Raw genomic sequence first — 72089 nt, 5'->3', positions numbered from 1 at the left:
AGAGGCTCTGTGTATAATAGTTTTAAGTATATCCAATACATGCATTCCTGAAAAGTTTGCTATGACCTAATTGTTATATGTTGAATATGATTCTTTTCATTCTTTTCAAATGTGCAGTGTATACCTTCCGATTTATTCATTTTCCAAGCATATCAATTCATTGTAACAAAGAAACTTTATTTTTCATTCTCTTTCAATTCATTCATCAAATCACGTCACAAATACTTCTTGCTTACATACTACATTTCAGGCACACACCCTATCTGCAAATGATACTGTGGTCTTTTTGCTTAATTAATTTAATCTCAAACTTGTGGAAATGTTATAAGAACAAATAATTTCTTTTATCCCGAACTACGAGAGCATAGGTTGCTAACCTGATGTCCTAACCCCTCTAAAACATCTAATGATATAGGGGATGCCCTTGTTTTGAAGTCAGGACATTAATGTTATTAGATGACCACCAACTGATTTCAAATCCCATTCATAGACCAGTTGTCCCAGTGATGTTCTTTATAACAAAAGGGTATCCTTCGGAATGAGATATTACAGTAGTTTATCATATCTTCTGAGTTTCTGTCAGTCTGAAATTGTTCTTCTATCTGTGACTTTCATGATTTTTACAGTTTTGAGGATTACGGGCCAATTAGTTTGTAGAGATGCCCTCAGTTTGGGTTTTTCTGACATTTCCTTAGAATTATCTTCAAGTTAGTAAGTGATGCTGTGTTGTTCTCAATATTTCCTATAGGAATGGGGACAATTTTGATTTGCCTTATTACTGATTATGCTCACTTTGTTCTCTTGTGTAAAATGTCATCTTCTAGGTACTGTAAAATTACCCTTCTATTTAATTACTAAGTATTTTCTGGGGGAAGGTACTTTGAAATTATTTAAATAAATACCTGTTTATTTATTCATTCTGCAATTTAAGCATAGAGACAGATTTCTTATTGTATTAAATGTCCTACTGTCCACTATTATTATTTATCTTGAGCTCAGATTTGGCCAATAGAAGCCTCTATAACTTGTATCTTTTTGTTTTGCCCCATCATTCTTGGACCACTTTCCTATTACCTGGCACAACAGGATATTCCAGTTACATCTTGTATTTTCTCTGCCCCAGCCATAGATTCATCCATCTTCCAAAGCCTTGGTTTCTTCTAGTGGAGATTGATATTGAGAAGCCAAGATATGGGTGCCAGAATTTTGGTGCTTTTGTGTGGGTCATTGCTCCAAGGTGTATGTCCTATACATGATATTATATATATGAATATACATGACTTATTTATCTTATGAATATGTATGAAATAGGTATCTTATACATGATGTATACATATGTGTATATATATATATACACATACGTACATAAAGCATACAGACATGTGTATATATAAAATCATAGGACCTATTCTATTTTTCTCCTTTTCATATTTGTAAATTATTTCTTCACCAGTGAGAATCCTGGCTCCTGTTAACCTTAATATATTCAGTATCTGATAAAACCCCCTGTATATGACCAATCTGCTACCGCTGCCACTGTAGTTGCCCTCCTCACCCCTTATCTGGCTGGTCACACCCCTCCTTACCACATGGATGCCCACTTCACTGTAGTCAGGCTCTGATACACTCCTTCTCGATATACTGACACCTTCTTCACTCTGTGTAGTCTCTGACTTCCCATGCTGGACTCCCATACACGTGAATGGTATCTTCACCCCACTTGGAATCTGACCCCTGATGACAAACTTGACTTCCTTGAAGACTTTGCTTCCTTCTCTTGTTTTTAAACCCTGCACAGAGCCATCCACTCTGCTTGGCCTCTGGCACTTGGCTGGCCTGCATCCGTTCATGGAGGACCTCTTTACTGTGGTTCTGAAACATCTCACTGGATCACTTACCCCCACACAGAAGCCCTTCTTAACCCCCCACGGGCTCTTGACTGCTCACATGTATGGATGCCATTTGCACTGTGCTCAGGCCTTGGCCCCTTATGCCCGGCCATTTTCCGTCATATAGATAGATACCTGTATCGTTCTGCTTAGACTCTGACTGCTCATGCCATGACACCCCTCCTCCCTCACGCAGCTGTCTGTCAGAGCTTTACAACTGAATTGATGTGAAAAGGAAGGGGAGGGGAAAGAGAAGGAAAAGTCTCTTCATTTATTGTCATTATTTCATTAGATCTGTGAGATTTCGGCATCTGTTGGAACAAGTAGCTGGACCTGTATAATTAAAGAGGTGGAAGTTAGAGTGGCCGTGGTGGCAGCAGCAGTGAGGATGTCTTAGTAGCCCCATAATATGTCAATTATATTATTTCTGTTTGTCCTTCTCTCTTAATTGTTTCTACTGTAGAAATAGGGAAATGGTCATTAAGAATAGATGACATATTTACAGATTTACTTCCCTCTTGCAGTTGTTTATAACATTTTGTAACAAATATCTGACTGAATGCATTGCTGACTTGAAAACAGGTAAGGGGTTTCTAATGGAGAAGAAAGTGTAAAGGGAGTGGGTAGTGTGCTGAAAATAAACGGTAAATCTATGAGTATACATGCTAAGTGTACAGGTTCGACCCCTGGGTCCTCCACAAATTAGAGGAGTAGAACCTGAGAGTCCTTGGTAGGCAAACATCCTCAGAGGAAGAGAGGACATCCCAGTTTGGTTCCGGCCTCTAAATCTGTATTTGGGTTCCTATCATTACAGTCAACCACGTACATCCTCATAAGCAAATGTCACCAAAAACAGGGAAACAAGCCACAATGACACAGACTCAGCCGAAGCAGTACATAACAGAACAGTACATAACTCCCTTAGGGAGTTGAAATGTTGGAATCATCTGGTGAAGAATATAAAATAGTTTTGTATTAAATATTTTTCAAAAATTAACCACGGGAATAAAAACTGAGGATGTGATGAGAGGCTATAAAAAATACCAAATTTTTAAAAAGAGGAAAATATAGCTTGTAAATTTTTAAAATCTTGACAGTGTCACTTCAAGGAGACATGAAATAACCAAAATATCTTACGGTCATGAGAGAAGTTGAAAAGTCTTGTTTTTTTCTTCAGAAAGAAAGCACCAGACCCCAAATTATAGGCATTTCCCTCCAAGTTTTAACTAAAAGATACTTGTAGTCTTCTGTAAAGTGTCCAGAGTATAGGTAAATAAGAACTACTAATGACATCATTCTATAAAACTGATATTACATAAACATAATATAAATATATGACATCTAGTTATGTATACAAATAATAGCCAGTAGTAAATTTGAGTTCAAACAAGTAGTACAAGAGCTGCTTGACATTGGAACATCGATTCCCCATGCTATTTTCAAGAAAAGACCACTGAAAATTAGCTGAACACACTTGCTGTTCAATACCATTCATCATTTCAAAAATTCTGAGCAAAGAGGGAATAGAAAGAACCTTCCTTGAACTGTTATAGCAGGTAGGGTAATGAACCCCAGCTATGGACATGAATAAACTCCTGCATCTCTGGAGTTGAACATGTTTACTAGGTTTTTGGTGTTCACTCTCGTCAGAGTGTGCTGTGCTTTAGACATCTCGCTTTGAAGCAGGTAGTTGGTGTGACCCACCTGTTAGAGTCACCTTAAAGACTAAAGAGCCTATTCCCCCAGAGGCTGTGAGTGCTACTGCTACAAAGCCCTAAGTTGTCGTTCTCTTTTGGGATTGCCTCAGTTAATGAAGTGCTGTGCCCCAAGATCATGGCTATTTCTAGGATTTCCTGTATCCAAAGCCCGATTGACATGTGGATGTAAGGGCTGGGACAAATGAAGAGTGAGCCCACTTACAGTGCTTCTTAGCTTTAATGGAAGCTTCTACGGAGACTCCATTGTTCTCAACTTCTCCTTTTCCCTCCCACGGATATTTTCCTGTGAGTACTCCAGTAAACCTCAGAGACTGTTGAATGATGAACCAAGACTGAAACACAGTAGCATAGCTTCTTTGCCCCTTCTCTTTCATGGCACTGACGTTCTGGTGTCCCCTGCTTCCAGCTTTACACACAGAAAGCACTTTGGATGATACTGCACGCTGATTTATGCCTGGAAGTCATGATTTATTCTTGGAAGCATGTACTTGATTTTTTCCCATGTGCTAGTGGTCAGAATTCCGTAATAGGACCCCCCTTCACACCCTAAGGAAGTTTGAGAAAGGTACGTTTCTTTTGTGCCACAGAGTAAGAAAGGATTAGGGAGCATTGATCTGTTTTCTGCCCCAACGAATATCTGGGCATATTAACCAGCCAACGTAATTCTTAACAATAATTCTTTCTTTCATTTGGAGGGGGAAAAAGACACCGATGCCCAGAACAATTACTTTAACCCCAAAGTTTATGTAGGGTCTATATAGTATAATAACAGAACTAAAATACATGATCAGTTTGTGGTTTAGAAATGACGAAAGGATACTACCATTTGTAGCAAGAAGTCTGAGTGTCTACATGAAATACCTCAAAAATGAGAGAATGTCTTTTTTAGAATTAAATAAGAGAATATAGGAATTTAGCCCAATAGATGATTAACAAACAAAAAGTTGTATAACAAGCAGCCCAAAAATATGAGTAAAAAGATAGTATTAACCTTCCCAAATCTACGTTACCTACTAACAAGTTTCAAAAGATGGCTGAGTTTTATGAGGTTTGCTTTTTAGTTTAAAGAAGAAAAGATGACAAGTAAATAGATATAATCCGTGTCTCATGTAGATGCCGATTCTCCAAATTGTTCTATATATTTCCAGTGAAGATTATAATATTCTTTTTTTTTAAAGATTTTATTTATTTATTTAACAGAGACAGAGACAGCCAGCAAGAGAGGGAACACAGCAGGGGGAGTGGGAGAGGAAGAAGCAGGCTCATAGCGGAGGAGCCTGATATGGGGCTCGATCCCAGAATTCCGGGATCACGCCCTGAGCCGAAGGCAGACGCTTAACCACTGTGCCACCCGGGCGCCCCAAGATTATAATATTCTTAATATGTTTCGTGAAGGAGCTTGACAAATCTCTAAGTAGGAGCAAAATCCAAAGAAAGCAACATGTTCTAAAAAACAAATAAGACTCATTAGTATATGCTTGTAGCAGTAAAGACAGGGTGGTATTTGTAGTTATAGACAAACTGTTGTTTGAAACAATGTAAAAGCCAAAGATGCTAGCAAGTATGCTTCTGAGATTAGTGTGCATGTGTGTTGTGTGTGTATGTGAATGAATGAATGGCGCAGGTACCAAGGAAGATCTGTGGGGAACAGATGGTCTTTTAAATTAATGGAACAAATGATGCTCTCTATCTAAGAAACAAAAACATTCTCTACTTTAAATCATACACACGCACACAAATACCTATTTAGATGGATTAATTTCTCAAATGTTAAAGGAGAACAAAATATTTAGAAGAAAATACAGGAGAATTATCATTATGATCCAAGGATGAGGGATCTTTCCAAGCAGTTGTAAAAAGTTAATTATAAAAGTAGAGACAGATAAATTCTCTTTTTAAAAAATTTTATTTATTCATGAGAGTGAGAGAGAGAGGTGGAGGCAGAGGGAGAAGCAGGCTCCCCAGGGAGCAGGGATTCCGATGCAGGATTTGATCCCAGGACCCCGGGATCATGACCTGAACTGAAGGCAGACACTTAACCACTGCTATTTTATATCCACTAGAACGAAGTTGTCAGCATCTTCTCCTTCTCAAAGTCTACCATTCCTAGGAATCCATTCCTAAGATGAGTCTTCTGAGCAGACACTTAACTAACCTGTTACCTGAACCTGTTACCTCCAGCTCAGCTTAGTGCAGACAGCTTGAAAGGTTGAGGTCTGCTGTGCATTAACTGTGCCCACTAGAGGACACATTTCCACAACGTTAGTCACCCTCCCCACATCAGGAGAAGTGAGTATTGGAGATGGGGAGTATGGGACAATGTTCATTCTAATACATTAGAGATTGCGGTCTGATTTTACCTGTTGAGTTAGAAAAGAAAGTAATCATTTGTCTTCTTCTTCTTCTTTATTTTTTTATTTATTTATTTTAGATTTTATTTATTTATTTGACAGAGAGACAGTCAGTGAGAGAGGGAACACAAGCAGGGGGAGTGGGAGAGGAAGAAGCAGGCTTCCCAGCACAGCAGGGAGCCCAATGCTGGGCTTGATCCCAGGACCCTGGGATCACGCCCTCGGCCAAAGGCAGACGCTTAACGACTGAGCCACTCAGGCGCCCCTCATTTGTCTCCTCATACCTATGTCTCTCATTCTTGCTCGCTCTCTCTCTCTCTCTCTCTCTTTTTTTTTTCCCAAAATTTCTCTCCCTGTGCTTCTCAGCAGATGTAAGTCTCTAAGAGAATATGATTTTAAGGGATCAATATACAATATATACTCTGTTGTTTTATTGGATACCAGTAGGGGCTTTTTGAGTATTAAAGCAGGTGCAAAGAAGCCCAGCTGCATTGAGCTAGGTGAAGAGGAGAGGAAGCAAGTCAGCGAACAGTGAGAAATACACGTGCACATGATTGTGTGGTCAGTGAAGAAAAAGCATCTGCCACTTTAACTTGAGTCAGTTATTTGAAGGAGATAATTCAAGACCACTCTGTGGCTAAATTTTAGGAACAATTCTCCTAAGATAATGCATGCGCTAAAATGACTCTTTTTTTCAGTTGGGCTGTTTTGATAGCATGGTGCCACAGCCAGTAAGGTAGAGCTCGATGCAGAAATCGTCAGGGGTCAGTAGTTGTTAAAGAAGATTCTCCTTGAATATCTATTCCTCTGCTCTGCCATGGCAGCGCTCTTGATTTCCTCTTCTTAGGTACTTAATATGGAATTATTTGAAGCGTTTAACTTCAACCTTCCCTCCTCCGGCCTTATAATTGAAGTTATTTTACTCTTAGAAAAACCATCTATTACAAAAAGGGCTTATATTTTAAATGAGTATTGTACTGTAGAGAGTGGGAAATGGATGGATCAAATTAGAAAAAGAAGACTGACTGAGGTTTAAATTAAAAATGAAATATAAATGACATGGAAGTGATGTATTTTCTAGATCCTATACTTTATATTTGAAGAGCACTTTTAGTGTTCTGGCTACTTCTCTAATTGCTGAAAAGGATATGTCCATTTAGAGCTTTAAAAGGGATAGGCAGAATTTTAAATATATTTTTCTCAAACTGTGTTAATGGGTTACCCATTTATATCTCTTGGATTGCTTTAGTGACACTGCTTCCAAGATGTTTATTTTGAGGTCCTAGATAATATTTTGTATTAATCCAGACTGCATGGCAATATTTAGCTAGTCAGTTTTTCCAAGCAAAATACCCATTTATAATACATTAACCATTCATTAACTGTGTTCAGTATGATGTGACTATATGTGGCACCGACTTTAATTGGACCAAGAGGAAAAATTTTCTCAGCCACACGTACTTGCCAGATTGTATTTCGCTTAAGTGACTAGACTCTTGAACCATCCCCATCAGGAGGATGTACGTATTTCAACTCCCCTTGAAACTGGGACAATGGGCTGCAAGGGGCTTAGTGTCTGCTTCTGTGAATAGAATACAATGACGGATACTTCTGAAGCTGGGTCCTAAGAGGAGATAAGCGTCTGCCAGGCTCTCTTTCCCTTGGGACACCAGTCTTGGGATCTGATATCTGAGGAGTCTGGCTACCTCAAAGCTACCATGCTGGAGAGACCTTTTGGAGAGACCACATAGGGACACAGAGAGAAATCAAAGAAGCCTCATCCGTTCCAGCCCTTTGCCGTTGGTGTTTGTGAGCGCAAGCCCGGGACATGTGAGGGGACGTGCTTTCAGTCTATTCCTGGCTCCTGTCTTTGAGCCCCAGCAGCTGATGGCACATGGAACAGAGTCAAGCTGTCCCTGCCGTGCCCTGCCTGCGCTGTGAGCAAACTAAATGTTGTTTGAAATCACTACATTTTGGAATGGTGAATTACACACCCATTGATGGCTGGGAACAAAAAATATTCAACTTCAGATATATTCATTGACTGTTTTTATCTCCGAGAAGCCATGGGACCTCTTTGTACAGCCAGTAACCCCCTAGGAGATACATAGATGCTGAAAGAAGGCCTCTCAACCCATGATGTAGGAAGCATACAGGGAAGTAAAGAGAAAGGAACTGGAATATGTGTTCTTACAAGCCATTTTCACTATTTTCTGCCCAAACTGTACCACAAATACTTTCCATAATATGTGAAAAAGTTTGGGATTTTTTGTTTTGTTTTGTTTTGGTTTTTTTTTACACATAAGTGTAAACCATGGCAAAATGGACAAAAACAAGTAACAAGAGTTTTTTCTCCTGAAAATATAAATGTAGGCACTGGGTAGGTAACTGTCCTAGCCATCAAAATATGAATATGTCAGTAGGCAAGAGGCCATTCAGGTAAGGGACTCAAAGCTTAATTTTAGCTCAGAAGTGTTGCCAACTCGTCAAAGAGAGAAATTAAGTCAAAGGAGATCCAAAATTGTCAATTTAGCTGGGAGAAGTCATTTGGAGTCATGTTAGCCCTTCCAAAATTCAAAGCCAGCAATCTATATTAGAATATATATATACTTACTGCCCCCCTGCTGCCCCGCCCCCCCCAATTCACGGAATGCCACTGTGTAACTAATGGTTTCAACTAGGATTCCAGAATGGCAATTGTATTGTGTAAATATTTGAAAGTAAGGCATGTTCGTAGCTCCTGACAAAATACATGTATCCTTTTGGGAAAAGATGTTGAATGGATTCAAACTTGATAGATTTAGACGTATGTTTCTAATGGATTATTCCACCTGATTCTATTTAATTTAACTCCTAAAAATCACTTGAATATGACCACGTGCAGTGATTTCTGGAACATATCCTATAACTCTTCCCAGCCCCACTCCCACTGCCCAATACAACTAAATGCCAACTCCACCCATTTCCAAATCCTTAGCATGGTGTACAAGGGCCCCAAGGACCTTTCCATTTTTATGTGCTGTCACTCCGCACTTTACATTTGACAGTGTTGCAGACCCTTCTTTGTACCCTCGGAGATAAAACACAGTTTTCTTGTTTGCAGCATGTGCCAGAGTCTCGCTCTTAAAACAAGCTCCACCAAAAAAAGAAAAAAAAAAAGTTATGTCATTTAAAAAAAGAGAAATACAGCCTATTATATTTTCTTCTTGTAAATTCAGACTGCATATCAGCAAATAAAGTTTCCAAAAAACTTCAGTGAACATTACCCAAAACGTTCACACTGTGAACACTTAAGTACCCCTTAACTCTGACGAATGCTCATTTAGCAATTGCCTGTCCTCCCCCACCACCCTGCCTTGACCCAGTAGAACATTTTTACCTCCTATGTCAATTTATATATTTCCAAATGTCACTAAAAACAAATCTTTTCAAGATTGCTTTTAAAAGAATTATCAGGGGCGTCTGGCTGGCTAGGTTGGTAGAGCATGGGACTCTTGATCTTGACTTGTAAGTTCAAGTCCCACATGGGGTAGGGTTTACTTTAAAAAAAAAATTGCAAAGCCTTATTCCAAGCCTACACCCAAAACGAATCAATCTTTAATAACAATGATAATAATAATAATGAATTATCAGAAGTAGTTATTTTGTGGAGATCACAAAAGTACGCCAAAAGGATGATTTTTTTCAAGTCTCCGTAATATGCAATTGGGCACTCATGGCTTCAGTTAACATTTCCAGTGAGAATATCAAATGCAAATTCATCACTGAGCTGACTCTAATTACTTAGAGTGAAGTGGTGAGTCTGTGCTCTAAAACAGTGTTAGAGGACTCAGAAAAGGTACCAAGGTGATGGGAGAACATTGGTGGTGATGTTGGCTTTGAAGCACTTTAATAAAATTATTTTATTAACTGTGAGTGGAATAAAGAACTATTTCAAAATAGTGTATTTTAATATTTGAGATTTAAATATATGTAACCAAAGTAATGAAATTAGAGATTAGGGATCGGTATTTGAACTTGCCCTCTATATTTACCTGAAGTTTTCTATTTAAATTAACCAAAATATTTGTTTGCAAATTTATGCAAATATGCGTATGTTTTGTCTCATTGGAAGAATGGGGCGGGGGGGGGGATTGACTTATATTTGCACCTACAAGTATACTTCAATATTGATTGCCTTAGGAAAGCTCTCTCTGAATGCCTTTCTTTCTTTCCTTGTCTCTCTACTGGCATCTCTGAGTTTTGTGCTATCTGTATAAATACTGATCCTCAGTTTTACAAGTCTCTTCTCTCCCTGTCCAGATCCTGAGGTTTGATATGTATTTAGAACTGTCTAGTGGAAGATAAGCATGATATCTCACTGTATGGTTTGCTTCCAAGAATTATTACATTGCCAGGTATAATGCTCACTGAACGTTTGCTGCATTAATAATACTACTTTTCACATTAACTAATTGATTAACCTCAGATTTCACTTTCTTCTTTTGTTTCAAATGAAGTTGAGTGCATGCATGATTTACTCAGTAAGTCATTTCACATGCTAAGGACTCTGAAATTCTTTAGATGAAAGGTAGTATAAAACAGCCTTGTAGATGAAAATAATCATTTATCCTACAATTTTCAGTAGTTCTTTTGATACATTCCAGTTTCAGAGAAATAATATCAGTGAGATTTTTTGATACTGGTAAAACTCTGAGCCTGTGAAGGGTATAAAAAATATATTTTTCTATTTCTATAAAAATATTTTTGCTACAAACTCCGTTTTCTTTGTTGTGCATATTATATTCTTTCAGATCCTGAATAAGAATCATGCTGTGCAGTTGCTGAAAACTTTCAAATGTATTGTTCTCTGTCATCAGTTTAGTAAATTTCAGAATAATTAATCACTAAAAATTGCTTGAAGTCAAAAAACTTTTAGCCCATTCACTGTCAATTTATACGTTATAAAAGGTATGATTAAGAGTTTAGCATGTGGAAAAAGCAATAGTAACTGTACTAACCAATAATTTATGTAATTTATGAGCTTGATTCAGGCATTGAATTCAGTGACTGTAAAAGGGAAAAATAAAGCTTTAGAGAAATATTGTAAATGGTCTGTTCAATGTCTGTATAAATCATCTAGGTATAGAGCATTGTAAATATTTAAACTTTTGTAGTATAACCAACTCTATTATCTAAAAACATGATAGTAAAATTGAATACTTTTCTTGAATTTAAATAAGAAATCTAACGAATGTACAGTTCTTTCAGTAAAATGGGAAGGCGAACAGCAATTTCCATAACTTTCACCATTAAAAGATACCATATTTTTCACTTAGGTGTTTAATTTTAGAAAAGATATAATTTTATTGCATAAACACAGCTTTGCTGGATGTCAAATGTCTTTATTGACTACTTTTTATAACCCTAGGAACTTTGCCTTAAATCGTCAAATTATTTTATTTCAGTTCATCATTAGCATTATTATAGTTATCTAATATTAAAGTATTTGTTTGCTAATAACTGATTTATGCTTTAGATTGTTAGATTCTCTTGAAAACAATAACTGAAAATAATTATTATTCATAACCCTTAGCTAAGAGTCAGGAAACAAAGACACTGAGGTTTCCATCAGAACTTAATTAAATTTAGCAAGTTATAGCTTGGTGCTTCTCAGAACATAAAAAAGAGTTGACAAATCTCATCTTAATTACTTCCTCTCTCCCCTTCATGATGATTTGATCAGCTGTTACAAAACCACATTTCCAGGATCAGCCATTAAGTTTTGACATAAATTTAATAAAATTTGTGTTGTATTGTGATATTTCCCCTTGTTGGTGCAGAAGAATGGGGGAATTGTCCCTCCTTTGTCCCTCACTCCTCTGAAATTGTTATCATTGTTTTCTTTTGTAATGTTATCTGTCTTTTCGAGTATTGTGCAGCCCACATTTAATACATTGCTTTGACACCTGATCTATGATCTTCTAAAAACAAAACAAAAAATACCGTGTTTTACCAACAGATTGTAGTATCAACTTCCTTAGAAACATTCAGTTGACATCTGTGACATTGTAAAGAAAGAAAAAAAAATCGTGTTCCACAATTACATGTTAATAAGCCCTTGCTATTTCTTTTCTATTTATGTAAAGTAGGCTTAAAATTGTAGACCTCTCCCTGCAGGCCAGGTCTTCAGCATTTAATAGTGCGGCAGCTCCCCCTGTAGGAGACTGGGATCTGTGTGTTGATCTGCTAAGCCAGAAAAGGCAAAGCAGGATTTTGTGGTTTTTTCCCTGAGCACCTTAAGTGTTTGATCATTTTATTCAGTTATTCATTAACCTATTTTTAGCAATATATGTCTTGAACATTATTTTTATTTTAAATGTGAGGAGGAGACAGAGAACGATAATAGTGTGAATGGACTGATGCCAAAGCTTTTAAGAAATAATTTCATATATGTAGTCCATGACAAGAGAGATCTAAATAAAATTAATATCTATGAAGTATAGTCTTTTTACCTCTTTTTGTCCAGTTTTATTAGTCAAAATTATACCTAAATGTACACGAACAACGGGCAAGTTACAACTTTACGTACATACTCATTCAGCCTTCAGTCCAAGAGGCTATAAATATAGTAATGTTAGAAAATAATTATTGCAAATCTCTTATGAATGGATTTAGATGTCACACTAGATGTGACTAACGTATCTTAAATCAATTAGAAAGAGAAGTTGTGAGACGGAGGATTTTTTTGTTTTGTTTTTTGGGGTTTTTTTTGGTCCTTGGGGCTTTCTTTAGGTTTCCTTATTTATTTACTTACGTAAGCTCTGTACCCAACCTGGCGGTCAAACTCCTGACCCTGAGATCAACCATCAAATGCTCTTCTGACTGAGCTAGCCAGGCGCCCCTGGGTTGGAGAAAAGTTTAATAGAAATAACTACCTTTAGAAATGCAATTATTACATCGCTAGCTTACGTACATAAGGTGAACATTTTGAAATTACTGTCAACCCCTGATTGTACTGGGCAGAATTAATTATGTAATTAGAATGTTGGCAATAAAATATCAATGACGTTTCTCCCCTTATATTAGTCTACTATTATGAAATCTTCTATGGTACTTTTACTGTCTTCGTAAGTCGTGTAAAAGCCCAGCTCAGATCAGTACAGCATAGTTTAGGTTATCATTACTTTCCAATGACTGAGGTTCTAATATTATGCTGTCTTCCTCAATTTTACTCTACCAGAAAAACAATATCCTATTGAAAAGTTCTAGTAACCTGAATTATGCCTTCAGCCTATGAACCATGTCCAAGTGCCTCATGAACACTTATACATAGTATCATTTAAGAATTTCCTCAATTGAGGTACCGTTTACTCTAATTATCACTATAAGTAAAGTGATGAAGAATTAGTCCCACCTCAGTTCAAATAAAGTAGGTATCAAAATATATATGCATTGCTTGTCCTTTTCCTTTGATATATCTGTGTCGTGATCCCTGTCTACCCTTTGTTGGCATACGTCCATGACAGTGATAAGATATGGAAAGGCATTATACACCATGTTGCACTGTGTTTCTGACTTCTCCTCTTAATTGTGTATCATTCCTTATGCCCGAACATGTTTTCTCTGGGAATTCCCTCTGGATAGGCTTTGCCACGAGAGACAGTGGAATGGTACTTCACGTTGTATAACGCCATACCTCCTTAAACATTTCTGCCACGGTAACACCAGGAACAGCAGAGAATGGCCATGTTCCCCTTGCAGAGTGGCTCATTACACGTGGTGGTTCGCCACCAGACTCGACTATTTTTGATATCTCATGTTTAATCAAAAAGACTTTACATTGTATTTCATAATATCTATGTGTTAATTCCAAAAATGACATACTATTAAATTATTTGACAGTCACCTCCAATTTCTGATCGAGTGAATATTCACAGAAGATGTATCCTACTTTGTTTGAGTTTTGTGTTTATACGACATTCCCTGATATGTGTCTTAGGAGCTCCAACTGGAGAAATATTGGCAAAATAATACCACTTCTACGCATCTCACATCTATCCACTAATAAGGGGACTTATAAATGAGTTTAAAGTTTGTGTTCAACTCTTAGACCTTTCTTTCTGAAGTCCTCCATGCTCTGCTTTTAGAGAATGTGTATTCTGAAATATATAGAAAAACTTTTGCCTTTAAATAGGGAAAATCTTGACCCAAATAGCTTTACAACCTGCTTTTCTATTTTTTTTTTTTAACTTGTATGCTGCAGAAGGATAATCTAATAGCATTCATTAAGTCATTTACTCTTTTCATGAGGTAGGGGCAGTGTACAAAAGTATTCTCTTAAACTTCCTCCATTTGTAGAACAATGGCAAAGAGTCCCCCCCTCCCCTTTTTTTTTAAAGACAGGGACAGCTAGGGGAGTGGCAGAGGGAGAGGGAGAACCTTAAGAAGGCCCCATGCCCAGTGTGGAGCTTTTCATGGGCCTTGATCTCAATACCCTGAGATCATGACCTGAGTAGAAATAAGAGTCGGATCCTAAACTGACTGAGCCACCCAGGCGCTCCCCTCCACCCCCACCCAAAAGTTCTTCTGCTAGACCTCTTCAGAAAGTCCTTAACCAAGGAGCGCTTGATAATGGCACAAAGATAGGATGTGTCTTGTCATCCATATTGAAACATAAATGGTCATATCCTTATAACAGCAGACCAGGAATAAGAATGGCAACTTGGAAACTTTCCACATATTCTCATAACAGACTGTTTCAACCAAGATTTTTAGTCATGTAAACATGAAACCAATACCCGAAGAAAGCAATTAAAGAAAGCACATGTAAATAAACCAGGCAGTAACTTGGATTTAAAACCAACGAAAAGTCAAGTATTCATTCCCCAAAGCATGCAGTTACACAGATGGGGATAATATTAGGAAAGGGACTAAGTACAGAGTGAGGCAATTTGAGCATATGGCATTCTTAAAGGTTCATATGAATTGGAGAGCAGGGAGCATTTGGGCTGTAAAGGAGGCTAACAGATCACCAACATAATTGGCTGGCTAATGGGCTACCTTCGAACAAAGCAACTGTGATCATTATACCAACAGGATGGTTCACCTGATAAACAAATAATTCTGTAATGCACATAGATGCAGAAACGTTTGTTCTTTTTTTTTTCTTCTTCTTTTTTTTTTTTTTTTTTTAAGAAGATAGAGTAAGTCCCTGGAAGCTCTTATAATAGAAGACATTATCATTCAGTGCTGAGATCACCTTATGGTGATTGGACACTACCAGAAAGAAGACTGGGTTATACACAACATATTTTGCTTTTCTACAAATGTTCTAGTTCACACTACTTGGAAGTACAGATGGACGCGAAGCTAGTATTTGTTGATTCTGTGCTCTATGCATGGTTCTCTATACGTAGGAATATCATTTAAGCCTGAAAATATCCTTAGAGACACCATTATTGAAATTTTGTAGATAAAACAACTGAGATGTAGAGAGAGAAATCCATTTACCTCAGTACTCTAATATAGTAAGTGTGAAAAAATAGATTTGACTCTGTATCCCTAATCCTTAGGCTTAACAAGTAGAGTTTGTGGGCCACCCATGATCATTCATCGCTCATGTGCCCTTGACCTGTGGGTTAGTGTAATGCTCTTTTTCACCAAAATGAGATATGGCCTTAGGATCCTTATCTTACGTGTGCCCAAAATAGACAGGGTTTGCTACATGAAATTAATTCATTGAGTAGGGAGAAAGCAATATTCTGGCCTTGAAAACAGATGTTTTCAGACTACGATATGTGGTTTTACCGGGTAAAAGTATCTTAGGCAGCAGACAGGTGTTTACAAATGTGATTTCTTCTGATTACTCTTACATTGTTTGAATCTTTGGTTCTTATTTCTTAAAACTCAATCAGTATTTGGTATGTTTTATATTTTCTTAAAAATTTGCATCTAGGTTTTAGAAAATTCCTTGGTTTTAAGATTGGTATCAACTCACCATGTTGACTTTTGGCGATTACTCAGAGACAGATTTACCTTGGAGATTGTGAAATGAAAGCTTCAGACATTGTCACTTACATGGGCTTCTATCTAGGACCTGGATTTTTGGATGTTTGGATGTTGAAATATGTGGAAGCTTTTATCAACTTATAACTTTTTGTTCTTTTCTCAATCTAGATACTAACTTTTGTACTTATGTTTTTGATTTGTTACTGGAGCTACATTTTCATACAAGAAGACTCCCCCAGTAGTATAAGCCTCACGACCTGCAAAACCTGAGTCCCTCTTTCCCCTTTGGCAATAAAATATCAGTTATCTTAAAATTGACATGATATGTTTTTAAAGCCCATTTTCTATGTTTTAAAGTATGTTTTTGTCCATTTAAAGTTTGTGATGCCAGTTGAGGAAATTTCTGTGGCAACTAATACTGTTTTGTGGTGTACTTTGAATCTATTCCCATTAACTGTGATTGAGATAATTTTCTCAACAGTGAAATTAAAGATTAGAAGGACTAAGATACAGTATTTAAAATAGTGATGGGGCACCTGGGTGGCTCAGTTAATGAACTTCCTTTGGCTCAGGTCTTGATCCCAGGGTCCTGGGATTGAGTGTGGCATTGGGATCCTTGCTCAGCAGGGAGTCTGCTTCTCCCTCTGCCTGCTGCTCCCCCTGCTTGTGCTCTCCCTCTCTATGACAAATACATAAATCAACTCTTTTAAAAAATAAAATAAAATACTGAGAATACTTTATGAAACGTACTCTAATCCTTAACTGTGCATACTGGCTTGAGATATATTTATTGGTGTATCTATTTTATTTTCTTGATGCATATATAATCGCTGTAGGGAGAGGAAACTCTGTTCTCCAGAATATCTCTCTCACTTAGAACAAGGCTTGACACATGGTAAATATGAAATATTTGATGAATGAATGACTGACTTGAGTAAATGAATGGCATGTGTTAGGACCCCCAAAATATACTGATAAGTGGAAGTCAGCCCTTAAAAAAAGGACTCGATTGATCAAGCTGAGTCTTCCAGAAGTATTTACACATTCACAAAATTATACTAATTTTTACTCAACACTCATCATTTCTATACACCAAGTTTCAGCCAGATGTTATTTAAAGTATCTGAATTATAGACCCTTGAAAGCTGGGGTTTGTAATGGAAATGCTGACAGTCACTTAACCAGATAATAGCACCAGTTCACTTGGTGTGTATATATAGTGTCATTGCTAATATGGCTGTGCCATCTGTTCTGAGAGTTGTAAAAGATTTGAGCTTCAAACTAGTGGTTTAAAAAAAAAAACAAAAAACTGCTGGATAAATTGGATCCTAAAAGGTGAAGTAATGAAATGACACTTTAGTCCTTTAATTACATCACTTAGGTGACTAGCTACGTGCACATAACGCACGTAGAAGACATGATTGGAAAACTGCATGTCACCTTGAAACCCATCAGGTATTTCTGTCTACAATCCTGTTCCTGCTAGGTATGGTAGGAGAACATTTGCACTCCTCATGATTTTTTTAACAGCCTAATAGTGCAGTTTTGTGGTCCACAATGTATGATGAAAATATGTTTTTTTAAGTGCCTAATGGCTATGCCTCAACTGACTCTTAACTTAAAGAGAAAGGTCAAAGAAACTCCAGATGGCCATCATGAACTCTGCAGAAATAGTTTTCTTTAATTACTGATATTTGACAAGTGTGTGTGTGTGTGTGTGTGTGTGTGTGTGTAATTTTTCTCCCAGAATGTAGGTCTTATAGTCACCAGAAATTAATTCTTAACACTGTGTTACCGGGGCCTGGCAGCCTGGGAGAAATTCCCTTATGCCTTTCAGTGGAGTGCTTGGGAGAGCTATTCATTGACCCTCCCAACCACCTAGCTGTTTGACAGCAGAACACTATGACAAATACACCTCATGGAAAACCTCAGAGATCACAAGGGAAGAATCCCCATTCTTCTACAGTAGCTGTTTAAGTATCAGATGGAGATCAGCTTCTTCTGCTACCGTAGCAATTCTTTTTTTTTTATTTTTTTTTATTTTTTTAAAGATTTTATTTATTTATCTGACAGAGATAGAGACAGCCAGCGAGAGAGGGAACACAAGCAGGGGGAGTGGGAGAGGAAGAAGCAGGCTCACAGTGGAAGAGCCTGATGTGGGGCTCGATCCCAGAACGCCGGGATCACGCCCTGAGCCGAAGGCAGACGCTTAACCGCTGTGCCACCCAGGCGCCCCTACCGTAGCAATTCTTGTCCAGTTGAGCTGAGCGGTATATGCAACCATAGATGGGAAACCCATTGTTAGTAAGCATTTCTGTTGGTCTCCTCACCGTCTGTTTAGCTTCCTGTGCAGCCTAATCTTGACCGTCACTAAAAATTTCTCCACCTCCTGCTACAGGCTTCTTCTGTTCTATTCTATTACTGCTTGTTTCTCACAATTTCTTTAGGACCAGTCTTTTGGCAAGTGTTCCATTGTCTTCTGTTCTCTCTTACCTTTCATTAATTTCTCAATTTCCTGATCTTCACTTTGAAAATTACAAAAGAAGGCTCAAATAAGGGCAGGAAGAAACAGATGAAGGGAAGAGTCTGCAATTTTTCGAAACATGTGCCATTTAATGTAATAATTCAGGAAATGCTTATGAAGTAAATTACTTTCATAGCATACTGATATCTGCGGTAGAGACAGAGGGAAAAGTATTAAGTGATATGTACAGTGTTAAATAAAATGCAAGTTAAGGAACTAACAGGAAATATGTTGTCCTGTTATTCATTAAGTCATCCATTCATCAAATATTTATTTCATATTTACCATGTGCCAGTTCCTGTCACTTAGTGACAGAGATACTTTGGAGAACAAACAGTTCTTTCTCTTTATAGGACTTCGATATTTGTGAAGGCAATAAAAAATCAACAAGTAAATAAACAAAACTCAAGCCAATCTATACAGTTAGGATTAGGATATGTTTCATAAAGTATTGTCTGTATTTTAAAAAATGTTTCTTTATTCTTTTTACTTTGATCCCATTGGCAAATGAAATTTACCTAATTAAGCAAAATTGACAGTATATATTCATGAAAAAGTATTTGTCTGGCCATGTGATGTGTTGCTGCTTAAAAATTATAATATGGTGATTATGTAGTCTGGTGTTCAGTACCTGGTTTACTAATTTTGTAACTTCAGCCCAGTCACTTAACTTCCTTGATCAGTTTTGTCATCCATAATGTGATGCTGATAATCGTTACTTCCTGTGGGTTATTATTAAAAGTTAATGAAGCAGTGCATATATAGAATATTTAGACAAGTGCTTGTCCTGGAACAAGCACGTAGTAAAATGAAGATTTTGTTGTTGTGGTGGTGGTGGCTTAAATTAACAACAAGAAGTAAAATGCCCTTGCTTCAAAAAACCTTCACGTGAAATGTTTGATAATAACTACCGATTTTTTTTTTTTCAAATACAGTAATAATTACATTTAGGAATAATTTGAGGTCAGAACTTTTTTTTTTTTCAGTGATGGCAGTGTCACATTGAAGCTGACAATGACTAGAACAGGCTGTAGGGACAATGTGTGGATTTTCTGCTGAAGCTCTCTCTTTTTTCTGATTGGAGTCAGCCCCCTGCTAACACTTGAATTGCAGGCTGTAGGAGTAATTCTACCAAAAAATCCGCTCAAGGAAATTCCGGTTTATAGTGCAGCAGCACACCAGCCTTTGCTTTGACTTTGAAATTCCTAATGGCTAAACATAAAGGACTTTCATATGTGAAAATACACCAATTTGGAGGGTGAGCTATTGCCCCTGATTTTAGCAATTTCAAATGCAGCTTTTGATTTCCATAGCGATTTTGCTTATTTCATTTGACAGCTGTTGGCTCTATTACCAGAGGAACTGTTCTTACGAACACTAAACATGAGAATTTATCCTCTTAACAAAATTTTGAGTGCATTATGCAGTATTGTTAAGTGCATGTGCTATGTTAAACATGCACTCTGTTTAGCAGCAACTCTAACATTTCGCCCTCCTCCCAGCCCCTGGCAACATCATTCCACTCTCTGTATTTATGAGTTTGACTATTTTAGATACCTCATATTCATGGAATCATGCAATATTTGCCCTTCTGTGTCTGTCTTCTCTCACCTAGCATAATGTCTTCCAGGTCCACCCATGTTATCGCAATTGGTGGGATTTCTTTTTTTTTAGATGTTGCATAATATTCCATCCCAGGAATGGGCCACATTTTCCTTATCTGTTCATCCAATGATGGACATTAGGTTGTTTCCGAGTATTGGCTATGTTGAATAATGCCGTAGTGAACTGGGAGTGCGGATATCTCTTTGAGATCTAAATTAAAATTCTTTCGGATAAATACCCAATTGTGGGATTACAGGATCGTATGGCAGTTCTGTTTTTAACTTTTTTGAGGAAGCCCTATCCAGTTTGCTATCATGGCTATACCAACTTACATTCCCACCATAGCGCACAAAGGTCCTCTGATGTCTGGAATGTTTGGATCTGTTGCCTCATGAAACCGTTTCACAAATGAAAGCAAAGGTGTAATGGAGTTCACAGGCAGCAGGTCCAGTATCTGAACTTCCTTCCTTTCCTTTACCAAAACTCATCATCATACAAACTCAGCCCTGAGGATGGCCCATTTATATATATTTTTTTGTTCATAGCTATTTCGTAAGTATCCTTAGTCTTTCGGACAGTAATTAGGAGGGAGTAGGGAAAGGAACTGGCAACAAGGAAAAGACCGTACTTTCTTCAGCTAACAGAAGAAAAGTGGAAAGTTGTGGAATTAGCAGGGAACATGGAGATATACTACATGAAATCCCTACCTCTTTTAATATGCCCTCTTAGTATAAACTTGCAGGCGTTTGGAAATTATTTCTGCAATAATGCATACTGTTAATATGATTTTTAGGATGCCTGGGGGCCCCTGGAAACAAAGAAGAATTGATGGGAAAAGACCTAGTTTATCAGCTACCTTTTTGATGAAGGGAGAAATGGGGGAGTTAGGTTTAAAACTTGCTTCATTCCGTACATATTGTGTCTAGGGTAAGCTAGGGTTTGTAAGGGACAGTGCTTAGCCTTGCTTTCAGATTTCCCAGGACAATTGAGCAGTGACTAGCTCAAAATATTGCCTCTCACAGTCTTCCAAACAAAGTATTAAAGGATGATTCAGGGAGACCCATGTGCGCATATAGGCACAGGCACACACAGATTAAAATCCATTGTTATGTCAGGTTTCCCAGCCATTACTTGGTTTTATAACTATCCTCTTGATGTTGTACATTTTATTTTTGTTTTCAATGATAAAGAAATTTTTTTGTACTTGATACATAAACAAGAAATGAAATTCAAAGGGTACAGTAGCTGTACAAATGGTTTCCCTCCCATTCCTATTACTCCGCCACTCTGTTCATTTCCGTAGAGGCAAACACAGTTCACAGTGTCTTAGATTTCTTTCCAAAGATACGAGTTTGTGTGTGTGTGCGTGTGTGTGTGCGCGCGCGCACGTGCGTATTGTTTTCTGAGGAAAAATGGCATATTATAAACACTCTTCTGCACCTGTCTTTATATCCTGAAACTATATCTTAAAGAATGATTTATTATATCTCTACTTCAGAATATTTTTTAAAAGACTTTTTATTTATTTATTTATTTGAGAGAGAGAGAGAGAGAGAGAGCAAGCTCAGGGGGAGAGGCAGAGGGAGAGTGAGTCTCAAGCTGACTCTGCACTGAGTGTGGATCCTGATGTAGGACTTGATCTCAAGATCCTGAGATCATGACCTGAGCCGAAACCAAGAGTCAAATGCTTAACCGACTATACCACCAGACACCCTGCTTCAGAGTATTAATGCAGTCTTCCAACTTTATCATGGTTTGGTTTCCTTGAATGCTATAATTTTTTTTATTGCATACTTAAGGAGGCTGTTTATTTTTCTCTGAAATCTCTCCTTGCCTTTGACTGGAGGCATTCCAGTGAGCTTTTAGTTGGTTATCTGTGTAAATGTCAACAATGTTGGACTGATTATCATGTTAACTCTTTGCCTGTTATTTCCTGCCCTCAGAGATCGTTACAACTGCAAACTTACTCCTGTATAGCACAGACTTAGATTTCTAGTATCTTCAGGGTGATTCATTTTCAACCCCAGGTGGTCCTAGGTGATTGGTCCAATTACCTGCCATGTCCTCCAGCCAGGACTTGAGTTCCCGGTTTCAATAATAATGGGACAGCTGTTGCTGCCTCTTCATTTTAATATTAAGCAAGCATGGGATTACATATCCTGTTGTATTATAATAGATTCCATTTATCAGGCTTAAAAAGTTTCCATTTTCAGTTTGAGAAGAGATTTTATTATTATCAGGTATTTAATTTTATAAAATTTCTGTATCTAAAAAGATCTTAAGAATATTTAGCAGTATGTTGCCTAATTTATAAACATTTAAGGATATCCTTTCTTCAATTGTTTTCATTACTGGTTTTTTTCCACTTTGGTCAGAGAGAATATTTAAACTTTGTCCGTCCCTTCAAAGTTTTTGAGGTTTGCTTTATGATCCAGAATATGGTCAGTTTGAGTTTATGTTCCAACAGTGCCTCAAATAATATATATTCTAGGAGTTGTTGATTAAAGCATTACACACACACACACACACACACACACACACACACACACATGTTGGGCACCATATGTTGTTGATTTGGAATATAGCTGAGGTGTGTTGGAGTGAGTCCTGGAGCTAATGGCCAAGAAAGAATTCTTGAGACGCCTTTAGTGCAAAAAGGTGGTTTTATTAAAGCACGGGGACAGGACTTGTGGGTAGAAAGAGTTGCCACACCGGGGTTGTAAGAAGCAATTGATTATATACTATGGCTTTGGGGGGATGTAAGGAAAAAGGGAGATTTTTAAAAGAAATTTCATATGCTAAAGACTCACAGGATAGTGGAGGCCTTGCCATTGTCAAATTAAGGTTGATTTTCCCTCTAGCAAGGCATTAACATAAAGACAGTTGGGAGCTTCCTGGATGAATGTCACACAAAACCCAACCACGTGGGGGGGGGGGGTTGCAGGGTGTCAGCTTGTGCTTTGTTCTCAGCTAGCCTTCTGCTCCCTCATCATTTGATATAGATATAGATATAGGTAGATATAGGTATCTAGTAAGTCTGAACAATTTCTGAACAATTAAGTCCTTCTTTGCCTCTAGTAGTAGAGTCTTGCCTTGAAGTCTACTTCTTTTGACGTAAATATGGTTACATCAACTGTCTTTTGGACAATGTTTAGTAGTCTTGTCTACTGCCAATTGTTGTATAATTTTTTTTTTTTAATTTAAGAATTGGGGGCACCTGGCTGGCTCAGTCAGTAGAGCATTTGACATTTGATCTTGGGTTTGTGAGTTCAAGCCCCGTGTTGGGTGTAGAACTTACTTAATAAAAAAGAATTAAGACTTCTATTTTTTTTTTTTATAGCTTTTATGTTTAGAGCAAAACTGGGAGGGAGAGGTATTGAGATTTTCCTTATAACCTCTGCCTCAACACATGCATAGCCTTCCTCATTATCAGCATCACTCACCAGAATGGTAGGGTTGTTTGGTTTGGTTTGGTTTGGTTTGTTTTTAGAGATTTTTATTTTAAAGTAATCTCTACACCCAGTGTGGGGTTTGAACTCTCGACGCCAAAATCAAGAATTGCACCCTCTACCGACCGAGCCAGCCAGGTACCCCTAGAATGGTACAGTTTTTACCAAGGATGAACCTAGAGTGATACATCATTATCATGCAAAGTCCATCCATAGTTTGCATTACGGTTTATTTTTAGTATTGTACATTCTGTATATTTGGACAAATGTATGATGACATGTATCCATCATTATGGTATCATAAAGCCCAAAATAATCCTCTGTGCTCTGCCTATTCATCTCTCTTCCTTCCCCTTCCCCCACTCCCCCCAGGCAATGACTAATCTTTTTACTGTCTCTTAAGTTTTGCCTTTTCCAGAATGTCATATAATTGGAATTACGAACTAGGTAGTTTTTTTCAGATTGGCTTCTTTCACTTAATGATATGCATTTAATGTTCCTCCATGTCTTGTCATGGCTTGATAGCTCATTTGTTTTTGGCACGGAATAATATTTCATTGTCTGGGTGTATCACAGTTTATTTGTCACCTTTTGAAGGACATCTTGATTGCTTCAAACTCTGGCAGTTACTAATAAAGCTGCTATAAGCATCCATGTGCAGGTGTTTGTGTAGATAAAAGCTTTCAGCTGTTTTGGGTAAATACCAAGGAGTCCTTGTTTCGTTTTGTAAGAAACTGCCAAGCTGTCTTCCAACACGGTTGTACCATTTTGCATTCCCACCATCAAAGAAGAAGTGTTCCTGTTGTTCCTCTTCCTTGTCAGCATTTGGCCTTGTCAGTGATCTGGATTTTGGCCATTCTAATAGGTGCATAGTGGTGTCTTAACTGTTGTTTTAATTTGTACTTCCCAGCTGACATAAGGTGTGGAGCAACTGTTCATAGGCTTATATGGGTTTTAGGATATTTTCTTTGGTGAAGTGTCTGTTTAGGTCTTTGGCCCACTTATTAATCCTGTTGTGTGTTTTCTTATTGTTGACTTCCAAGAATTTGTGTGTGTGTGTGTGCGCGCGCGCATGCATGCTTTGGATAACAGTTCTGTCTTTGGATAACAAATGTGTCTTTTGAAAATATCTTCTCCCAGGCTGTGGCTTGTCTTCTCATTCTCTTGGTATGTTCAAATTTAAACATAAGAAATCATTCTTAATATTTTCTTCATTAATGTTATTAGTGGGTTTTTTTCCGCTCCTTTTTGCCCGTATTTGGAATGATCAAAGTTTGTTTTGTTTTTTTTTAATTCAAGTGACCCTTCCTTTTAGGTCATTAGTTATCTCTTTATTCTTCTTTTGGTGGCTTATTAGAGTTGACTATAATTTAGTATTTTTATACTTTCCAGACAGTATTAAAAAGTATGAACATATTTTTACTGCCATCTCATTGTTTGCAATATTGTTATATATTTTAATTTTATAAATATTTAATGCCAGGACACACAATGAATATTATGTATAATATTCTGTATTAATTGGTATAACAATACCTGTTAACCTTGTGTAGTTATCTTCCTTTATTCCTGCATTTCCAGGAACAAATGCTTCTACCTGGGGTGATTTTCCTTCTGCCTGAAGAAGTTCCTTTGCCTGTGTTACAGTGTGCTACTGCTGGTCATAAGCTCTCTCTTTCATTTATGTAAAAGAATCTAAATTTCATATTCATTATGGAAAAAATTTTAAATGGGTAGGGAGTTCTAGATTAGTAGTTACTTGTACTTTAAAAATGGCTTTCTGTTGTTTCATGGCTTTTGTATTTTCCATTGAAAAACCAACTTTTAAGTCTTAGTGTTTATTTGAAGGTAATGTATGCCCTGTTCAAGATTTTCTCTTTATATTTGATTTTCATTAAACTATGATATACTTATCTATGATTTTATTTTTTGTTTATTATAGTTTGGGTTTTAGAACTTGTTGAGGCTTTGTCATACTTACTTTGCTAGGTTCTCTCACCTCTGGACCTTGGTCCCTCACCCCTCATATCCTGGCTGCTTTGATAGTCTTGACCCCAATTTTCATTTATGCGGCTTGTTGCCTGCTGAAGGCTTTCTGTGGTCTCTTGGTGTTTGCTGTCTTTACGGTTGGCATTTGATATCCTCAGTACTGGCCCTCCCCCTTCCTTGTGTCACTTTTCTTGTACTCCTGCTTTGCAAAGTCCCCAAGAAACTTCCACCCCAGGCTCTGAACGTAGGGTAAGACAATTATAATAATCTTGTTTACCTGATTTCTCTGTGGCTTTCTTTTGAGACTTTGGTAAATTCTTCTGAGCCCTTTGCCCACACAGAACAAGGCTACAATTCCCTCTGAGCGCTATTAAACCCACTGGTCACCGAGATTAAAATAAACACATTTACTGAAAAAGAATTTGCTAAAACCCTCTGGCAAAAAACACAGAAAAACAAACAACAACAACAAAACAAAAACCCCACAACTTCCTCAAGTGCCCTGTGCAATGAAATAAATAAAAAATATTTAGAACGCTGAAAGTCAATTGGCATTTTCATGACAGTGTAAATGGTTAGCTCAGCAGAATAAAATGTCAATTTTAAGTGTAGAATTTTAAAATTCAGGGTCAATTTTATGTATAGAGGTTTAAGATTAGAATGTCAATTTTATAGTTTAAACTTTCAAGGATGTGTGATAATAAGAACAGATGAAAGTTTGCTTTAGGGATTCACCCAGAAATGATTCCTAAGAAGATGGGCAGATAGATATTCACATTTGGATGAATGGGGGATTGAAATTCTTTGACATGAATGTGTGTTTGCGTTATTGTAGATATGCATAGGTCCATTGGGTGTGAGCTCACACTTTTATAAGAATCTTCCCACTTAGAATTTTAGTAGCACACATGTAACTTTACCCTTTCTTCATTCTCACACAATGAGACTACTGCTTGTAAGCACTTTCCAAGTTTCTGACTGGCCCGGAAACATGTAAATTTCACAGACAGTAACAAAGCTTAGATCTCTGACACAACATTCATAGTATTATTATTTCAAATAATTGTCAGATTTCTCACTTCAGACTAAGCAAAATCTTGTATTAAGGGCCATATCTAGTGTCTTGTTGCCATTGCCCAAAACCATTTGTAAACCCTTAGAGTTTCTCTATATATTTAAAATAGGTGTGCTTAACCTTTGAAAAGTCACAAATTTCTTGAAACTCTGGTGAATTGTGTATGTGCTCTCTCAGAATAACATTATTAAATGGGTAGAATTAAATAAATAGGATGATAGTGGAACCACTTAAAATGCATTCATCAAAATATTAAATTTGTGATAAGAGTACAAACTTGTCTTTATTAATGTTTTAATAACAATATGTTTTGGTAGGTCTAATAGCTATAGCCATTTTGAAGTCATAACAGTAATAGATACTTTAAGAGATCTGCAACAAGTATAATGTAGTGACTTCTATTGGCTAAAAAAATCATAATAACTGCTAATACTACTGTTGTTTATTACTTAATCATGATGAAGGGAAAAGGTTAATTTGAGTTAAACCTACTGAAGACATTTTTTCCATCTGAGTTCAGGGACCCCTGTATTCTATCCACAGAGCCCTTGTGCTTCTGTGAACCCCAGATTAACCCCCGGTTTAAAGGGAACCTATTCCAAGGATTCTGAAAATACAATAGAAATGTAATGAATGCTGGTTACCAAAGGTAACATATTAGGATCTTGTTCAGTCTGTAATGCTCTAGCCTCCCAACACTGTAGCTACTTGATCTTTCCTATGGTGCCTAGAACCACATCTCAACCTATACTTTCTAGTTTGGTTTGAACATACAAGTCTCTTGTATTCTATATTAGATTCCTATTGCTTTGTTAACCCCAGAAACACAGTCTCCCATATGAAAGGATGGGGGGAGAGGAGGAAGTTTCCACGAGTGTAAATTGCTGTAGCATATGCTTGAACAAATCTGCCATATGTTGCATGTGATATCCATGCTCCAAGACTGGCTATGACTGTACATTTGCTTCCAAGAACAATTCCCGTTGTTGGCTTCGGTTTATAAAACCCTTCTGAATTGAGTCCCGGCTACTGTAGGGTTTGTTTTTGTCTTTGTTTTGTTTTTGTTTTTGTTTTTTTTTTCTTTTTTACTCCTCACCTTAGTCTCTCCCTTACAGTAAAGCAAAAACAAGTCTGGTTTTGCTGGTGGTGTTGATCTTATAGATGGGCCTTAGCGTTTTTGTGCTGGCTTTTTCCTCTTTTTAATTTTGTCATATTGTGCGTGTGTATGAGAGATAGTGGCTGTGAGTCTGAGCAGAACACAGCCATCTTTTATAACATTTGCTGTCCTTGGTCAACCAGTATTTATTGAGGGGTCATTCCTGGCTGTATGATATTAGGGAGAGTATTTTAAAATTAGATGAAGTAAATTTAACACATTGAAATATTCTGACTATCCAAATACATTGATGAAAGTGACACGTAATGTACTGTATATTTCATTTTGATAGATTTACAAAACATTTTTATCCTGAATCTAAATGCAGTTATTCCCAGAATACAGCACAACAGTGAAAGGGGTTGTTCAAGATCTGTATTTTGGATGTATTGGGTATTTGGGTGTAGCACGCACTGGTCATTGGGATGACAACTTTAATACCTTTTTGCTTGATAGGTATTTGAAACCTTCAATTCATTTAATGTGAACTTCTCTGTTACTTATCTCTAACAGCTGACTTGTTCATTTTAATTAATCCGAAACTGCTAGCTCTCCTTTGGAACACAAGGAGAAAGAGCAGGTCTTCTCTAGGTCAATGGCCATTCACATCAAACTCCGTTTAAATTCTTTTTTTAAGTATAATCAAATAATCAGCTACAGCCATTGTTCCTGAGAAACTGTGAGATTTCTAGTGGGTGAATGCCAGTGGATTTCGGATGGTATTAAATGAAGTTCTTTCAAAGAAGCTTTGCTTTTTGTAAAATTTCTTCCAACATGAAATTAGGAAGAATTTCTGAAAAAAACTGAAAAGACTCTAAAATTATTTTTTCTTTCATTATGTGTGTGCATCTGTGTATTTGTGAGTAGAGGGGGTAGTGGTTCAGTAAACACAAGGTAGTGTTTACTTAGGTGTCATGAATGTTTTCATCAAATACAAAGACAACACTAAGAAGATGAGAAGGTTTGTTAAATAGCAGGACAGTGAATTTCAGAGACTAATGGGCAGATGTTGGCACACAGTCTTGCAGGGTCCATATAAAACAGTGGGGAAAGATCAAAATAGTAGAACCAAGGCACAGACTCAATTATGTACCTGGTTTACAAAATACACAACTGACCTCCTTTATGTCGTTATGTAATTGACTTGGAGTACAGCCTTCCTACAGACCTAAGTCAAGCAAGGGAAGCCAAGAATATTCAAATAGAGCTTTTTGAAAATTAATGAGGCTTCCAGAATATGGGCTTCTGTCTTTCTTAAGGTTCATGCAAAAATTACTTTATCCTAAGTGTGTACGAATTCCTCTGTTGTATTCCTGCATATAAATGTTAATGTATTATTTCTCAGAAGTTTACAGTTCTTTTTAAAAAACTGTTGATTGATTGATTGAGGTGGTAGGGGGCAGGGGGGAGAGAGAGAGAGAGAGAGAGAGAGCGTACACATGAGTGAGCATAAGCTAGGGGAGGGAGAGAGAGAATCAGAAGCAGGCTGAGTGAGGAGCCAGATGTGGGGCTCAGTCTCATGACCCTGAGATCATGACCTGAGCTGAAATCAAGAGTTGGACGCTTAACCGACTGAGCCACCCAGGTGCCCTGAAGTTTACAGCTCTTTGACAAAAACGGAAAATTGTAAGTTCTCTTAAGAGTGTTCCATTAATATGAGTCACGTATTTCCTCACAGTCAAGTCATAAATAATTTTCAAAATTGGGTTTTCATTTTTATTTATTTATTTCTTTTTTTCCCTGATAGTTCCATCATTTATTCCTACTTTTTTTTTTTTTTTAAGATTCTATTTATTTATTTGACAGAGAGAGACAGCCAGCGAGAGAGGGAACACAAGCAGGGCGAGTGGGAGAGGAAGAAGCAGGCTCCTAGCGGAGGAGCCTGATGCGGGGCTCGATCCCAGAACACTGGTATCACACCCTGAGCTGAAGGCAGACACTTAACTACTGAGCCACCCAGTTGTCCCCATCATTTATTCCTATCTTAAAGAGGTAATACTCAGGGGTGCCCAGGTGGCTCAGTCGGTTAAGCATCTGCCTTTGTCTCAGGTCATGATCCCACGGTCCTGGGATCGAGCCCCACATTGGCCTCCCTGCTCAGCGGGGAGTCTGCTTCTCCATCTCCCTCTGCCTGCCTCTCCCCCTGCTTGTGTTCTCTCTCCCTCTGACAAAATCTTTTTTTAAAAAAAGAGATAATATTTAAAATTATAGCAATATCAAAATTAATTGCAGTCACTACAGTGCCTTGGTACAGTAGTTACAATGAAAAATATCTAAAATGTTTTCTTCCTTAAAAGTGATAGGGAAAATTGCCTGTTCTATTAAATACTGAATGTTGTGATTTTAAGCTTACAGATGACTTTGCTGTGATAAATATTCCATCATTCATCTTTTAATGCCTAATATCATATAAAAATGGAGTCAACAAGTATATTAATGAATGAGAGAATTACAGAATTCTTTAATAACCATAAAATAGACATTGTATGTCAAGGTTTTATTGTTTCATATAAATCCGAAGCCCAGGAAACTTCTATAGGCGCTTTGTATTTGAATATGGGAGTGATATTCATCAGCTGTGAGCTAAGGAAATTTCTTTCATTAATCTGTGCTTTCTGTGATTTCCTTATCTGTATAATGGGAGAATATTTTACCCTACTACAAAGAGTTACAGTGAATCTTAAATTCTTGAAAATATACGAAGTGTAAATATGTGTGGTTACTGGTATTACTATATCCACTTTTTATATCAGTAATCGAGAATCATGGAAGCAAATGGAATCATCAATTTCGGTTCACAAAAGTTGTCTTAAATCATGTTTTATCTTGATTTTTTTTAAAGCTGTATTGTTTTGTTGGTTTCTTTACATCTTCTAGGCAAAAAAGCAAAACGTATGTTCACTCGAAACTTGTCTTTGTAAACCCACCTAAATACTATCAAAATCTTAATTTATCCTCAAAATTACATGCATAATTTTTTTCCATAGATTTTTCTCAGGTTTTTTTTTCTCTTTATAATGTAAATGTTACAGTCAAAAGCACTGTGGATTCAGAACTAGCAAATATGGGCCTTAACTATTAACTCAGCTAATGGCAGCTGGGGAGTAATCTTGGGCAGGTAATTCAGTGACCTGGCTGACAGGCAGTAAATTGCAGGGCTAGCGGTAGTAGATAGCACCGCTCTGTCAACCTCACAGGACTGTTGTGATATAGATGCTGAAAATGAGACATTTAAAAGTTTAGATGTGTATGTTAATGTGTAGATTTAAATTATGTAACTCTCCACCAGGCCCCCATTCTTTAGTCATATGTCACTTTTCCATACTGAAGTTGTTCAAGACTCCTAAGTCATAAACCAAAATGTTCTATTTTTGGCTATATTGATTGTGTAGGACAGAGTAAAAGTCCTATAGTTTTCTTGTTTAAATATGAACAATATACCAAAAACTAATGATGTACTATACGTTGGCTGATTGAAATTAAATAAATAAATATATAAGACGGGTGATGTAGATACAGAATCACTTAACCATTAATCAGTACGTTAATGTTTTAAGAACTGAACCATTTCTTAAGTTTCAAAAGTGGATATTAAATGGCACTGTTAGTGTGTTTGAATGAGTTTGGATTTCTCTATACTATTGTTATTTTTAAATGATTTCCATTTAGTTTTCAATTACATAGAAATAAAGTTCTTTGTTTCTTTGCTTCTTTTACTAACTGTGGCTCTTTACTTAAATGCTTATTTGATTAAATGTACAGACATAAAACTTGTGTAAGAATAGCAATACCCTATAATGAGCTGTGGGAATTATAATTAAACTTCCATTAACTTCAGTACTTAAAGATGGAAGATTCTTAGGTATTACAGTTGATTTTTGCTTTGATTGAGAAAAGACATACCAATTTTGTTCTTGAAGAAGAAAATACTCATTTTGTTAGAATATTTGTATTGGGGGTTTTACAAAGTGTTTTAAATTTTTATATACTGGAAAGTTAAAATGCTTTAACAATCCCCTTAAATTTTTTTTTAATAACTGCAGTAAGACTTATAAGAGAGCTACCCTCATAATAAAATTTTAAGTGCACAATATAGTTTTATTACATATAACACTGTTAAGTTTTGTTAAGTGTTATGATGTAGCATTATTAGGGACCACAATGTTGTATAGCAAATCCATAGACTCGTTCATCTTGTGTAAAGAACGTCATATTCTTTGAAGAACAACTTGTAATTTCCCTGTTTCACCAGTTCTGGCCACCAGCATTCTACTCTGTTTCTATGAATGCAACTATTTTAGATAATTCATGTAAATGGAATCATTGGGTACGTGTCTTTCTTTGACTCATTTATTTCATAAAATATAATGTCTTCCAGGTTCATCCACATATGGCAGGATTTCTTTTTAAGGTGAAAGTATGATTCTTTCATTTTTATGGCTGAATAATATTCCATTGTATGTATATACCACATTTTTTTTAGCCACCCATCCACTGATGTACATTGAAGTTGTTTCTACCTCTAGGCTTTTGTGAATACTTCTGCAATAGACCTGGGAGTGTATATTATCTCTTTGAGATCCAGATTTCAGTACTTCTTGACATAAACCCAGAAGTGGAATTGCTGGGTTACGTGGTCTTTTTATTTTTAATATTTTTAGAAACCTCCCTACCATTTTTTCCTAGTGGTTGTTACATTTTATATTCCCACAAACAGTATAAAAGGATTCCAGTTTTTCCACATCATCATTAATACTTACTATCTTTCGTTTTCCTCGATGGTAGCCATCCTAACAGGTATGAGATGATATCACATTCTGATTCCGATTTGCATTTCCCTGATGTTTAGTGATGTTGAGCATTTTTTTTTCATGTACCTGTTGACAATTCGTATGCCTTCTTTGGAGAAATGTGTATTTAAGACCAGTAACCGAATTTTAATTGGGGGTTTTTTGTTTGTTTGTTTGTTTTACTATTGAGTTAATAGAACTTAGCTACGTATTTTAAATTTCACCCCTTATTGAAGATATAGTTTGCTATTATAGTCTCCCATTCAATATGTTGCCTTTCTCTGTGTTATTTCCTTTGCTTTGCAAAAGCTTTTTAGGGGCGCCTGGGTGGCACAGCGGTTAGGCGTCTGCCTTTGGCTCAGGGCGTGATCCCGGCGTTATGGGATCGAGCCCCACGTCAGTCTCCTCCGCTATGAGCCTGCTTCTTCCTCTCCCACCCCCCTGCTTGTGTTCCCTCTCTCGCTGGCTGTCTCTATCTCTGTCAAATAAATAAATAAAATTTAAAAAAAAAAAAGCTTTTTAATTGGTTACAGTCATACTTGTCTATTTTTGCTTTTATTGCTTGTGATGTTGGGTTCAGATCCAAAAAAAAATCATTGACAAGACCACTGTCATAAAGCTTTTCCATTATGTATTCTTTTAGGAGTTTATAGTTTGAAGGTCTTAGGTTTAATTTATTAATTCATTTTGAGTTGGTTTTTGTTGGAAGTCTAAGATAAGGGTCCAATTTCGATCTTTTTGATGTGGATACTCAGTTTCACAACCTTTCTTCATTATGTATTCTTGGTGCCCTTGTTAAGGATCAGTTGGCCAGGTATCTGTGGGTTTATTTATGAACTCTGTTTCCATTGGTCTATATGTCCATTTTTAAACCAGTATCATACCATTTTAATTACTGTAGATTTGTATTACTTTTGATAACAGGAAGTGTGGTACCTCTAGCTTTATTCTTTATCAAGATTTCTGTGGCTGTTTGGGTCTTCTGTGGTTCCATGTGAATTTCCAGATCACTTTTTCTTTTTCATACACACACAAAAAATGCAATGGGATTTTGATAGGGATTATGTTGAATCTATGGATCACTTTGGATAATAGTATGGACTGTTTAACAATGTTACGTCTCCAGTTCATGAACTTAGATGTCTTTACACTTATTGTGTCTTTCATTTTTTTTTTAAGCAATGTTTTGTGTTTTCACTGTACAAGTTTTTCATCTCCTTGGTTAAGTTTATTCGTAAGTTTTTAAATTCTTTTTCATGCTGTTTTAAATGGGAATTTATAATAATTTCTTTTTGAGATTGCTCACTACTACTGTGTAAAAACACTCTTGATTTTTGTATGTCAATTTTATAGCCTACCACTTTACTGAATTTGTTTACTTGTTCCAATGGTTTTATGTGTGTGGATTTTTTAGGCTTTTCTACATACAAATTCCTGTCATCTGCAAACAGAGATCATTTACTTCTTTTCTGATTTGGATGCCTTTTATATCTTTTATTTGCCTAATTGCTCTGGCTGGGACTTACAGTACTCTGCTGAATTGTTGTGGATAGAATGGACATCCTAATCTTGTTCTTGATTTTAGAGGAAATGTTTTCAGTTTTTCAACATTGAGTATGATGTGGTCTGTGGGCTTGTCAGGTAAGGCCTTTATTATGTTGAGGTAGATACCATCTATACCTTGCTAGTGAGAATTTTTATCATAAAATGGTGTTAAATTTTATCAATATGTCTTTTTTGCTTCTATCGAGATAATTATGTGATTTTTACCCTTTATTCTGTTAATGTAATGTACATACTTACTGATATGCGACTGTTGAACCCATATCCCTTTGCATGCCAGGGCTAAATCCCACTTTGTCATGGTATATTATCCTTTTAACGTGCTGTGAATTTTGGTTTACTTGTATTTTGTGGAGGATTTTTTCATCTATGTTCAACAGGAATATTGGCTCCTCGTCTTATTGTAATGTCTTAGTCTGGCTTTGGTATGAGGGTAATATGCTGGCATCATAAAATGAGTTTGGAAGTGTTCCCTCTTCAATTTTTAGAAGACTTTAAGCATCTGTGTCAATTCCCCTTTAAATATCTGGTGAAATTCACCTGTGAAGACATTGGGTCCTGAACTTTTCTTTGTTGGGATGTCTTTGATGATTAATTCATTTCCTGTATACGTAATTTGGTCTGTTCAGATTGTCTATTTTCTTCATGATTTAGTCTTGGTTAATGATATGTTTCCAGGAGTTTATCCATTTCTTCTGGGTTATCCAAATGTTGTTGTGTAAGTGTTGATAGTATTCTCATGATCTTTTGTATTTCTGCGGTATGACTTGTAATACCTCCTATTTCATTCCTGATTTTACTTATCTGAGGCTCCCTTTTTCTTGGTCTAGCTAAAGGTTTGTCAGTTTTATTTATCTTCATAAAAACCAAGTTTTAGGAAAGCAATAGAAAAATTCACAACTATTTTCTAATTTATTTCTGGTCTGAACTTTATTTTTTTTATTTGCTGTCTTTGAGCTTAATCTGTTTTTTTTTTTTTTTCTAGTTCATTAAGGTGTTAGGCTAGTTTGTGTATTTGAATACTTTTTATTGGCAAGAATAGAAGATCCAAAATAAATTAATTTTCTGCAAGAAGTTAACAAAAGAACTGTGGGGGGCGCCTGGGTGGCGCAGTCGTTAAAGCGTCTGCCTTCGGCTCAGGGCGTGATCCTGGCGTACCGGGATCGAGTCCCACATCAGGCTCCTCCGCTGTGAGCCTGCTTCTTCCTCTCCCACTCCCCCTGCTGTGTTTCCTCTCTCGCTGGCTGTCTCTCTGTCACATAAATAAATAAAATCTTTAAAAAAAAAAAAAAAAAAAAAACAAAAGAACTGTGAATTAAGATTTCCTTCCTGTTTTTATGATTGACATAAGCTTTAACTACATTTTCTTCAATCCTAAATTATAACATACTTGTAGATTTGTGTCTAAACTTTGTCTTACTAGGAATAATCATAAAATGTAGAGAGATGTGATCATGGCATTGATAGGTTTATTGATTCTTCTCAAGTTCCATTATCTGGTAATTAACAATTGTATGGGCCAAAACAGCCTGCCCCAAGATGAGCCATGGTTGCCCTGTACATTATTTTGAGTTAAAACAATCAAAACCCAGCTGATTCAGGAAAGCATTTTATTTGTCCCTTGACTTCCTCCTTGATGGAGCCTCAAGGGCAGAGGAAATTCTTCTCCCCCCACATAATCAAATAGTTGGTTTATTTTATGAGTTTGAAAGGAAAAAATAAAAGATATGGTGTGTCTTTGGAAAATTCATAGAATAAATGTTCTTTAAATCTGACTCTTTAAGATTCTCAGAAGCAGTGAGCTAAAAAGAAAAAAAGAAGCAGTAAAACTTTAGTAAAATATAACCAACTTTATATTTTTACTCTAATTTTGACAAAGTAGTTGGCAAAACTGTTGTCAACCATTTTATTTTTTTATTATTAATTTTCAAAAATGGTTAAGAGACAATTTGGAAGAACATTCTTTAGGAATTCAATTCCATTCACAGGCAACTAGATCTCTTATAACTCGAAAAGTACCCTTATATTTGTATTAGTTTCTTAGGGCTGCTTCGGCAAAGAACCACAAACTCTGTCGCTTAAAATAACAGAAATTTATTTCCTCACAGTTGCGGAGTATAGAAGTCTAGAGTCATCTGTGATCAGGGCCGTATCATTCAAAAGCTCTTGGAAAGATTCCTCCCTTGCCTCTCTGAATTTACTGATTGTCCGTGGCATTCTTTGGCTTATGGAAGCATAATTCCAATCTCTGCTTTGAACTTCACATGGCCTTCTCTTTATGTGTCTCTGTCCTCTTGGTCTTTGTGTCTCTTTGTGCCCAGTCTCCCTATTCTTTCTTTTTGGAGAACATCAGTCATTGGATTTAGGGTCCCCTCTGAATCCAAGATGATTTCATCTTAAGATCCTTAATTATATCTGCTAATATCCTCTTTCTCAATAAGGTCACATTCTATGTTTCCAAGAGGATATAAATTTTGGGGAAGTTACATTCGGTTTGATCATTATAAACTGTGTTGATTATCTTTACTTGGTCTTACATTATTGCCCCGTGAATATTTCTTGTGAACTCACTCCTAAAATAAAAAATGTTAAAGAAAGATTTATAATTATATATAATAATTGGAAACCATTGCATTCCCTTCGTTCTTCAGAGCAAAATATAGCAAATACTAAATAATACACTGATGTTTCTGGGTTATTACCTTAATGATTAAACATAACAATATGAGTTGGAGATCAATGAAAGAGGCATAAAACAAACTGAAGTCAAAATAATCTCATATCCATGGGCCGTTTTTGAAATATATCTTGTCCTCTAATTTTAGGGTAATAATTATCATAGATCATTAAAAATAAAAGCTTAGTTATAAATAGATTTAATACCAAGGATCTGGAGTGATTTTGAACTTATAATGGTAGTGCTACTTTTAGTAACAAATATATTTTTTATCAGGTTGTGAATTTTAGGCACCTCTTAATCTGGCCTTATTATTTCACTTGAACTAAGTGTTGAAGTAAAACTAACAAATTGTTGGCTTGTTCACATCATTAAAGAATTTAATCAGTGAATGATTTTAGTAAAACTGTACCTTGGAAAAACAGTAAACAATCTAGCCTGTAGTTTCTAAACCAATAAACTCTTCCTTTCATGATTGAAATTACTACATAGGAATTAACAGCAGGCCTAAATTTTTTAATATATTTGAATTATTCATTACAGCTTAATTCTGTGCATTACTGTGTTATACTTTTGTGATGACATCAATATGGAGGCCATTTATTTTTACACAATAATTCCATTATTAAAGTAATTTTTTTGGTCATTTCTTCATTATTCCTGTGCTCCAGTACATTGAAGCTTATGATTTAGGCTATTTGTAGTTGATAGAGGACCAAAGAGAAGAATGTTAATTTTTAAAAAGACGCTTTTGGAAAAACAAAATTAAATTTTTGGCTCTAGCAACTGTGACAATATATGAAACATATTTAACTCACTTAGGAATTTCTTATGAAAGGTTTCCTTATAATATTTTACAATGTTGTGTACCACAAGTACACATCTTGAATCAAGGTGCTGGTGACAACATTATCTGGAAGAATTTGCTACTTTCATGAAATAATATCAAATTTACTCTTGCATATCTTCTAATTGTTTAAATTATGTTTCCTAACCCTCCTTGACCCAGTATGTAACAAAATAATTCTAATAGATGTATGACTTGTCTTTTCAATGCAGAACACAGTTTTGAGCCATGGGAAATGTAGTCATTTACATAGTTGTTTCCAATTAATTAGATGTTACTAAAAAGATAACAGTAGTCACATTTAACTGAATGTTTTAGGTAGAATTTATTTTTTATTTTTTTTTTTTAAAGATTTTATTTATTTATGTGACAGAGAGACAGCCAGCGAGAGAGGGAACACAAGCAGGGGGAGCGGGAGAGGAAGAATCAGGCTCCCAGCGGGGGAGCCTGATGTGGGACTCGATCCCGGAACGCCGGAATCACGCCCTGAGCCGAAGGCAGACGCTTAACAACTGCGCTACCCAGGCGCCCCTTAGGTAGAATTTATTACCCATATAAATACAAATCCATTAAGATTCAATTCACAATTCTGACCTCTCTTCAGTGTTTAAAATAGTTACAATGATCCATATACACATAATATTTCAATCACCAAAAATTCAATACAATTACCAATTTGTTACTTTTAGATTGACTATCTGTGGGTAGTTTTTAATATTTAAGGAAGGCAAATATATCAAAATAACAAAAATTAACTTTTTAAAAAAGGAATTCTCTCTATTGTTGAATGATGTAATTTAAGTACAGTTAAGAGCATATATTCCTAGGGATGAAATGATGAAATTTGTTTTGTTTTTTTTGTTTTTTGTTCTTTTAAGGAAATGGAATAATTGGTGAAAGATACTAAAAGCTCATGTTTAATTTTTTGTTCCAAATTTTAATGTGTTAGTACAATTATAGTATTATCTTTATCAGAATTAGATAGAGAACTAGATTTAAAAAATGACCATTATAATAAGAGATGAAAGTTTAGTCCTAAAATGTATTTTAATAGATATGATATGTAGCAATGATGCGTAGTCTTTTTTTTTTTTTTTTTTTTTGGAATTGTGACTTTGACTTTAACAAAAAGTGTTTTTGTAAGTTTCATTCATAGGGATCTTATAGATAAATGATGTTTATAAATTGAAATTACAAAAAATTTTTCATAACAGATATGCAATGTGTTATTAGTTATGATGTAGGCAGCCCAGGTCCCAGGACTGAGAGTGGGTCCCAGAGGACCACCCAAGAGGGTCCTTGCCTCTAGCACAGGATAGAAGTCAAACTTGAGCCAGCAGGAAGTGAAAGTAGAGCTTATTGAAGGCAGAGAGAAAGCACAGATACAAACAGAGCTTCTAGGAGACTTAGAAAGAAGAGTGAGCCTCATCTTTGCTTAGGGTTTGGGGTTTTTATTGGGGATTGTGGTCTGGTGTACCTGTCCTCTCAGGCATCCAGGAACTGGTCAAAGCGAGGACAAATGTCTAGCTGTCCTCCGTGTTGCTTATTCCGTGGAGCCAGGGGTTCTTGGTGTCAAGATGTCTAGATTCAGTGGTCTGGAATACCCACATGACAGCCTAGCCTTCCTTAGATGTTATCTAAGTGTGCTAGAAGAGTCCAAGGAAATCATTAACATCTTGACCCTTCTAAGTAGGACAGTAATAATTTGTAATATAAGTCATGTGTAAGACAGAGGTACAGATCCTAGAAAGAATAGAAGCTAGAAAACGAGCAAAAAAAAAAAAAAAAGAGGCCATTCTTCATGGAGTTCCTTCAGTTTCCCTATCTCAGTTATAGTATTAAAAATAGTGCCAATGAATAGACATTAATTTTGTAGAGGTTATTTATGATTTCCTGAGTAAAGAAAGGATTTACAAATCATGTAATATTATTGCATAATCAGCCATTTTCTATCTAACAAAGCTAAAATCCTTAATACTTTTGGGGGAGGAAGAATTTCCTCTGCTCCTCAGGTCCTTGTAGCTGTACGAAGAAGCAAATTGACCTGAGACAGATTAGAAGGAGAAAATTAAATTTAATAGCTTACATATGAGTCATCCACACAGGCGTGGAAATTGCAAAGAATGCTAGGCACCAAGGTGTTTATGTGAGCTAAGGAGAGGGATAGGAGTCAGAAAATATAAAGGGGAGGAAAAGGGAGAATACAAATTGGGACCGTTAACGGAAAGGTGAGAAGAGATGTGTGGAAAACAAAGGTTGCCCTGTTGGGCAGATAGATTTCTTAGGTAAAGAGGAATCTGCCACAGTAGCTGTCTTCTTGGTACAGGCGGACTGTTGAGGGGGAGGTAAAGAGCCTTTTCTGAATCTGCTGGGTCTTGATTGCTTTTAACTCAAAATAAGGTTCGTGTTAAGTGGCCCATCTTGGGCCAATCTGCCCTTGCTTGCCCCCTACAATATTCAAGATGATAGAGAAGTGGAAAACTTTACCAAGGGCGAACTGTGTAAGAGGTAAATGCATCCCTTCGCCTGAAATGTATTTCCCATCCCAACCTCTTGTTTTGATCAAAGGCAGCATTATTCAGCCACTTACCAAACACAGAGCTGCTTTCAATTTCCCTTTTCCTTTATCTTTTTAAGCTAAATAATTCTGAAATCATTTCATTCCTTCCTCTAATGGAACATTTAGAATTCTTTCTCCTTGCCCACCACCAGGATCTTAGTTAAGGGCTTTAGTTAAGAATTACAAAACATAATTTTCTGCTATCTCTAATCTCTCTGTTTGAAGAACTGTTCATTTTATGTGATCCTGCTATATTTCTCTTTCTAAAAAAATATCAATTTAAATCTTTGTACCAAATCTTTTTTTTTTTTTTTTTAAGATTTTATTTATTTATTTGAGAGAGAATGAATGAGAGAGAAAGAATATGAGACACGGGGTAGGGTCAGAGGCAGAAGCAAGCATGCCCCTGAGCAGGGATCCCAATGCCGGACTCAATCCCAGGACTCCAGGATCATGTCCTGAGCTGAAGGCAGTCGCTTAACCAACTGAGCCACCCAGGTGCCCTCTTTGTACCATTCTTAAAACATTTTACCAGAACTTCACTGCATAGAGGATTCATTCAAATATCTAAACCTGGATTCAAGAACCTAAAATAGTACTATTTTTTATATATGGTGATAGATAATTTATAAAGAACTTTTATATATTTTAACGACTTTACAGTACCTTTCAGTTATGTGTGAAAAGTAAGAACACTATATATCTCAGAGATTCTACATCACCGATGATGTCTTGATTGAAGCCAGGCCCTCTATTTTAAAAATTAATTTTATTTAAAATTTTTTTTCTTGTTACATTGAGGTATGATTGACAAATCAAAATTGTGGATATTTTTGCTGTAGAATATGAATTTTTTCAGGGTATAATGTGATATAATATACATAACAAAATAATTATCACAGTCAAGCTAATTACCACACCTCTCACCTCACATAGTACCATTTGTGTGTGTTGGTGAGAACACTTAAGATCCATCCTTAGCAAATTTCAAGTATACAGTTCAGCGGGATTAACTATAATCACCATGCTGTATATTCAATTTGCATCTTTTTTCATGTATCTCTCCTTATGGCTTCTAAGAAAGAACCAAGCACAGCATTTGAGAAATATAATATGTGCTTAATCATTGTGATTAGTCTTCTGAGTAACTGATTTCTTTAACCTTGAAGAGTGCTGTGAGTCTGCGTTTTGTCAAAAATCCTAGGAATTTGTTGAAGGTAAATTTAATATCTGGATACCAACTGGTCCAATGTGAAATTCATTTACTCTTCAGAAAGATGAAAACTGGGTGAGGATAGAAAATCCCTGAGCTGCTAAACAAATTCAACAGACTTTGGACTTCTGCTTTGTACCCCGGCTTTGGGCTTAATAACACCACCTGGAGCAAGGCTGCCAAGAGATCCCTTGGATCAAAGGAGAGACAGGCCTGAGATAGTTGACTGTAATGTATTAGGAGAGCGAAATTAGTTTCCAAATTCTTTCTCCATTGTGTGGTAACAATATAATTTATGTTCTCTGTTTATTATTTGAGAAAGATTATTCCATCTCATGTGGCAACTCTCAAGTGGATTTATCTTTCTTTGCTTTAGCTTTAAAAAAAAAATGCAAACCCATCATTTTAAGGACCTGTTCGAATTTATATTATTGTGTTAATATTTGTTTGTTGTTGTGATGGAAAGAGGATTCCAATTTTCTCTCCAAAGTCTACTTAATCACCTTACTCCTGTATTAAATTTGATTACCCAGAAGCAGAACTCCAGCAAGAGAAGAGAGCCCAGAAAGTAGAAGCAAGAAAGTTAGGAAACTGAGATAGGAAAGGGAGAAAAATCAGGGGTGAGTTAAGAAGGGATTAACTGCTCTAGGCAACTAGAACTCAGTCCTACTTTGGAAACTCAACTGTGTAGAATAGATCTCACATCTGTCCCAATAAGGAATAGGGAAGTTGGCACATTTATCATGGTGGAGGGATATCCATGCAGTTGATCAACTGGTGCCATTTCTTAGCTCCTCTGAATGTGTGTCCATCAAGGGTCAGGTGCCATAGAGTAAGTCCTCAGGGAAGTAAAGAGCTAAACACTTGAGGTAAGAATCTGCTCATTTGTATAGAAACTGTCTACAGTGGTTGCATTTGAACTCAGAATAGGTACTAGGAAAAATTTCTCAGCAAATCAACAATGTCATATAATTAGTTTTTGTACATTTTAAACCAACACTTCCTTGGCACCTATTATTTACTCAGCATGGGCAAGGTATTAGAAAGATGGAAACTGACAAACCCAGACATCTGGCCTCTATGGTCTATAATGTCCTCCAGTCCCCACATTAAGTGATTTTCATCCTTACGAATTTTACTCCAAAATTCCTTTTATGCCTTGCTATTTCTCTCTGTCTTTCCTGCCCATGCTGTCGTTAAGGCTCTCACAATAATCACTAATTTGGATTACTGAAGAAATCTCTTAACTGGTCTCCCTTTCAATTTCACCCTGCTTAAAATCTTTTAAAGGTTCTCAGAATAAAGTTCAGACTCTTTATCCATGGCCTTCCTTGCTCACCTTCCCAGAACCCGTGCTCACTTTCGGTCTGTCTTTCCCATGTGAAATGTATGGCTCATCCATGCCATGATGCTTTCAGTTTCCTGACTTCTCCAGGTGATAAAAAGTCTATGAATGTATACATTCAAATTTCCTTCTAAAAATGAATCTCTGCCCCATCAGTAGTAACTCCTACAAATGTACTTAATTTCCTAGTTAATTCCTGTTGTCAGATCAGATGACTTCTTCCAGTACCCTACTTTCCCTTTCTTGATCTCTGTATAGTCCTTGCTTGTTTTCTAATAATTCACTCTGTATATCCTTAATGTAATAGTTTGTTGCACCATATTGTGGATATTCCATTATCTGTCTCTCCAAGTAGACAAAGATTTGTATACTTCATGTCTGTATCCGTACCCCAGAGCCTGAAATTTGTGTTGATTTGCAATAATGTTAAGTGAGTGTATATGAATTAATGAAGGAAGACAATGCTCATAAGTCCAAGCATCTCAAAGAATAAGGCATGCTGTCCACCCTTAAGGAACATGGAGTCTGATTGCCTTTTACATTTTGGAAAGTTAACTAATTGCCAGATTATGCAGTAACTGCAAATGCCTCCCCACTGAGTTCATATGACCTTAGAATGTAAGCTCTATTCTGAAATACCTATGATAAAGCAAGCTTCCCTGGTATTAGCTGTAGGCTTCATTCTGGGTAATTACAGTCCTAATTTCTTCTAATTATTCCTGCTAAGTCCCTCTACAGCCTTGCATAGCTTTAGGCCTCACATCCTCGGACTCTGTTAAAAACCCCAAATTTGGCTTGGAGGACCCACACAATTTATTATTCCATGATCTTCTCTCTCTCTCTCTCTCTTTTTTTTTTTTTTTTTTTGCCTCATTTTGCAGACGCTCGTGATACAGGCTTTAAGAAGGCAATGGAACAAATGGAAAAATGTTTCTTTCTATTTAGTGGTTGATTTGTAATGCAGGAAAATAGCATTATTTTCATGATTCACCATCTTTTTGTCTTATATTAGCATCAAAAGGAAGTAAGATGTCAGTGGATTTATTGCAGTAGGAGATTGTGATAGGCAGTAGTATGGGTCCTTCTATTTGATTTACAAATTTTAAAAGTTTTCAATGGAAGGCTAGTCAAATATAGTAAATCTAATAAGCCTAAAACAAAAATTAGTGACAGGGTGATTGTGTTGATAGGACTCCCCTTGACCAAAATTTAGACAGAATCCTCTGAACCTTCTTTTGACTAGGCCTTGTCCTGGTCTCTGTCTTCATCCTGCGGAGTCAGTTGTAGTAAGGATCCTTTTAGGTTAATTTAGTGAGAATGCCCCACCCTTGATACCACATTGCACAGGATATCTTATCAAATTCCTCATCCCCCATACTTGTTATTTGTCACTCCGGCCTGGCTTCTGCAAGAATGCCCCCCACCGTTGATGTCTCCTTTAAGCAATTTTCCATACACTGCTCCCCAAAACTAATCTGCTAGTTGGCTATAAATCTTCATCTGTCTCTACTGTATTTGAAGTTGAGCCCCATCTCCCTTCTCTTTGGCCATAGTCTTGACACCTATCACAATCGTCCTGAATCATCTTCCTCATTGTTTTTAACAAGTGTCAGAATATTTTTTCTTTCACAGTGTTAAGCAAATGTCAATATGTATAAAAACTTAGACTCTCCTAGTGTTTGCTAAAATCAAATCAGAATTATTGTGCTTGCTCTGGGGGTGTCTGGCTGGCTCAGCCAGTGGATCATGAGACTCTCGTTCTTAGAGTTGTGAGTCTGAGCCCCATGTTGGGTGTAGAAATTGCTCAAAAATAAAATCTTTAAAAAAATTACTGTGCTTACTCTTCAGTCCCCCCCCCCAACAAGGCACATGTTTAAATAATAGAATAGAGGCAAGTGTGCTGAAATCCGTTCAATTTATCCAAATAGTATTGCTAATAAGGAACCCCCTCATGTTATCTCCCACTTTATTCACACTCTTTATTCTGCCTTGAACATTCTTCCTCTTCCTTGTCACATTCCTGTTTTTCTCTCTCTCAACTGTCTGAGTTAAGTATCCTCATCAGCTTTTCTAAATAATGCTCACCCTTCCTATCACCATAAGTGAATGGAATTTAGAAAAAATGTTTATCTTTGTTTCATAGTTTATTACCTTGTTTCTTATTAAACAAACCCCATGTTATATTCAGTAATTTATACCCAATAATGATGATAATCTCATAATTAATTTTTGTCAAAAGAATGACTTTTTAACAAAAATGAATTATGGCATGATTGTTATTATCCTGATATAAATCAGTGAATAAAATATTGCCATGTAAACATGGCATAACATAATACCATATTGTGCAAATTACACACTAGCTTTACCCCCCTCAAATGTCCTAAGTCTACGTTATTATGTCTACTAAGCAGATTAGAGTACAAAGTTCCAGAAAGTTTAAGAAACTTGGACAAGATCATGTGGTAGAGTTAAGAAATAAAGACAGATCCTTTTGATTGCAAAGCTGGTGTATTTAACCAATCTGTGAAAACATCTCCTTAGGAGGAATGCTGGGTCATTCCTTTCTGATAGAGAATACGTATGACTACCCATCTGTTGCACTGCTCTTCATCGTACTAGTATTTGCATGCTATCATTGATTTGGGTGCAAAACAAAAATTCACTGAAAGAGAAATGACATGCAAGTTTTTTTGCTCAGAATGTTGCTTCTAAGGCTGCTCAGGGAGATTACATAACTAACTGCCCTGATGGCTGGTTTTCACTGATAACGGGAACAGCCTTGTAAAGGACAGATGAGGTTAGAAATCCACAGACATTCACAGTTTAGAATTAAAAGGGAGAACATCATTTTCATTTTTGTCCTTTGATTCTAAATATTCTTATGACAAAAATAAACATAGACTAGTCCAAAATAGCATAAAAGATTGCTAGACACTTCAGAAGAAAATAAAACGTACAGAGTTTGGAGATTTAAAGGAACCAAACATTCCTAAAATGTAATACTTTTCTTATTATCCATCCACTTTAAAGGGTTGGAGGTGTAACTCAGAATCAGTTTCAGTGAATTGCTCACATCACTGTACGTGGATAATCTTTCATGTCCTGGATCTATTCACTTTCTTCTTTATTAAAACAGAAAAGTGGCTTTAGATTCCATCTATATTATAGTCTTGCTTATACAGTGAAATCAGCCCATGACATGAGTTTACATCCACTTTGACCTTTAAAGTTTTGGAGTTTAGAATGAAAAATGAAATGGAAAAAGCTATTGCACATAGTGCCATAGTCAACATATTCATTGAAGGGGAGCAGAATATGCCACCCCCAAATATGTTTCTTTGGCATTAAGATTATTCTGAGCCGGTTATTTTCAAGAAGCAGCAGACAAAGTAGCAGAATAGAAATTACCCTCTTGTTAAGAGACGCATTAATAAGGGAAATCTCCACTTGTAAAGTTGTCTCTCTCTCTCTCTCTGTACTAGGAATGCAGAGATCTCTCTCAATCTCTAGAAACTCTTACCAATGTAGGAGAGAAGGACTTAAATCTGCATAGCAATCATACCCTTGTTTTCTGTGTTCTTTCTGGTAACCTCCTATAACTGACTACCCCCCCCCCCCCGCCCCAGCATCATCTTTTTTTTTTTTTTACAGCTTAGTGATTTGACAAGTTTATGCTTTATGTTTTATTCAATGCAAATATAGCTACCACCTGTCCCATGACATTGCTGTCACAATATCTTTGACTGTTTTCCTTATTCTTTGCTTTTTATTCCTGTGACTTACTCATTCTATAACTAAAGGCCTGTATCTCCCACTTCACCAATTTTGCCCAACTCCCGTACCCCACTCTGGCAACTACCAGTTCTCTATATTTATAGTTCTGATTCTGCTTTTTGTTTATTTATGCATTTTGTTTAAGATTCCATTTATTAGTGGAATCATACAGTATTTGTCTTTCTCAGTCTTACTTATTTCACTTAGTGTAATACCCTCTAGGTCCATCCATGTTGCCTCAAATGGCACAATTTCCATCCATTTTTATGGCCGTGTAATATATCATTGTGTATATATACCACATTTTCCTTGTCCATTCATCTAATGATGGACATTTAGGTTGCTCCCATGTCTTGCTATAGTAAATAATGCTGCAGTAAACATAGGGGTGGGTCTTCTTTTGTTTTTAACTAAAGATGATATTTAGGGTTATGGCTTGGACCATTTCAGGGAGGAATTCAGTTTTCCTGGTATGGCAAAGGAAAAATGATTTTCCCTCTACAGTTTTAGGTTCTTACTTGAGACTCCTGTGGAATAAAAGAGAGAGTAGCAGGAGAAAAAACAAATAGTGTTTAAGTTTAATAACATGTATACTTCCTGTACACATGGGAGAGACACAGGAGAAACTGAGGAGGTATAGATGTGATCACACTCTTTTATTTTCCTGTTAATCTGTGTTTTGTAATAGTGGGTCTTACCCAAGAACCTGAAAGTATAGAGTGAAAATAATTTTACACCCCTGCATCGTTGAGTTAGTAAAATCACAGCTCCTTGACATCTGAATTATCCTATCATAATGAAATGTCAATGTGCAGTGTGTGATATATAGGTATATAGATATATATATATATATACACATACATACACATACTTTATGGTCAGTTTCAGGCCCTAAGTGATTCTCCATCTTTAAAAATTTTATTTACAGTTTTTGTAAAAGGCATTTACCAGTAAAAACATATGAAATCAACCATTTTAAAATTTTGTTGGTAATCATTTTCCATATAGTAAAAAAGTAATCTTTTTGAAGAGTAATATAAGCACAACGAATTTAAATATAACATTGATTGTAGGTCTTTCTAGATTTCAACGGAGGCAATGCACTAGTGCCATTAAAATCCCACCTCTTAACTTATAGCGATGTCTTTTTACAAAATTATCAATGATTTTTTTATAGTTTTGTATCTGTTATGTACTTCACATTTTATTTTGTTAAATCATTTCTTTTATTGAAATACAAACTAATGATACAACATTGTGGGTTTCATTTTAGCTCTTGTCATTGTGTGTTTCTTCAAGTTGCAAAGTGCTATTCACAAACAAGATTGGAATGCACACTTGATAAAATATTCTCTAATTTAACCATGTAATGTTGACTCTGTCTTCAACCAATCATTTCAGTAAAGATGTGGGTAAATAAGAGTGCAGAATATTCTAGAGTTTAAAACACCAGTTTCAAGTATGGAGCAGCCAAATGTGCAAAGCAAAACAGAAATTGATCACTGGGTGTGTGACAGCATCGTTGGTACTGAGTACTTATTTAAGATTATTTTAAGCTGGTGGTTTTCAGATTGTATTTTCCAGATCAACATTGCCACCTTTTTTCAGGTACTTGTTAGAAATGCAAAAGTGAGCCATAGCCCAGACCTATGGAATCAGACTTTGCCTTTGGACCCAGTACCTTGGGTTTTCACAAGCCCTCTGGCTAATTCTGATGCGAGCTCACGTATGAGAATCATTGCTTTAGGCCATTCATTCGTTTATGCATTCATTCATTCGTTTATGCATTCATTCATTCATCTCATATTTCTACCTTCCTACCACATGTCAGGTACTAGATGAGTATCTGGGGCTAACAGAAGAACTAATGCACCAACAGTGGCCATTTGAGAGCTTATTCTTTGACAAGGCATTTTCATAACTAAGATCATTTAGACTTCGTAGTAACCTTGTAAGTCTAGTATTTCTGTTGAAATGTTACAGATTCCCCTTTGAGAAGGCTATGGGAGCACACGGTGACAACCAGCTTTTTAAAAAAATTACCTAGCTCTGTGTGAGAGATTCCAAGGTGGTTGCCCAGAGGAGGTGATACCTGAATTGCCTTAAAATTCGAATTTCCAAAGAAAAGGCAAGTTGAAGGAAAGTAAAAGAAAACTAGAAGTTACTGTGTATCAGCTTATTTTCTAGGCAATTCATATTCTGTAATCTTTTTATCAGAACAGTCCTTTGAGGAAATGATGAACAATCCTATTAAAATTTTTTTTTTAATTAAAAACCGTGAACCTAAATTCTGAAGTAGTCATCTAAAGCCACGCCACTTTCAAGTGGCACAGAAGGGACTTCTATCCTGGCCTGAAAACCCAGAGCACTTTCAAACCCTCTGAGGTATGAAAGAATATATGGTCAGGAACCTTGGGGCATTAAGAGTGGTTGTAGTGTGGGATTTGGGAAGATAGAGCTTAGTGCTGGATGGGAGACCTGAGTAACTGTTTGGAACCAGATTCTGAAGAGTTCTCTGATTACTCATGTCGTAAGTCCTGATATTTGTACTTCCAGGTTGAGGTCACAGGGAAAGGGGGAATGTACACAATAAAATGAGACGAAACATGTCAATTAACGTGAACTTACCAGCTCGTGGGCTGGCAAACTTCCCGTAACGTTCCAGATACTGAATATTTTCAACGTAGGACACCATACTGTCTTTATTGCAACTACTAATCACTAGCACAAAAGGATCCATAGACGATCTTTAAATGTGTAAGCATGGCTGTGTCACCTAAAACCATCTCATGCACACTGAAATATGAATTTTATATAATTGTCCTATGTCATTAAATACTCAATTTTTTCAACCATTTAAAATGTAAAATCCTTTTGGAGCTTGCAGCGTGTACAAAAAAAGATGTGAACTGAACTGGGCCCACAAGTTGTTTGTTCATTACTTCACAACTTGCAATAACTCATAGGAAGTTAACAGTCACGTAGATTTTTAAAAAGAGAAAAGAGAGAGGTAAAGGAAAGGAGGAAAAACCATTCTACGTAATGGGAGTGGTGTTGGTTAAAATGGCTTAGCGTGTTTATTGCTCTGAAAAAACAATCTCTCTCCTATAGACCTGGATTTACGCTTATGCCATCTTTGTGAGATTTAGAAAAATGCCCGTCTTTTCAGGTGAAAGCATAGGCTTTAACGCCTAGCTCAATTGCCCCAGTGCCCAGTACTTTTGGTCAAGGCACATCTTGCACAGCTGTTCGTGGCAGCCCTGGATACTTCGTTATCCCATCACCTACCTTTTGTGCCTCCCTGCAAGCTCTCATTTTGGCTCGTAAATAAAATAAGTCTCATATAAAAAGCATCCCTGTAGCAGACTATTATATATTAAGTACATGACATCTTTATTTTATGTGTAGCAGGAATCATTAGCCAACATTAATAAAAGCTTGGGCCAAAAAAAATTTTTGCTACATTTTGCTGCATTTCTTTTACTTCAAGTTTGGTGACTAGTACACAGTCTTTTTAAGAGATAAAACATGCTCAAGTTCTTTTTGCTGAGCGAATCGGGAGAGTTAGTTGAGACCTGGTTACAGTTAAAGTAATGAGTGCTAGAGGAGGGGTTATAACTAAGAAGATTGACATACTTTAAAAAATCCAGTAGCGGAATAAGCATAGTGTAGAAAAGAATGACTCCGAGCAAATGTTAAGTGCTGAGCATAATGTTTGTAAGTTGACTTAAGTAGAACTATAGTGTAGATGGTTAGCAGAGAAAGTTCCCGTTAGCTCAGTCACAGATGGTTACTGGTTACGAAGCTTCCTTCCAAGGTATTCCTTGGGAGCTTGTTACAGATACCTTGTTAAATAAATGTGTATACATTTCTCATCTTCTAATTTAAAACATTTGAGTCTAAGAAAATTACATTATTTTCAAATGTTTTTGTCTTTACCAATGTGTATTTCTTCATTGAAACCCAGCATGTTTTGACATTCCTTCTTTCATTCTTGAGCCTCTGTGACTGTTAGACACCAGTGGTAGTCCATGGTGCTGCAGAGAAGTGTCACAGACTCTCACGTTCTGGTGTAACTACTTTTAGATTTTTCTTCCCCTGATTTGAATGCGTAGTTTTTTACAAATTTCTTATTTCTTTCACGCAGTAAATCCTTTTCCTGTAAAATAGGAATTAAAATTCCTACTTCACAGTTGTGTGCAGGAGGATTGAAGGTAGATATAGTCAAGATAGGGATTAAATTATAGATATCATAATAAAATCTCACAATGAAAAAGAAAGATCATTGCTCATATGGTTTTGGAATTTTCAAATCACTGTGGAAAGGGTAAGCATTTATTACTATAAGTGAATGTTATAGTTTGCTTGAATTATTGATAATGTTTTTACTGCTCTGATAGGTGGCATGCCTGACATTTATGTGCTTTCGGAATTCAAACACACTTCATTCACTTAAGAAATCGAATGGCCTTTCCAAAAGACAGCATACCTTGTATAATATAATTACATGATAGGATGACAGAAATATTAAAATTTTCTTTCACCAATTTACAATTATTCTTTCTTAATCCATGTTTATGATCTTTTCCTAACTATTGGTGAATCAGATATAGTATAATTTGATGCACTACCCTGTAATATCCAATCCCATGCCTTTTCTTCTTAGGAATAGAAATTCTATCATGGAAACTCATCTATTGGAATTCAGTTTTCTCGTAATTCACATTGGGAAATTTCTTCCAGTACATCTGGCATCTTAATGCTTAAACAGCTTTGTAAGAGTGATTTTATCAGATGTTCAGACAGAAGGGATGGTTACCATAGGGTGAATGGTAATAGCAATTAAGGTAGTTAGGCAGAGGGGCACCTGGGTGGCTCAGTTGGTTAAGCATTTGTCTTCAGCTCAAGTCATAATCTCAGGGTCCTGGATCAAGACCCAGATCAGGTTCTCTGCTCAGCAAGGAGTCTGCCTCTCCCACTCCCTCTGTTCTCCCTCTCTCAAATAAATAAATAATAAATCTTAAAAAAAAAAAAAAAAAAGACAGGCAGAACTAGAGGTGACTTTGATCGCTAGCTCTAATGTGAATAAAGATACTTCGTGTGGAATTTTACACTAATTACTTGATCTGTCTTTGCTTCATTTATAATATGGGAATAATGTTAGTTCCTACTTCTAACATTTGTCATTAGAATTAAATTAGTTAATACATGAATATGTAAAGAACTTTGAAGAGTACCTGCCCATAAAATTTCTCAGTTTGTGCCATCTATGATTATGATTACTATATCCACACAAAAGTCCCTCAGGAAATTGAATGCCATCTTAGCAAATAAAGGATCACCTTTCCATCTTATTTAATCTTGCCTTTTCTCCTTTATCATGATTTCCTGCCCCACCCCCCCCTTTTTCTTAAGATTTTATTTATTTGATGCTTAACGGCTGAGCCACCCAGGCACCCCTGCCCCACCCCTTTCTTAACCCAAACCTAAAACCTTGTAATCATCTTGGGCTCTTTGTGCACCCCTACCTTCCACAGCTAATCAGTGAGAATGTTTGTGAATTCTACTTTTTAAATGTGTCTCAAGTAAGGCCTCTTTTCTTTATCCCCTTTCTTATGATTATAACTAGGATGGTCATTATTTCTGATTTTGATTCTCACAAATAATCCCCTTTTATATCTGGTTTCGTTGCCCTGATACTTGGATCTTTTCCATAATATATAGCATCCAAGATGGCCCCTGATAATCATCATCTCTCATGCCTATTGTGAAAGCTGCTGCAACAATGAATCAGAGTTTTAAGTTTTGTTTTGTTTTTCCTGAAAAATAGAATATGGTGTAAGTGATAGTATTTGACTTTGAAGGTCTTGCAGCTTCCTTCTTGGTCCCTTGTTGTGTCGCCATGCTAGGAGGACACTCACACAGCCCCATAGAGAAGTCTACACAGTGAGAAACTCATGTTCCTAGCCAATAGCCAGAAAGAACTTGTCAGTCATGTGAGTGAGTCACCTTGCAAATGAATGTATCTTGTAGCGCAATCAAGCCTGCAGATGAATTCACACCACCCAGTATCCAGACTGCCACTACATGAAACCCTGAGTCAAGCTGCTTTTGAATTCCTGAACTAGGCAAACTGTCAGAAATAATAAATAAACCACCATTGGTTTGTCAGGTTACTATGTGTGGGGGTAATGTGTTTTGCAGGCTCTCTTCAGACCACTAAATCAACAGAACAATCCTTTGAAAATACAAAATCATTTATGTTACTTACATGTTAAAACCCTTCAGTAAACCCTATTCATTTACCAAATTAAAATCAAAACTCTTAAGTGCTCATCAAGTCTTTAATGATTTCCTCCTGCATATTTCTCCTCATTTCCATGTATTTCATGCTCCACAAACACATGAATATACATCTGCACACACATGTGCAATATACCATCTTTATTCTTTGGAATATCTTCTTTCTTTTTGGAATATCCACATACGCGTATTCTGACTGCAGTACTTCTCAGTACTAGTATCTTCCCTCCACAGCCTTCCTGAATTTCCTGAAACACATATCCTCTAAGCTAACATTGTACACTGAGTACTTTCCCTAGTACACTAATTATCCTGTTTTAAAATACTCTTTTTTTAATGTCTGCTTACCCTTTACCTCCCTTATTAGTCTGTGAAGTTCTTTAGGGTCAGCTACATAGTTGCTGAATAGTTCAGATTTTTAATAAATTGTTTCTGTTGTAAAGTGCTTAAGGGAATCCATATATGGCCCTAATTTCCTCTGGAGACATGTTACATGCATCCTTGAATTTGCCATTCAGGTTAAAGATTATTAATCTCCACATGAAACAGAATAATTGTCTATATATTTTGGACCTTGCTGAATAGAGACCTTGATATTGGCCTCATTAACCCTTAGGTCCCAGTTTTCATTGGCTAAGATGATGTACAAATTCACAGCCATGATACAATTTCACTTGCTTCCTTTATAATATTACTATGGTTTGGAAGTTCTCATTAGTTCGCTGTATTTGATTGTCCCTGTGGAACTTACTTGTTTTGATTTTGGCAGTTTTTTATGAAGCATCGCAGCTAATTCTTGGCAGTCAGTTTATAAGCTTGAAAAAGGGAATGTGAGCCAGAATTTGTATCTCATTAATTGTTGCATATTACTGATTTAAAATATTTAGTCTTCTGCTAGAGGTGCCTTGGAAAATAGGGTCACAACAATAATGAATAACAAAATTTAATATGATAAAAGAAGCGTTTACTTGCGAGGAGAAATTTCCTAAAAATGAACAGTTACACTAATGTGAAGAAATGTTTTTTAGAAAAAGAAAAATTGTTTTCAAATTTGATTACGAAGACTGAGTTAGCTGCCAAAGTATGTATTTTAGACTATCCAGAAAAAGTCAGTTTGTTTCAGTCAGGAAATTAAAACGTTCACAAACCTGTCATTTAAAGATAGGAAACTACTTAAAATTTTGACTCATTAGGTCATTTTTTAACACATTTCTTGTTGTAAATATGTGAACTAAAGTGTTGTTAAGAATCGAATGGTTTTTCAAGTAGAGAAATGATATACATATTTCCAAATCTCAGCAATCCAAGTTCTTCCAGCTAGGAAAAAAATCTTTAGTAGACATTTCTTATGAGCTCTCAGAGCAGTAATTAAAGTCCAATCAACAAAGGGTTGAAATAATAAAAATGCTATTTACTACAAATAACACTTTAAAATTTTATTTTATATGTCTTGCTATGTGTATTTATGTGGGTTTTTTTGTTTGGTAGTTTGTTTTGCAAAATGTAGTCAAGAATCAATGCAATACTTAATGTTTCAAAAAATGATGAAAAGCCAGGATTAATAAACATTATTACTAAGAAGTTAGCATATATATAAAAATGTTCATGTTTATAAGTCACATGTATAGAAAATCATGGAAAAATACATTTGAAAATCATTAAATTTTACTAAATTAGGTATTTTTTAAGATTCAGGATAAGTGACATAGCAGTATTTAGAGCATTCAAAAATAAAGTTATTTTCACATTACTTTCACATTTAGCAATTTAGTTCCCTTATCACAACCGGCAGAACAATAAACATTGGCCAAATAAAGTACGCCTATTCATAGTATTCAGAGCTTTTATCAAATAGAAAGTTGAAATAAAATTAGTGTAACAATTGTGCTTCATTTAATAATCTTTCTCTACTTGGGGCAATTTGGGATATTCATAACTTGTCAAAAGTCGATCTCTGGCTATAAGCTTTAATGTAACCTACCAAATACAAAGCCATTATGTACTTATTGTGTGGTTCTACTTTTATAATTCACATAGAAATATTTAAATCAACTTAACTATCATGAGATACAGAATTTGAGCCAGCTAATACATGGTTAAAAATGGGATCAGTTGTACAAATGTGAATTGGAACCATTTACTGATGACGCATTTACTTTCAGACTATTTGAAAAGTATATAGAGTATCATGAGAAAAATGGCTCTGGTTTTTTCACTTATGTGTTACATATGCCTACAATGGTGCCCGTTACATGGCTGGTACTTAATAAATATTTCATGTATTAATTGAACAAGGACGTGAGCCGGCAGTTACTTATATCTAAATTGGTTTCATTATATTCTTTATAATCAATGACTTAAGGCTTATATGGTGATAATTGAAATACGTAAACATTGCCCAAGAGGCATACTTCGAAGGGGCAAATATCTGCTTGGGTGTTACGTGAGATTTTCATTTAAACTTGTTTATATGACAAATAATAACTGTGTCTACTATGAGCCAGGCAAACCACTAGACTGTGGTTTCTAAAATTAGGTCTAGGTTCAGGTTATCGTAATATCCCCCAGAACCTTCCACAACCAGACACCTAGTAGAATTTATTGGATGGGCATATGCAAATACATAACTTGGTAGGGGTCATCTCTTCCTAATTCAAACCCAGTCATCTCTTCATTATAGCATATTTGCTTAAGATTCATGAAGTAGTTGTTTTGGAAAGCTGGTAGGTTTTATGTACTCTGAACTCTGTGAAGATATATATAATAGAATGAATGTATGGTGGAGCCAAGTTCTCTAGCTATTTAAGTTCAGAATCTGTCTAGAGGAAATGCTGAAATCAAACTGCAGTATTCTTCAAGTAGAAAGGTACCGTTGGAAAGTTCACCCTGATCCATAACGGCCAAAAGGACTGCTCGCTACCCCAAAGTACAGCAAGAAGGAATGTGTACCTGAGATGAGGTTGTGGTGTGATTAATACTGTACTGTATATTTCCAGTCATTGTCCACTCTTGGAGCTAATTTGCAGCTAGATGTTTCCTCGTGGCCGTCTCTTCTGACTGTACTTTAAAAGTCCTGAGAAAGAGCCACCCACGGTGTATGATAAGCGAGGGACCCAAACACGTGTGTGCGTACACACACACACACACACACAAAACAGCATAGATTGGCTTGAGCCATCATTCACTTTACCATAAGGCAGAAAAGAGACGTATTTGCAAAGTATCACTTACTCCAACTTCTCCAGCTTTCCAGGATCAAGTCTGAAGAATTTAACCTGACTATTCATCTGTCTTCCTGGCAATTACTGTAGAAAATAAGGCCGCATCAACCATCTTGTTTGTTTATTTCTGTGAGAGCTGTTGTGTTACTTTGTGATAGCGATCCTGGGTAAAAACAATAATTGCTGTATTAAGTAGATAATGTTTTAGTCCCTGCAATTCTTACTGATTGGTTGAGCCACCAACAATACCATTGAACTTCAACTCTTAGGTCACTTTAATGTTCAAAAAAAGAGATTGGCATTTCACGGGTCCACAGTGATCAATCACACAATCCTTACAATCTTTTGATTATCAGCTTCAGATGGTCTCAAGTATAGCACAACTGCAAAGGTGCTCTTTCTTTGTGCCTTTGTCTGGCAATAATATTCGTGACACTTCATTTTCCCTGACATTCCATTACCCTAGGTGTTACCAAAACCTTAATCTTCGGTCTATACTGCCTTAACCACAAGTATACTCTATCATCATCCTCACCAGTATTTTTTCTCTTTACTAACCTTGCTCTTTCCAGACTAAGACTACTGAATATATTGTTTACAGAGTAGATTAGTTGAAAATGCAACAACGTTCACTGAGAGCATTTCAGAAATATATATATATATATATATGTGTGTGTGTGTGTGTGTGTGTGTGTGTGTGTGTGTGTGTGTATATATTTATAAAAGAGCAATGAACTTGGTGGAGTATTTCCATTGTTTATTCACAACAATTAGTTTATATGCTTGTGCATTTTATGCAGAAATATTAAGAGGAGGGAAGTATTGGAATGAACTGTTACTCAAAATGTCTGTCTATAAATATATGAATATACATGAGTGTTATTACATATTTTGAGAAGTTTTCATGACTTAGCATAAAAAATTACACCAGTGAGATTTTGGACATAATTTTATATTTACAGATGCATATTTGTCTGCTGTGGCTTAAAAAATGAGAGAATTAAAAGATCTTTGTAAAAAGACATGAAAAATCTTTTCAGTTATTAGAAATTTTATCAAAATGGTGTCCCACAGCCGTGTTGTCAGGGTATCAGAAATATTTACTATGTTTCTTCTAACCTTCATAAAAAAGTACCCAGAGCTTTATCAACACATTCAAAGAATTTGAGATATTGCTGTTCAGCAATTTTAAATGGGCTTACCCACTAAAGATGATATTTTTTAGCATTTGTTTTAGGAATGGGAATTCTCACTTTGCAACATTTAGGGAACATACACTTGAACAGGGTAATAATCCCAAGTAATACTGTCACAAAGAAAACTGAAACACAAACATGAATTCATAGAGTGTTTTGAAGGAAATTTTGTACAATACCCTGCCCCCTCCTTGCCGATTCTAACGAAGTGCTGAGTCCAAGAGTGTCTTGCGATGCTTAGTCTTTGGAATCTTTACTGTCCTTATTTTTGTTGGCCAGTTTAGTTCAATTCAGTTCAGCAGTTTAGTGACTGATTTATCTCTAAAACTAAAAAATAAAGTAAAAACAGTATTTCCTTGATGAATAATTCACACCTTTGCTGGTGATAAACTTGCATCCTTGGCTCTCTGCACAGCCGACCGCTTGCTTCTTTCAAGTACCAGATTCAAATCTGAGTTTGTGTCATGTGACTCACATCTGAGATGTGAGAAAAAAATAAAATCTGAGATTTGTTTTTAACATTCATTTACTCTTGACAGGTGCCAAGATTTGGTTTGTATTGTTGTTCAGCAGAAAATAGAGTAGTTAATGTTTTCTTCAGATTCTGTTCTCAGCTTCTTTTTAAAAGTGCTGAAATTTAAAGAGGAACAAAACAGGAACAAAGTGCTGTAAATAAATTAGGATTGAGAACATCTGTAAAATTTACATGTCAAGAATGTATGTTTTTGTCTCATGTAGAGGAAACAACTGCTAATTTTCACAGTATAGGATTCTACAACCTTCTTGAAATGTATTTTGACAATTAATTAATTTTGCATAGATGAGATACATTTCTTCTTGTTCTCAAGGCCTTTTTTTTATTTTTAATCATTTTAAAGATAGTGAGATGAGCATTAAAACTCAGGTTAATCTTTTACATTCGTATTTAAGTGGACCCAAATTTATTTTACCTCTTTTCTTACCAGAAAAAATATACACAGATAACATTAAAAAATTAAAAAAAAAAACGTTTTGTGTGTATAGATTGTCTGGTATTTATCTATTTTTCACTTAGATGAATAAATGAGGAAGCCATTCCTTTTAACAATATGTATTTTAGCTAGACTTTCATAGCATTCTTTTTAATATTGTCCTACTGTTTAATCCAGTTTCAATTTACTTTAAAAAATACATTAGAATTTTTTCTACTTGACATACGTAATACATTCCAATGGGGGGCTTGATCTTATGACCCTGAGGTCATGACCTGGACTGAAACTAAGAGTAGGACGCCTAACCGACCCCACCACCCAGGTGCCCTAGTCTTTCCCTTTTAATACTTACTTGTGGGTAGACCAGATGTTCTCTCCATCTTATGAGTCAGAGCCAGTATTGACTAAGGATCCAAAGGAAGTATGGGGCAGTATGCTATTGTAACTATCACTGTTAAATCTGCTAGGTGTACTGTGTGTAGTACAGTCCTAATTATCTTAATTTCACTTTCAGCTGTTCCTCAAATGCGTTTGTGGACCACTAAGAATAGGCTATGGTTAGTTGTGACTTCTGAGCTGTACTTAGGTTTTATGCTGGAGTAGATTTCTTCTGGCTTACTGTAATGCATAGTTTGTTCATTTCTACCTGTACAATACAATATATTCCAATTTTGGACAGTGCATGTAGTTTGCAAATAGCTTTGTTAACACTAAGGCAGTTGGGGCCAAAAGATAGTTGAAAAGACATTGTTTTCAGTCCTATTTTGAGCAAGAGTATTTTTGTTTTGTTTTAGACTTTTGATACTTGGATAAGTATCTTTGGATACTTGGATACTTTGGATACTTTGGACACGACCCAAATTCTCTTTTTTCTAGCATATTACTCTTAATGACTACAACGTTTTTCATCTCTTGTGTGAAATGAAGCCAAGGAAATCTTTGATTCCTCTAAGAGGTTATCATTATTGCTGGTCTTTGTCCCCTCCAGATTAGTTCTTAATAGGATTCTACATTGCCTGGCCCTTTATAGCCTGCCTTGTGTATATAGGCGCCTCCACATTGTGAGTACATGTATATGTGTGTATCTTTGGTTCTTTTGTCACATAGTGCAACTGTTTTCTCTGGTGGAAACGAAAAGAAAATTTTAAAAAATCAAGAAACCCAAAACAAAACAAATCAGCCAAAAGAAAACAGAAAAAAGACCTTATTTACATTTTGGTTAGGAAGGTAGGTGCAGGCTAATGGATAAATCTACATGGTGTTTTTTCTCCTAGTATATTGACAGGTAAATTTCATTATTTGAGGAAGTTAACCACATTTCTCAGAGTAGTCAATCAGCCACTTGAGACAGCATTAGAAAATCAAATAATTAAACAGCTGTCATTTCTATCAGGCAGTGAAGGATGTGGGACACTAATTACCTTCATGCCTGAGTTACAAAGTATTTTTTTCTTACTATTTCACATAAGTGGTATGGTATTTTGCCTTCTATTGCCATCTCTTCTTGTGCCATTGTTTCCCTATTCACCCAGTGACCATAGTGGTGAGATCAATGTGTAAAGAACCTGGGTTCTATAGTTACACTGATTGGGATTGTGTTGAAGGTGATGTGTGACATTGGACGAGGTTCATAAAGTCACAAAACCACAAACTTAGTTACTCTTATCTGTGAAAAAGGATCATAATAGAACTCACTTCATGTTTTGTTTCGTACCACAGGAATTAACTGAGGTAATATATGCACAACTTCAAAAAGCACTTGGTGTAGGGGCACCTGGGCGGCTCAGTAGGTTAAACAACCAGCTCTTGGTTTTGGCTCAGGTCATGATCTCAGGACCTTGGGATGGAGCCCAAGCAGTGCAGAATCTTCTTGTCCCTCTCCCTCTGCTCCTCCCTCTGTTCTCACTCGCGCTCTCTCAAATAAATAAATAAAATCTTTAAAAAAAAAAAAGTTTAAAAAAAGTGCTTGGTGTTTAGCAAGTGTATAACAGTTGTCAGCAATTGACATCTCTTTCTAATTTCAGTGTTGGCATTGACTTGTCTAAACGACTCCTCCATACGTACTTATGTTATATGAACTATTTGTTGCTGGAGGCAAGAGAAACTACAATTGTTAAATACCCTCGACTTTTTTTTTAATGGTATGTTTAGTAAATGACAGGACAGGTTGCACTGTCAGTTCCCTCCGGACATTGGGAATTAGCTGGAATTCTCAATAAATTTTCTTGTTTCATTCGAGCTATTAATTTAAGCATCTGGAATGGGAAAATCAGAAAAATCTTTTTCCATCTACTTGCTGCCTTTTTTCCTAATTGTGTTGTTTATTTTGCATGTAGAAACATATTGCTAGGCGGAAGTTCTTAATCCTTCTCTTGCCAATAATTAGATGATTGTAAACAAGATAATTAGTATTTGCCTTCTTTTCTACAGCATTGGAAGCAAAATTAATGTGAAGAATAGAAAGATTTTCTTACTTTTGTGTCCATCAACACGTTGTTAAATTCGTGGGAAATTAGAGCAATTAATAGTGAATTCCAAAACCAGTTCCAAAGCATAACTGTGTGTTTTGATGTAAAACTTATGTCCAGGTCTCTGGATAATTTAAATTTTGAATTTGTCATTTGGTAGCAATATATGAACTCTTTTCTAATCCCCTAAAACAACTTCTGCTTGGCCAACTTTCCTCTTTCATGATTTTGCCAAGTAAGCAGAAAAATCATAAAAGTTTTAAAAATTCTGTTCAGATAACATAATAATGAGCAATGCTATGCCTCTCCAAAAGGACCTTTGGGAGTGAACAGGCCTGGTAAGCAAAAAAGACATTTTGCAGTCAATTTTGTTACATGACTAACGTATTTCCAGGGATTGATTTACCGTCTTATTTCCATTTTTAACGAGACAATAACAGCCACATTTCTTGTCTTAAACTCATGCCTGAAAACATAACTAATATGTATCTTATTCATTCTTCTCACTTATTCACTCAAGATCTAACTCTATAAAATATATATATCGAGGACTTACTATATGTCAGAAATAGATACTTGGTTTGAAAAAAGGAAGAAGTCCTCCTCATAGGGAACTTGCCCTCTATACCAGGAATTGGCTATTAAATGTTCCATAGGAGCACCGGGTGGGAGAAAGGGGGAACCACACTGATCCCTCTGAAAGAAGCTTTGGCTCTTTCAGTCACATGGGAGGAGGAGTGGCAGAGGAGAAAATCATACAGGTGAAATATTTAAATATGATTCAAAAATATGTGCAGTATAGGGACAATAGCTGGAAGAAATGTTGATTGAAAGCCAAATTGCCAGGGAATTATAATGCCAAGATAAGGAGTTTGGGCTTTAGTCCAATTCTTCTGTAATTAATAGTGGAATTAATTTTATTTCAACATAGATTTAACTAATGACCATTATGTATAAGGCAGTGGGCCAAGCATTGGGGATATTTGGGAAATGGGCTAGGTGTGGCATTAGCCTCCATGAAGCCTATAGTATTATTTCTAAAAAATATTGTAAGGATTTTCTTTATTTATTTTAGAGAAAGGGAGAGCTCTCACGGGAGTGGGGGGAGGGGACTGCATGCTGCGTGTGGAGCTTGATGCATGGCTTGATCTCATGACCCTCAGATCATGACTTGAGCTGAAACCAAGAGTTGGGTGCTTAAACGACTGAGCCACCCAGGTGCCCCTATAAAAATATTTTAAAGTTTTAGTAGCTACTGTTTATTGAGTAATTACTGGTTTTCTGTGTAGTATATTATTAATTGAATCATAACAAAGATGAACCAATCATAACAACATCAAATCATAACATTGCAGCTTGTTTTCATTTTTATTATATGTGAGTACAAATTGCAGGACAGAGAAGGTTGATGTACTGCTATGAATAAGTGACTCCAAGTGCCATGCTAGTCCCATTACACATGACTTCCCTGCCGCAGTTTACTGATGAAGCTCACTAGTAGAAGCACAGTTTGTATGGTAGAGTTCGGAGGTACTCATTCGTTTAGGGTTGTATATGTTCGAGCTGAGGATAACTTTAAAAACTGTCTGATTCTTATTTTCTTCTAATGTCTGAGGTCGGGGGATGTTAGGGGACCCCTCTAGTTTTGGGTGATGTAAAGTCTTGACTTCCTAGTAAGGATTCTTTTCACCACACTTTGTATTTCAGATAATTCCCATTATTCCAGCCCCCCAGCTCTGGAGATGAGCTAGTAAGCTGAGCAGTCACAGACTTGGTCCTCATGAAGCTTAGAGTCTAGTGGAAGAGAACAAGATAGTTCTTGGAGTGAAACAGTGTTATGTTTTCCTATGAAACTCCTCCTCGTACACTGTAATTGGGGACCGTAAGACAATCCTGGAAGTAAGATATTGTGATAAATATTGTCCTCTGAAAAGTATCAATTGCCAGTGACTCTGAGTAAGGTATTTTTCTAGTACGGTCACCTTTATGTTGTTTTTCCATGGTATCCATGTGAAATCACCCATTTTTTTTCTTCCTGTCCCATCTCTTTTTTCTATCATAAAAAAACTAGATGGATGTTAGTTAAGTAGAGTTACTGTGGTGATCATTTCACAATAGGTGTCTATATTGAACAACTGTGTCGTATACCTGAAACTAATATGATGTTATATGTGTTATATCTCAATTAAAAAAAAACTAGTTTTAATTGCAAACGTTATAAAGAAAGGACTTGGTTTTAATTACTTTAAGAATATTACAGTGCTAAAAAAATATTAACATGCTTTTTAGGAAAATCTGGTTCTTAGATCTTCAAATATGAAATTGAGAACATGCATTCATTTTAAATTGTTCTCAGTCAAATCATTGTGCAATTTGTCAGGATTGGACTTTGAATTCGGATGCATTGCCGGAAAAATTAAGCCTTTTCAGCATCATTATATTTTTACTTAAAAGGAATAAAACCCTGCTAAGTGATTTAAGCATTAAATTCAACAGAAGTAATTTTTTCACTTTAAATTACTTAAGCATCTATCAGAACGTGGGCATTTGACATCAGAAAAAGATAGTGCTAATTGCTATTTTACTCTCGATTTTCTTGGAGAAGTGTTCTTGAAAAAGTGATCTGAGGCCTGTAGAGAAAGAGAGAAGGAAGTTTCTCATAGACTGTCTCGAGTCATTGCTGTACTTAAGGGTGTAAGATGCTCAAGATGAGAAAGATTTAGCATTGACATACCAAATGTCTCATTGGTCTATAGATAACACATGTTGAGAGTCAGAAATTGCTTTAGAAAATGTGACATGCCAAGGAATTATTGGAAGTAAAGTATACAGTTAAGAATTTCAGTCTCAAGATACCAAATGTCATATAGACACCTCAATATAAAATAATTATTATTAAAATAGCGAACGGGTTGCTGCTAGTCGAATGCTATGCCATGAAAATAGCAAGCAAGAAGCAGAAGGTCCAGGCTTGCTGCAGCAAAACTAAATAGACTGAAAATCACTAGCTCTGTGTGACAATTCAAATTAGATGTGATCTTTTCCTCTTTTCAAATTAGATGTGATCTTTTCCAACACTTTCCAAAACCGACTGTGTTCATAAGCAGGTTTTCTGCTATGGATATTGTATAAGTAACCAAGTAGCTGGGTGAGATAAGCTATTTAGCATTTCTCATTGGCACATTGTTTGTGGTTATCTTATGTTCTATTAGTTCATTCTCCTTTAGGTGGAAAAAGAGTCGTCATCGTTCTTGTCATGGCATTTTAGATCTTGGAGAGTTGCAAATTTAATTAGGTCACATGCCCCTTTTTAGTACGGCAAACATGCACTTAGCTTTCAAATTTGATCCTGCCCCACACGTATCCCCCCACTAATAAATACATTTTAATGTAATGTATGAATTAGTTTCTCAAATCTTGTTTTTTCCATGATTTTATCAGCATATCTCTTTCAAAATATAAGTAGATGTTAGAGATTCAGATTGCTTTATTGATATCTTTCCCAAATTCCCTCCTTAATTACTTTTTATAGTATATGAATTTATTATATGTGTACTGTTTTATCTCTGGGAGGGATATCCTCAGAATCTGGAAAATCTGCTTAATTCTTGTGATTTTCAGAATGGGGAATCTGATCATAAATATAGTTGTACATTCAAATAAATATAGGCACCCTAACAAGAATGCAGATGCACACGGACCAACATAAATATTTGTTAGATGAATGGATACGTTGCCCACTTAATCACTATAATTTAATCAAAACAGGGTAAAACTATAATACTGGAAAAATATACGAAACAACTGTTTTGAGACATTGGCAACAGAAAATGCAGAGTAAACATTTTTGCTAGTAGAACTATATTTAATGTTTTTACCAATCCACATTTTATTTATAAAACCTATGTGATAAAAATTACTGTTGATTGATATTGTCACCTTTGGATTCAAAGCAGATATTAACGGGAGATTTCTAAAAGTCAATATTCCTTGCCACACCCCAGACAACTAACTTAGGAAATTTGGGGCAGGGTCCATACGTCAGGACCGATACCCTGAGTTTCCCAGCAGGCTTGCAGTGTTGCAGCCATGGTTGAAATCTTTGATCTTAGAGAGTACCACAAAACTTTGGCCTAAATAAAATGTATAATAAACGCTTCTGTTTTTATCCCATACCACTTACTTTTAAATGTTCCCTTTCTATGCTTATCACATTGCATTGAAATTATTTTTATCAGTTTCCACTCCCAAAAGACTAAAAACTCTTTCAAGGCAGGGATATTATGTTATTAATCATTGTATACTTCTGTTAGCATCTACTGTTCATAAATACATGTTCAAGGAGATAATCATCTAATGATTTTAAAAGTGAATGAAACATAACAGATTTCTACATTCAGGCATGGTGGAAAAATTGGTACTAGACTATACCCTGCAACATAAAAAAATTATACAACTGGGCAACATATATGAAACAACCATTTACAGACTAGATAACAAGTAGGGCAGGATTAATGTACCTGAGCGAAGGCAAACAAAGTGTTTGAGTTTATGACTGGAAGCACTTTCTAGATCATGGCATAGGGCTGGAGCCCAAAGAGAGCATAAAGATCTTGTATTAAGTTTGGGAGATTGAAATTGTAGTTCAGCCCTACTAAAGTAGCTGGAATTTGTGGGGCAGGGTATCAGAAAGGAAGACTTCACAAAGAGAATGAACTCCAAAAATTTGTGTAGGGATCTGCTTGAATCTTTGGCTGAATACTAAGCTGTACGTGTATAGCTTAGAATATTCTAGGTCAAGAAGAGTTGAAGCAGGGGCGCCTGGGTGGCACAGCGGTTAAACATCTGCCTTTGGCTCAGGGCGTGATCCCGGCGTTATGGGATCGAGCCCCACGTCAGGCTCCTCCGCTATGAGACTGCGTCTTCCTCTCCCACTCCCCCTGCTTGTGTTCCCTCTCTCGCTGGCTGTCTCTATCTCTGTCAAATAAATAAATAAAATCTTAAAAAAAAAAAGAAAAGAAGAGTTGAAGCAATTTGTGACCTGTAATGAAGCTAAAATTAATCAATGGAAATTAGCAGAAAAGACACTTAAAGCTATTATAAATGCTTTATTAATTTAGACAGAAGTTATGAAAATAATAAGAATCTTATAGAAAAATTGAAATTATGGGAAAGAACAATGTAGGAATTCTATAACTGGAATATACAATATCTGAAATGAACAATCAATGGTACAGACTCAAAAGATTAGAAAAGATCAGTATTGAAGAAAGTATCTGAACTGAAGATAGGACATTATAAACTGTCCAAGGTGGAGCATTGTGAGAAAAAACATGAGAAAGATGGACAGTTATCATGTATATATGTCTGTGTGTGTACATACACCATAAATAAATGAATATATGTGTATAATAAGTGTACAAAAACAGCACAAAGGGCAACAGGGCGATAAGTAGAAGTATATTAGTATCAAGTTCTTATATACGAAGTGATAGAACACTGATTTGTCACGTATTATATTTTAATGATGTGTATTATACACAAACAATAATTTAGAAAGGAAATACTTATTCAAACAATAGGTTGTATGAGAAATATAATGAAATATAAAAGTAGGTAGGAATGGAACAAAAGTAACAGAATGTATGGGTCAAAAAGAAAATAAATAGCAAGATGATAGATTGAAGCCAAGCTTACAAATTATTAAGTGAAATGTACATAGACTAAAAATTCGAATTAAAATGCAGAAAGTTTGAAACGAGATAAAAATATAAATAAGACTTGACTATATGCTGTTTATAAAGCATGAACCTTAAATACAAGAATATAGATAGGATAAAAAGAAACTGATGAGAAACATAAAAGATACAAATCATAATAATAGGAATGCTTGAAAATCTATGTAATTGTCAGACAACGTAGACTTCAGGATAAAGATATTGCCAAGGTTAAAGAGAGTTACTTTATAATTTCAAAATGGTGAATTCATTAAAAACATGCAACAGTACTGGGGCACCGGGTGGCTTAGTTGGTTAAGCTTCTGCCTTCGGCTCAGGTCTTGATCTCAGGGTCCCAGGACCCAGCGCCTTGCAGGGCTTCATGCTCAGCAGGGAGTTTGCTTCTCTCTCTTTCCCTCTCCCTCTCCTCTTCCCCCTGCTCGTGCTTACTCTCTCATGTGCTCTCTTAAATAAATGAAATCTTTTAAAAAAAATACACACACCAGTCCTATGTATGGCCTATTAATAAATCTAGGCATACAATAAGCAATCACTAACAGAATTAGAGGGATAAATACAAAAATCATCAGTTGTTGTAGTTTTCAACACTTCTCTCAGTAATTTATATAATACAGAAAAGCAGTAAAAGTATAAAACATTTCCATTATACTAACATTCAACTTAACCAAGTGAATGGGCTTTAAGTTTTTTGTGTGTTTGTTTGTTTGTTTGTTTTTAAAGAGGAAGAGAGCAGGGGATTGGCAGAGGGAGGGGGAGAGAAAGAATCTCAAGCAGGATTCTTGGCGCAGTGTGCAGCCCGATGTAGGGCTCGATCTCATGACCCTAAGAAGCTGAAGTCAAGAGTCGGACTCTTAACTGAACCATCCAGGCACCCCCAATTTTTTAGAATAGTACACAAAATACGTACAGAATACATATTCTTTTCTCCTACACATGGCATACACATTCACCAATATAAACTATATTCAGGGTCATAAAAGAAGCCTCAGTGCACTTCGAAAAGGATTGAAAAGTACATAGGGTTGTCACCTGCCCAAACAATTTGGAAATCAGTAGCAAAATACATTTTTTAAAAAATCAGCAAATACTTAGGAATTAACAAAGGAAATCAGAAATGAATTTAGAAAATGCTTTGAACTAAAAGAACTGGAAAATCAAAATTTGTAGAATGTAAAAAGCAGCGTCTCAAAATGTATGGCCTTAGATTCTCATTTAGAACAAATTTGCAAAGTAAGTAATAAATATTTAAGGAAGAAATAAAAAGAACTCTAAACAAAATCTTCCAGAAAATAGAGGCTTGAACACTCCCCAACTCATTTCATGAAGCTACCATAATCCTGATACCAAAACCATACAAAATTATGAACAAAGAAAACTATTGATAAATATACCTGATGAGCATCCAGAAATATCTGTAAATATTATCAGAAATCATTCTTAAATATATAGTTTTTTTAATGCCAAGTGGAAAAGCAAACTTTATCCTATGAAGCAAGGTTTTCTTATTAAAAAATTAGGTGGTGTAATTTACCATATTGATGTTGAAAAGATACCAACATAACATATGATTATCTCAATAGTTACTGTAAAGCATTTGCAAAATGTAAAAATAATGTATTCAAAAAATTCTCAGCAATCTAAGAACAAAATTGAACATCTCCAACCTAAGAAATCCCTGAAAAACCAGCAGCTAGCATAGCATATGCTGAAAGAGGGAAAGCTGTATTCCAAAGATTGGTACCGAATCTAGAATATTCCCACTTCTCTTCACCGTTGCGTTAGAATTCCTAGACAGTTAATAAGTCAAGTTAAATAAATAAAAACCCATGAAGATAGGAGAGGAAGAAGGAGACATGTCTTTATCCAGAGATAACATCCTTTCGCGTATATAAAAAATCCAAAGCAATCTACATCTATTTATCTACCCATCCATCAGGAAAAAAATCAGTGATTTTAGCAAAGTCACTGAATACCAAGGCAGTATTAAAAAATGTTCACAATTAAATGACAGTTAAAGTATTACCATTTCTAGTTGTGTCAAAAATAAAATATTTCGAGAGAAATTTAACAGCTTATGCCTAAGGACTCTACACTGAAATAAAACATTAATGAGAAAAATGTTAAAAGACCTTAATAAACTGTGAGAGAAAACATGTTTATAGAAGATTCAGTATTATTAAGATGGAAGTTGTTTCTAAATTGCTATGTAATTTCGATGCAATCAAAGTCCTAGCAGTCTTTTTAAAGTAGGAATTCACAAGTTGATTCTAACGCCTATATGAAAATTCAAAGTATCTATTACAGTAAAAATATTCCTGAAAAGGAAATGTATAAAACGTACTATAAAGCTACAGTAACCAAGACAGTATGATGTTAGCACTAAGATAAATAGATCAATGGAATGCAATAGAAACTACAGGAGTAAAGCCACCTTTATACAGTAAATAGCGTTTTGACAAAGGCACTAAAGCAGCATAATGGGGAAATTAAATTTTTTCAACTAATGATGCTAGAGCAACTGTATACAATAGGGATTAAAGTGAACATTAACATCTAGCAGACGCACACACATAAATTAGTTCAAGATGGATCATAGATCTCCATGTGATATTTTAAAATGTGTAAAATGTATATTGTGAAACAGGAATATATTCATAAACTTGAACAAATGATTTCTTAGATGGAACTGTGCAAGTGCTAAAAATAATACAGAAATAAGTTATTTCCTACATTTTAAAAATTTATTTTCATTAAAAGACATCGTTAGGAAAACAGGGAGTCTACGTAGTGGGAGAAAATACAATGCATATATGTGACACGCAATATGTATGCAGAACAAATCAGAAGATTTCTACAAATCCAAAGTAAAACAGCAAGCAGCCTGACAAAAATGGGCAACAGACTTGATCAGGAACTTCCCAAAGGAAAAATTTATTAGAGGTCAAAGGTCATATTAAAAGGTGCTCTATATCCTTAGGCATCAGGAAGATAAAAGTTAACATAATGACATCCATTACATACACATTACAGTAGCTGAAGGAAATCAACAAAACCAAGTTTCGGAAATGGTGTGAATCAGCCAAAACTTGCATATGTTGCCACGAGGAATCTAAAACGATAGGTTAAACCTTTGAACAAATGTCAGGTATTTTTGGAGCAGTGTTGTTGGGGTCTGGAGCCAATGGCCAAGAATTCTTGAGACATCTTTGGTGCAAAAAGGTGGTTTTATTAAAGCACGGGGACAGGAGCAGTGGGGGGAAGAGCTGCTGCGCTGGGTTTGTGAGGATCGATGGATTATATGCTTTGGGGTTGGGGGAAGTAAAAAGGATTTTTCAGACACAGAAGACTGTCAGGATGCTGGAGGCCTTGCTATTATCAAGCTAAGGTAGTCTTTCCCTCTAGCAAGTCATTAACGTTAAGACAGTTGGCAGTTTCCCGGAGAAACCTTATCTCTGTCTGCCTCAGGTATTCCTCAAGGGGCTACTGGCTGTGCGAACATTTATTTATTTATTTATTTATTTATTTATTTATTTATTTATTTATTTTGAAGATTTTATTTGTTTATTTAAGAAAGTGAGAGACAGAGAGCACTAGGGAGCAGGAGCTGGGAGCGGGAGAAGCAGGCTCCCTGCTGAGCAGAGAGCCTGATGCAGGGCTCCATCCCAGGACCCCAGGATCATGACCCGAGCCTATGGTAGACACCCAGGTACTCCAGAACATTTAATTTTATCTGCATTTCCTTCTGCCTTTGTTTCCCACATCACTAGGGCTGCTGTAACAAATACCACAGACTGGGTAATGTCAACAACAGAATTTTATTTTCTCACTTTTCTAGATGCTAGAATTTTGAGGTCAGGTTATCCACAGAGTTTGCTTCTTTTGAGGTCTTTCTCCTTGGCTTGTAAGTAGCCATCTTTTTTGGTCTTTCTTCACATGATCTTTCTTTTGTGCATTTTCCTAATTTCTTTTTAGAAGGACATCAGTCATAATTGGATTAAGGCCCACACATATGACCTCATCTTAACTTAATCACCTCTTTATATAGTCTCTGTTTCCAAATCCCGTTACTTTCTACAGCACTGGAGGTTAGGATTTCAATATGAGCACTGGAGGGACACAATCCAACCTATAACACCTAACAAAAATCACAATTCTGTTAAATCTAACTTTTCCCCAATTTTACATTTATTTCAGAGTAGTCGAGAATTTAAGGAAAAAACAACCACCACAGTGATCGGTCGGATGGGCCCTTCATAATTCCCAGAATTTATACCATTTCCCACTAGTCCATTTATTCTGACTCTCATAGCGACTGTTTCATCCAATACCTCAACCTTCCCCTCTATTTTGTCTCTTAGTTCACGGACTTTAGTTTTATTTCACTGAGGACTTAAGCTTATCCTGAAGAATATTCATAATCTCAACCATAACATTCACTCACCTACCTACAGTTTTCACCTCCCTTCAGTCTCCCTTCCTGTTTTTCTGGATGGGATTCCTCTGTTCCCAGTATAGGTTGACAGGTGTACCCCGTGATAGATTTCTGTCTAGATTACTTACTCAATGCCATATTTCAGCATTTCTTATCATTGTCTCCTGCATCATCCTTTTCCCCTTGAGCTTGCTTGTTCTGTCGATCCCACTATAATTATTTCAGCTTGAAACTTTTTTTTTAATCCAATCTGTTTGTTTCTCTAGATGTCATCCCATCTCTATTCTTCCTTTTATGTATCACAGTTCTTGAAAGTGCCATGCATATGCTCATTAACTGCTTTGTTTTTCCTCCTGATGGCTCTTAAACCCACTCACAGTTAGGTTTTTTAACCACTACACTTCCAAAACTACTTTCATAAAGTCATTGATGATCTACACATTGCTGAATGTGGCATGCTGATCTTTCTTAACATAGTAGCTGTATTTGACAAATGTTCATGCTCTTCTTGAAATACTCTTTTCTCCAGCTTTAGTGAGATGCAGTTGACATACAGCATTGTATAAGTTTAAGGTGTACAATGCGATGACTTGAGACCTGTATATATTGTAAAATGATTAACACAGTAAGGTTTTTTAAAACATCCATCACTTCCAAAATTGCTGTGTGTGTGTGTGTGTGTGCGCGCGCGTGCGCGCATGTGCTCAGAACATTTAAGATCTATTTTCTTGGCAACTTTCAAGTATGTAATGTAGTATTGCTCACAATAGTCATACCATGTTGTACATTGGGTCTCCAGAACTTCTCTAATAATTGGATGCTTGTAGCCTTAGAGAAACTTCTCCCTGTTTTCCCCACCCCCTAGCCCCTGGCAACCACCATTCTACTCTCTGTTTTATCAGTTAGACTAAAACAAAACGAAACAAAAAACGTGTCTACAGGGAACTCATTAGCTCATCTCAGCCACTTTTGATAGCCCCATCAGATGTATTCCTTCTCAGGTCCTTGGCTTCTATGTAGGGCTGTCATTAAACCTCTTCCCCTTTAAACCCTTCAGCTTTGGTGTCAGAGAGCTTTGAAACTAATCTCCGAGTTGACAATTTGTTGATTTATAACTCCAGCCTGAGCCTTTTCTCTGAACTACTCTATTATACCCAACCGATTACTCAGCATCTCCTTGGATGGTTAAGAAACATTTTGCCCTTAACATGAGTACAACTCACCTGTTGTCTTGCCTCACAA

The sequence above is a fragment of the Ursus arctos genome, chromosome X (genome assembly GCF_023065955.2).
Source record: "Ursus arctos isolate Adak ecotype North America chromosome X, UrsArc2.0, whole genome shotgun sequence".
NCBI classification, from domain to species: Eukaryota; Metazoa; Chordata; class Mammalia; order Carnivora; family Ursidae; genus Ursus; species Ursus arctos.
This window is presented reverse-complemented; position numbering follows the sequence as displayed.